Raw genomic sequence first — 72,089 nt, forward strand, 5'->3', positions numbered from 1 at the left:
CATTAAAAAAGTCAACCCTGGAGTTACATGTCTAGCATATTTTGAACATCATTTCTAATGGCTTTCTCCAGACATGTAACCTCCATGAAACAAGGATAGAGTCCCAAAGACAGAAACAGGAGAATGTCTATGGATGATGAGGTACAGTTACTGCTTCTCACACAGGGAAAATGGAAGACAAAGGGGTAGGGGGAGAAGAAAAAGGGGAGGAGAAGGAGAGAGGAGAAGAGGAGGAGAAGGAGAGAGGAGAAGAGAAAGAGAGCGGAGGGGAAGGGAGAGAAGGGGAGGGAAGGGGAGGGGAGGGGAGGGGAGGGGAGGGGAGGGAAGGAGAGGAGACCTAGAATGACTATCTTGGCTTCTCTAAGACTTGCCTACTTACTGCCTAAAAAAATGCGATTATTTACTTTCAAGCCAAGTTAACGAAATATAGTTCTCCCTTTAAAAGCATATTTGGAAAGTTTTGTTCTCCTTTTCTTCTATTTTGTATTGTCCGTGTCAAGCATGGTTTTTGTGGAGATGCCATGCTGTTCTAAGGGTTGTTGCCTATCTTGCTGTTCTGAGAAATGTGTTTGTTCAATAAAGATTCGAGTGACCACCGTGTACCATGTACCACATACCATTAATCTAGGCACTAGGACACAGTAATAAACAGAATACCACATCTGTAATACAATATCAGGTCATGAGAAGCTTTATGGAAACACTAAAGTAGAATGAAAGAAGGAGAAGGGATGTTAGGATGATTGGAGAGAACTATCTGAGGAAATGACATTTGAACTTAATGATATCAAAACAAATTCCTGAAATCACTAGCAAACGTGCTGAACATACACATTGTTAAAGAATGCTAAATAAGTTAAATAAAAACTTCCCCACAATTATAGTCAGAAGAACAATTAAATGCCAGAGCTGTATCGCTCCAACCTAAACATTTCCAGTCTGGCATCTGTCCCTAACTCCTGTCACATCCTGAAGCACCTTCTTGGTCATGGTGTGGTACCAGTGGGAGAAAAAAAATTCAGGCAACTTAACCTTGACTCCAATCTGATTTCATTATAACTTGAAAATATTCCTTTAATGCAAACACTAAGCATGAATATATCAGAGTAGTTTAAACCCCAATTCCACCCTTCTTGGCTAGTGCCAAACTTTCTGTGCCACAGCTTCCATATCTAAAAACAAAATAATATCATAACCCAGTGGGGATTCAGCTCAGTGGGGGAGTACTTGCCAAGCACACATAAAGCTCTAGGTGGAAAAAAAACTTTAAACTAAATTTTCTATTTAATATTATCCTGGTATGGTAGCTCATGCCTCTAAATCCCAGAATTGAGGAGCTAGAGGCAGGATCATGAAGAATTCAAGGTCAGTCTTGGATATATGCCAATATGCATCCAGCTACATAGGACTTTGTCTCAAAAAACAAGAGTAATAGTAATAATAGAATCCAGCATCCAGAAGTGAATAATAAAAGTCACATTTAAAGGGCTTGCAACAGTGACTTATATATATGACAAACTCATCAAATAACAGGTATGACTATGGGTGTTTGTTGTTTTGAGACAGAGTCTCACTCTGTAGTTCTGTCTGTCCTGGAACTTGCTATGTAGACCAGACTGGCCTTGAACTCAGAGAGATCCACCTGCCTCTACCTCCTAAGTGCTGGGATTAAAGATGTGCACCACCAGACCTGGATATGACTGTGCTTTTTAAATCTACTTATACACACAATATCTTCTTATATTTGTAAAAATAATAATTCTTTATGCAATACCTGAGTTTAAAATTCATTCTCATAGGCACACACTCTTTGAAAGCAAAATTAGCATTTTTCATATTCATTTCATTCTCCCCCAGCCCTAGAACAGCTCAACAAAATAATTAATTAAACACACATTTCCCATAGTCATTGAAAAAAAAAAGGCTAATAAAACCTGCCAATGGACACTGACTTAAGTAAGACTGTAATGTAGAACTAACAATCTGTTCTCAGAGAGATTGTATCACCACTAGCCTAACCACGTTTTGTAGGACCATCTAAGTGAACATAACCCCCTACGTCATGCTGCCATAACCACCTACCATAGGAAGAAAATTCAGTTACGCTGATTCACTTAGCTTTGTTCAGCTAAGACATCTTTGACACCTACCAAGCTAGGCTCTCTGCAGCCACTAGAGAAAATGGACACCTTGGTCAATGTTACCACCAATTTTAGGACATAATGGCTGTGGACACACAGAGGACAGAAAGGCTGGCTCTGCCAGGAAAGAAGGGGAAAGTTTCACAGTGAAGAGAATTTGTAGGCTGACCCTCAAAAGATGGGAAGAAATTTTCCAAGTAGAAGAATTAAGAGGGAAGTTATAAGTCCGTAAGTGACACATACAAACAGATTGATACATAGAAAGATCTGGAGAACCCTGAAGGGGGTTCCATCATACATGTCAGGATATCAGGGGAAACTGCATGGTGGTGTGTTGATAAACAAGGAAGTGATAGATGTGTGCATTGTGCTCTATACCTCCCAGAGGAACACCAGGGAGATTATAGGATCATACCTGGACTGGAAGAAAGTAATCAATCAGACACAAGGAACGTGGGACGGGGATAGTGGAAACATGAATCCAATTAGGACCATCTCCCATGTCTGTGTCTTTTTTCTTGTCTTGTTTAGAAATATTTTTATGAATTTCACGTGAGTACGGTATTTACCTGATTTTCACCCTTTCTTCTCCCCCTCTAACTCCTCCCTTGTCCCCACTCTGCTCCCTCTAAAATTTATGACCTCTTCTTCTATAATTATTATTGTTACATACACACATACACCCAAACTCACCAAGTCCATTAGTGTTGCTCCTATGAACGTGTGTGTTTAAGGCTGACCACTTGGGATTGGAATTAGATAAACTACCAAAGGATTCGTTGCTGGAAAAAAAATGGATTCTTGCTCAGTAGACATTGCTTCATCTATTTTGCAACCTTGCAAAATGTCCCCTCCATGTTAGCATGTCAACTAGTGTGGTTATTGTGTAGGTCTTGTTTGGGCAGCCATATTGCTGAGATTTCATGGATCCATTTTCCTTGTCATGTCTAGAAGATATAACCTGGATGGGCATCCTGGTCCTCTGGCTGTTACAATCTTTCTAACCCCTTTTCCATGATGTTCCCTGGGCCTTAAGTGTGGGGGTTGTGTTGTAAATGTACCAGTTGAGACTGGATACCCTATAGTCATTGATTCTCTGCATTTATATTGGTTGTGTATCTGCCTCCATCTGCTGCTGGAAAATAAGTAAGAAGTTTCTTTGATGAGAGATAAAAAAACTACACTTATCTGTGAGTGTAAGCATAAATATTTAGAGTGAAGTAGGAATTGTACTAGTTTAGGAAAGTGGCAGTAGCTGGTGCTCCTCCTCTACTAGAGTCTGTGACCTCTCAAACCATGGGTGGTTGGCTAGGTCTACAATACTAAGTACGAATCCCTTCCTATTGAATGATCCTGAAGTCCAATTAGACAGATGTTTGCTACCCCCAAGACATAAGTGCCACTATTGAACCATAGGAGATATCTTGCCAGGCCATTGTGTTCTATAGACTTTATCTCCAAGTAGGACTATTGACTGTTCTTCTCCCTTGGCAGCTTACATAGCACCTTCAGATACTATGAGAGCCAGTCATCAGGGAAGAGGCTTCCAGGTCTCTTCCAACCCAGTTCCTCCAAGTCCTGTGTCCAACAAGTTGAGAGTGTGTCTTCATCAATAGAGCCCACTATCTTCATAACTCCTATCTATCTGTGTGTGTGTGTGTGTGTGTGTGTGTGTGTGTGAGAGAGAGAGAGAGAGAGAGAGAGAGAGAGAGAGAGAGAGAGAGAGAGAGATTCTCATTGTCATTTGTTCTCTATCTATTTCTTGTTCTCTTTTCTTCTCTCACTACAATTATCTGGTATTATGAGTTTCCAATGTGGAATATGAAATCAATTGTTAGGATTAGCTCAAAATCATGGAGAACTATCCCCATTACTCATCTGTCATTTGGCAGCATGGGCAGGGGAGTGATGCCCTTCCCACACATACCCATCAATATCTGAGGCAGGTGGGAGAGCTGGCCCTGAGGTGATAAGAGCAGAGGAGCTATCCCTGTCCCTCATCTGCTGCAGCACTCGAAAGAGTGGCCTCTATACCACACCTGGGCAACACAGTAAAGCTGGCCCTGAAAGTGTAGATGTGGGAGATCTGACCTTGAGAACATGAAAGCAGGAGAACTCCCCGGCTCCCCACCCTTGCTCATTGCTACAAAGGGTGAACTTGCCAAGGAAATGCAGGAGCACTCACCCTGGTGGTGAGGACAAGGGAGAGCCGGTGGGCTGACCAACCATGCAACTACTCAGGCCCAAAAACAGGGTTATGTGTTGGTCCACCCCAACATCCACCCCATCTGTGATCTGCTGGAGCACATGAAGGGACCAGTCTTGCAGACCCAAAGAAAGCTGCAGGATTTCCACAACACAGGGCAACAGCAGGATATCCAAAAGGAGTCCCATTGAGGGCCCAGCAATGACAGTGTAGCAGGAACCAGAGGTCTTGAACCAGGTCAATGACTTTGCAATGAACACTTGCAAGTAAAGATATATGGGCAAAAGGGTTTACTGCGTGACTCACTATGTCACACTATAGCTTCCATGATGAGATTTTTTTTCCCCTTTTTTCTTTTCTTTTTTATTTTTTCTCTTAAATTTTATTGGGGGGGTGCTACAAGCAGAGGGCTGATACGTAGGGATGGGAAATGAATGGGATCGAGACACATGATGTAAAAGACACAAAGAATAAATAAAAGGAAAGTTAAAAAAATTAGCTCAAAACAAATGCTTTGTGTGGAAAATGCACAATACACTGAAAATCAACACCCTCAAATCTAACTCTAACCAATGGTAGATACCACAGAAAATCAACTCATCCAAGTGTGGTGGTGCATACCTTTAATGCCAGCACTCAGAAGGCAGAAACAGGCTGACCTCTGTGAATTTGAGACTAGCGTGGTCTACATATCAAGTTTCAAGCCACCCACAGCTATATCATGAGACTCTGTCTAAAAAAGTAAAAAGTACACCAATTCATCTTTCTAGACCTTTGTTCCCTTATCTATTCAATAAGAGAATTTGATCGCCATGTTATACTTAATTACACACATATTTCTTAATTACCTACTATGTTCCAGGTCCTAGAGATACAGTAACAGGCATGACAAGCAAAATGTCCTGCCTTTATATAGCTTACATTGTAGTAAAAAGACAATAAAATTTAAATTTGAAAATATTCGTGAGCTGTTGGTAAGTGAGATGGAGAAAAATAATGCAGGAAGGGAGAATCAGAGGGATGGGTAACAAGGGAGCATTCGCAAGGAGGACTGAAAGTCCTAAGGCAGAAATGAGTCTAGTACGATCCATAAAGAGCAGTGAGGCCTACGTGGCTCGAGCAGAAAAGGAATCTAGTGTAAGGGCTGGAGACCAGAAGGATAGACTCAGATCACACAAGGCCCTATGGGAAATACAAGGGCTGACTTCAAGCCAGGCCATGATAAGGAGCCACTGGGAGAAAGCTATGACCCAACTTGTTAAAGTATCATTAGCTTCTGATTTGAGAAGATGCTGAAAAGGGGCAAAAAAGAGAGGTGACAAGAATGCAATTCTGTAGAGACACCGGGGATGGGGATATGTAAAGTGGTCTCATTCTGTGGTCCATCTTTATGACAAGGCTGATAGCATCACCTGAGAACAAAAAGAGGAGCTAAGGACAACCCCAAGACTTCAGACACACGGAACTGGAGGGACAAGGACATGACTCCACATGACTCCAAGTTTTGTCAACTTTTATCTTTCTTTTTGGTAGAGTCTTCTACTTACTTAGAAACAAACTCCATAACAAACTAAAAGTATTCACTATCTTTTGAATCATTTCCTGTCTTCAGAAAGCTTTACAGTAAAGATTATGGAGGAAACCCTTTCTTTAAAATCTTACTAAACTATGCAGCTTCAGAAGAGATGGCTCCACAGTTAAGACAGTTGGCTGCTGCCAGAGGACCCCAGTTTGGCTCCAGCACTCACTCCAGGACCACCAGATCCCACACCCTCTTCTGGCTTCTTCAGTACTCACATACTCATGGCATATGCTCACACACATACACATAAACAAAAACAAATGAAAGAAACACACCAAAAGAAAAATGCTCGCTTTTCTACAGTCTTGATCTTTTTCCTGTTACTGGTCCTCTGATCTTCCGATTGAATTGTGTTCCTTTGTGTCTCGTAGGATGCAGATGTTGCATTGCTGATGCACGCAGAACAATCTTGTCATCAGAGCAGGAAAGAACCAAGATATGCCCAGAAAGGGAAAACCCTCGCTGCTGACACTTGAGGTCCCCAATTCTAGGGCTGTCCCTTGTGTCCGTGTTTGCATAGGCCTGTGACGAAAGTTTCAGAGCAAGAAAGAAGTGGAGGCTGGCAGTTCTCAGAGAAGATCCACTCCTTGCATATCCTGACCTCTGCATATCGAAACATACAGAACCACAGCGTCTACTTACTGCTCAGCTATGAGGAAAGTACAGTCAGTGTGGTTTATAAAACCTTGAAGTCAAACATACTGAGTGAAGGTGGATTTATGATAGCCATTCTCTGTCAATGGATGGATAAATTTTGGTGGACTTTGGTATAGTACAAAATCCATAAACAGGTTTGTAAGTAAATTGTCCTTGTATGTGAAAGGGAGTTTGGAATGTATGTGTCCTTTGAATGTAGACAGTCTGTAGAAATGCTAGCATTTCTGAAAAAAAAAGTGATTAGGTGTTGTCTAGGAAGAGATGACGTAAAAGACTAAATGAGATTTGACCTACTCAATCATCTAGTCTTTTCTAACTGTTCATTTAGAAGTTGATTCGTCTTGCCTGGCACACAACATAACCCCAATACTGAGAGTGTAGTCTTCTGTTGTCAAAAAAAAAAAAAAAAAAAAAGCAAAGCTTTCACTTTTTCACTTGCCGTGACATTGGGTTTTGTAAACACTCTTAATTCACGTCAGTATTTGGAACTGAGATTTTACAAACTCATTTCATGTAAGTTCACAGCCCACTGTACTTCTATCTAGAAAATCTTTACGTAATACTGGAGCTTGTATCCTGATGCCATTCATAAAAGCACACACACTGTCTATGTATATTTGAAACACACACACACACACTAATTGAAACGGTTAAGTGCAAGCAGCTCTGCTTCAAATTTCTATTCCAGTGTTTAGCCTTGGGCAAGCCTTTTAACTTTATTATGATTGCATTTTTTTTCAACAGCAACATGTTGGTGGTGGATCACAGTGCATATTTGGCAGTGTTTTTATGAATACTAAGTAAGTCATGTAAGGCACTAAACAGTGCCTAGCACACAGTATGGAAAGTTCACATTTTCATACATCCCAAGTTCCTTTCAATGTGAGAGGAGAGCATTTAGGGACATTTATGGTCATTACTTTCTTTTTCAATTAAAAGTTTTATATTTCTACTCTCAAAAGAGCTGATTAGACAGTTCACAGCTAGCAATGGAAGGGAGCCTAATAAAATTAGAAGAAGACAGGCATAAAAAAATCTCATAAAATTTCTCCACAATTAGCTAAGATGGTTATTTTTTTTCCACTTCCACGTCCCCTCATGATTCTTCTAGAGTCAAATGGTGCTATAATGGCCATGGGCATTCTGAGGTAGCTGAGCTAGGGGACATATAGGCTGGGTTTCATAAAACACTTTCAATATACAGTTCTAATACTGCTGGCCATCTTTACATGGGAAAGGCTCCAGCAGAAACGCTCCTTCTGCCCCACTCTCAATGCCTGTTCACTTGGTATGTAACCCAAAGATGCAGCAAACTGACACTAGAAACATGTGAGTAAAGGAGAGACAAGGTTGCAAGTGTCCAGATCACATGCCATTGCAGGGGTGCCTCCAGACATCAGAAAAAATGTTTTTCTGCATTTTATAGCATTTGTACTACTTATCACCTCTTTAAATTTTGCTATAGCTTTTTATCAAAACATATTCCAGCCGGGCAGTGGTGGTGCACGCCTTTAATCCCAGCACTTGGGAGGCAGAGCCAGGCGGATCTTTGTGAGTTCGAGGCCAGCCTGGTCTACAGAGCGAGATCCAGGAAAGGCTCAAAGCTACAAGGAGAAACCCTGTCTCGAAAAACCAAATATATATATATATATATATATATATATATATATATATATATATATATATTCAAAATAAAAGTATATTACTAAAAACATATATTTAGTTTCTTACACGGTTTTCTGTTCTTTTTCTTAAGAGATATCTTAAAGTTTTGCTAATTTAGAACTCACATGTCCTATATCCACTGTTCATTTAAGAATCAGACACAGCCGGGCGGTGGTGGCGCACGCCTTTAATCCCAGCACTCGGGAGGCAGAGCCAGGCGGATCTCTGTGAGTTCGAGGCCAGCCAGGGCTACCAAGTGAGTCCCAGGAAAGGCGCAAAGCTACACAGAGAAACCCTGTCTCGAAAAACCAAAAAAAAAAAAAAAAAAAAAGAATCAGACACAGTTCTGGTTTCCTAATAATTGGTGTGAATGGGAAACACACAATAGTATAGATTTTTGTAGCAAATGAATAAACTACAATGTTTGAAAAAGTGATCAAGTATATTATTTCCATAATGAGATGGCATCATAACCACTCATGAATTGTAAGAAGTAAAGAAACACCCGATCCATGAGGGATGCTCACTGAGTCAAGTGCTGCTTTCGACCCTCAGTACATCCAATCCCAAATCCTGTGACCTTAGGCATTGGGTTACATTGCCTCCGCAGATAGAGAATGTGGCAAACACACTGATCTTCTTAAAGTTGATGGTGAATATATATACATAAGAGAGTTGATTGCTCAGAGCTCCACAAAGTAACTACCACCTTTGAGGGCGGTCCAAATAAATAACCACCTTCCAGCAGTTAGCCCTTGGCCATATTCCTCCTTGTGAGCCAAATGCTGAATATAAATAGGAAAAAAATCTAAAATACTGTACAGACGCTTGGCTGTTCTTTTAAAGGTTTCTTGCTATGATGGTGGAAGTGGTGGTTTATTCTATCTGTTTATTTGCTTTGTTTGTTTGTTTATTTGTTTGTTGGCTTGTTGAGATAGCATCTCACTGTCTAGCCAAGTTTGGCTTCAAACTCATGATATTCCTCCTACATCCTCCACCTTAGTGCTGATATAAGAGCCATGCACTGTCATGCCCAGATGTTGTTTTTGCTTTGATAAATAAGTAATCACAGTAAGGAGAAATATTACTCAAAAATATTTAGAAATATGTCAGTGGTTGGTAATATAGCAACTACTGAAAAACCAATAACAATAATAATAAAGTAACATTTATTTACATATAATATTTAAAAACTAGATGTTAAAATTTTATCTCAAATTCTCAGGAAAACTATTAAAAATTCACTATCTCTTGTTTTACAAATGAAGAAACTGAGGCTTAAAAAGATGAAATAATGGCAGGGCAGTGGTGGCACATGTCTTTAATCCCAGCACTCAGGAGGTAGAGCCAGGCTGATCTCTGTGAGTTTGAGGCCAGCCTGGTCTACAGAGCGAAATCAGGACAGGCACCAAAACTACACAGAGAAACCGTCTTGGAAAAAAAAAAAAATGAAATCACTTGACCAAGACTTTCAAACAAGTAAAGTATAGAAGCCAGAATTTGAAACTAATACCAAGTAAATTTCACATCCTAATAACCTGTAAATAATTGTGGGCACCTAAGCCAGGACTCTCCACAAAGATATTCAAGATGGCTTGTGACACAGAGCACTACTCACCGCTTGATCTGTGAGAGGTCTAAGAACTAGCCTTCTTCCTCTTCTTCTGCTTCTGCTTCTGCTTCTGCTTCTGCTTCTCGCTCCTGCTCCTGCTCCTGCTCCTGCTCCTGTTCCTGCTCCTGCTCCTTCTCCTTCTCCTTCTCCTTCTCCTTCTCCTTCTGCTTCTTCTTCTGCTTCTTCTGCTTCTTCTTCTTCTTCTTCTTCTTCTTCTTCTTCTTCTTCTTCTTCTTCTTCTTCTTCTTCTTCTTCTGCTTCTGCTTCTGCTTCCTCTTCCTCTTCCTCTTCCTCTTCCTCTTCATCTTCATCTTTCTCTTCTTCTTCCTATTATAAGGGTGTTTTCACACTTAGGGAGATTTGTATAGCTTCAGAGAGAAACCAACATGGTGGATGCATAAACACCATTTGACACCATGATGGAGTACAACATGCTTCATTTAGTGATCCTACATACTCTTTTATAAAAAAAGCCACAGAAGCTCAACTTGATAGCTGTACTCCAGAAAGAATTTGAAAACTATAACTTTATTACTCTTAAGTCATTAGTAAATCATTAAAAGTTAATATACATCCACAAAAGTGCCTTGATATATCGCCAAGTCAGTCACTGAGTACTAACGGCATTGTATATTGTTTCATCTAGTCTTTAAAAGAAACATAGGGGCCATTTAATATTATCCCCATTTTACTCAACAGAAAAGCAGACAGTTGGCTAATTTGTAATAGTAAGTTTAAACTTCAGTCCAACGACTTAAAATCTAATGTTTTTCACCATATCTGAGAGTAAGAAACCAAAAGACTTCTGTACTCAATAACTTAAAACCTAGATTAGTGGGGTGCGATGATACACAACCTTAATGCCAGTACTCGGGAGGCAGAGGCAGGGAGATCTTGGTGAGTTTGAGGCCAGCCTGCTCTACATATTGAGTTCCAGAGATACAGAGTGAGACTATGTCTCAAACAAACAAACCTAGAGAATCTGAACAGAGGCAAAGAAAAAAATATGTGTTCTCTTTGGTGCAGGGAGGAGCCTCACATTTAAATACAAATGCACAAATTCTGGTCCCAGACTGAGAAGCCTCATTTTTGAATGAGAATAGAATCCTGAATAACAGAAAGAGACAGATACACATAAATAATTTAAGCCATGTTATAAAACATGTTCACAGACAGTTATAATTGTTTGGAGAGAAAAAGAATTATAAAATAAGAAGTAATGAATGAGTAAACAGATAAAGTCACAGCCTGGTTCCAACAAATTTTATAAAGTTAAGTATATCTTTAGGTTTTCTTTGCAGGGGTAGGGGTGTTGAAGGAAAAAAAAAGAGTTTAAGTTATTTTTCATAATCTAATCCAATCCTACTAAGGGCTCATTCTCCTAGTAGAAGTATGGATTTCCATGATCAATACCCAACACTGTAACACAGAGAACTAATGTAAACAAAGCAAACAGTGGTAACTTGGTGGCAATACCTACTAACTAATACATCTATAAACCAAGACTTCGCTCCCTGGGTTCAGAATCCATGCATTTATGTGTGAATAGCCTTTCCCCTCTTGAACTAGAACACATCTGCAAAGACTGGAAGGAAGGAAGGTAAATTGAGAGAGCAATCAAGACTTGAGTTTGGTACCAACTCCCAGTAGCCTACCTGCTAAGGCTTCCCCAGACTCTGTGGGAAGCACCAACGTATCTCAGAGCTGTCAACACCATGTGTCACACTCCATCCTCACTGCCCCTAAGTGACCTACCTCTAGCAAATTCATGCCAATGTAAACACATTGTTATGCTTGCGACTCAATTGCTACACAATCAGACAAAGGCAGCCTAACACTTGAATCAGATACCCGTTTGCAAATCTTGCATACATACAGATTGAAAAATATTTCTAATTTACTTAATGACTATTAGTCTAATGCCACCTTATTCTTTGTAGCAGTAAAATTTGGAAATAGGGTCTCTGAAAATGGCAGTGTTGTGTGGCCCAAGAAGAGACACTGCACTTCCCATGCCTTAGAAGAAGAGCACATGTACAACCACTGGGTGGACACAAGAATAAGAAGCAGGAGACAGCTTTAGGCAGCAAATTCAGTCCTCCTTGGGTTTTAAATGCCAGCATTAAAGTAAGCCAGCACACCATGACAAACATATTCTCTCAGGAAGACATAGAAGGACCCGAGCACCTCAGATCCACCAGGAATACAAAGCTTGCTCATGTTGGTAAGAAGCAGAATTGGATTTATTTAGAAGTGAAGTCTTTATTATGAAAAGCCGAGTTGCAGAAAAACCAACAAGCCAAATACATAACTATAAGTGAATTTCTCAACTACAGTTTTTCCAAAATTCTATCATCATAAACATCTGCGAGCTACTTGCCATTCTGGTCAGCTCCTCTAAAATCCTAAATCCCCAACAACTAAGTTACATCTGAGTTTTAAAAGGAACTATACTCTAGGCTTTTATAGAATACGCACCAAATAACTGAGTCAGTCATAGATATAACATTCCAGTTTAATTACATATTAACCATATATTAACTAGATCTATATTATTCCACCTTTTGATGGTGGCCAGTGGTTTATGTCAGTAGCATATAGTTAATAGTCACTTTTGTTCCCAAAATATATTTGTATAAATGAAGTTTCTACACTTCAAAGCCCAAATTCACAAGGAAAGCACCTTCTAAATCTTACTGCTGTAAGCTTGTTTTTCTGAGTTGTTATTACAGATAATAAGAGACTTCATTCCACAGCTCCTATAATAACACAGTATAAATTTTGCACTCGATTTTTTTTTTTTTTACTTTAAACACTTGTGATGGCAAAACCATTTTCCTCAAAGCTGATTGGTTGTGCATGTCTACAACAGTACTTAAATGTGATCCTGCTATCAAGGCTCCTGACAAGGAGGGATCTTTTTATGTTAAGTCTTTTGGGTACTGAACATGACCTTCTTGAAGAATTTTTGTTTTATTATTAAGAAATAAATGTGTCTTGTTCCTTGGCTTTCTCTGGCTTCAGCAGTTTGTAGTCATTTCCAGCATAGACTAGTAAGAACATATTTCAAAGACAGGTTAACAAAGTTCAAGTTTACTTCTTATATAGTGCAGCTTCTCAGTGGCATTGGGTGAGTATCAAAAACATTATCAACATATTGTATAGTGCCAAATAATGACCTTACTTATGGATGTTTGTTAACTTTCCTACTGTACTCCGTGATATTTCCAAATCACTTTTGTAGACTAATCTTTTGATAAAAGTTTCAGCTCCTTAGTTTATTTGGTGTTTGTTTCTCTTATAGGTTTCCTTCCTTTAACACTGTACCTTTGTACATTCTCCCATAAAGAAGTTTTGTCAACAATGCACTAGAAGTATCTCAAAATACGATGCCTATCTCATTTTCTCTCTGATTTAGCTCTCATCCTAATCTTAAGGCACTGAAGATTAAGCTCGATTTTGAGGACCCTCTAATAAGGGTATGGTTGGATAAAATGACTAACATGCCATGGGCTGCCCTAGAGGTGACGCTTTGCTATTCATTTAATTTATTTGCTCTGTTTCCAAACTGGAGTTTCTTCTCATGCAGAAATCCTTATTTTTCCCAAAAGGCTTATGAAAGTTTTGGTGAGAACATGTTGCTGCTTCAGTGCAGAAATCCAGCCTCTCTTCCAAGGCCATGTAACTTGGTGAGTATTCCACTTACTTTTCTATTATCTGGTCTTTCGAACGATAAGGTTATTAAGTGCTCTTGAGAAGACAAATTCTCACTTAAATATGTAAGATGATGTGGACAACATAAAGACTTACAGTCACTGTACTTCAAAGCAGCCACTGAGTATTATTTTCAAGTCAAAAAATAAGGGTTGACTATTATTCAGTTATGTTTTTTAGAGGTAGAAAGGACATTAAAAGTCACCCAATATAATTTGATAGTTTTAAAAAAATAAGTGACATTATATGCACACAAAAGAAAATAAGATGTATCCATGCATGAGTGTACAAAATCTAGAGTCCCTGTGACTCTACTATAAAGATGAAATGGGTAACTGAATGAGATGAGCACCCAAAGCTTCCCAAATGCCTTGATCCACAACCTCAGAGACATTTAGAACGGAGATCCTCTACCCATGCTCTCTTTTCACTTCCTTGTGGCTTTGTAACCTACACTGAACACACTAGCTTCAGCAGTTATTTCTCTAAGGAAAAGACAAAATGCACATCTGTCTCTTCCTTCTTATTTTTTCCTGACAAGCCCTTGAACAAATGTGCATTATTAAAGGTCAAGTCATAACAATAATAGAAACACAAACAGATGAAAAATAACACTGTGAAATTCTATAATTTATTTAATCATAATGTTAATATTTCTATATAATGCAATGTTGTATACAGTGTCTTACAAAACTTCCAAGTCCTAATTTTTGAAGTGTACATTCATTGAAACCAAGGGTATGTACAGTGGATGTGGTTGGACCTTACTAAGCCCTTCTAAACCAACTTGGTAGGGAGACTCTCAGAATCACAAATACTATGTTTTTTTTAGGTTATAAACTCTCTTAAGTCTCCTGTGATTCCTCTCTGTCTCCCTGTCCCCTTCTCTCCCTCTCCTCCTGCCTCTCCCACACACACACACACATCTTTCCTCCTTAATCTGACTTTGGTAATTAATATCTACCAGTTAACATAAAACTAGGTAGAATCCCTTTATATTTCTGAACTCTCCTTGATAGACAAGTGAGGAAGCTAGTGCCTAACTAACTGTAGAGTGCCCACAAGCTAGTGCCTAACTAACTGTAGAGTGCCCATAAGCTAGTGCCTAACTAACTGTAGAGTGCCCACAAGCTAGTGCCTAACTAACTGTAGAGTGCCCATAAGCTAGTGCCTAACTAACTGTAGAGTGCCCACAAGCTAGTGCCTAACTAACTGTAGAGTGCCCATAAGCTAGTGCCTAACTAACTGTAGAGTGCCCATAAGCTAGTGCCTAACTAACTGTAGAGTGCCCATAAGCTAGTGCCTAACTAACTGTAGAGTACCCAAAGCATAATCATTTTGCTGTCCCCAAATGATATTCAGTTTTGTATTCTAGGTACCAAATGTAAAAATGGAGATCCTCCTGGTTTTGCTGGGTCTGCTCGGTAACTCTGCCGCCATGCCTGTAAGTGTTTCCTTTTGTATTCAAAGTTTTCTTTGTATTCTCTTATTGCACTCCTTGGGGACAGCTGACAGGTTATTTCAGCTAAGGCTCTGCATTTCTCCCTCAGTTCCAGATGCCAATGCCCCGGATGCCTGGATTTAGCAGTAAAAGTGAAGAGGTATGTATTACACTCTGTACTAGAGGAGATGTGTGCCAGGGTCCTACCTAGAAGCTCATGAAAAGGAGATTACTGGTACTTTTTTTTTAGAATATAAAATGTCTTATAAAGAGACAAAGGGAGGGAAAGTTGAAAGTCTTCCACTCAAATCAAAGCAAAATTATTCTCCCCCAGGAGTCTACTCATGTGCTTCAGCGTCCATTTAGGTTAAAATTTAGTTGTTAGCTTTGGGGTCGTTTTTGTTCACTAGTAAAGAGCCATGCACACCTGGGAGTGTTAGAAAGTAAATACTTACATATATCTTAACATAACTAGTTACCGTTAGTCAAATTCCATGTACAATTGAAACAGGAATCTTAGTGTGTTTGTTTGTTTGGGTTTTTTGTTTTATTTAGTTTTTGAGACAGAGTCTCTACTTTATGGAGCCCTGGCAGTCATGGAAATCACTATGTAGACCAGGCTGGGCTCTAATTCACATAGATCCACCTGCCTCTGAAAGTGCTGGGATTAGAGGTGTGTGCCACCACACCCAGCAAAACAGGTATCTTTACCACGAATTATCTTGTTCTCAAATCCTAAATTCCAAATAAACAGAACATTCAAAATCTTCAAAGTAAATTATGTTTATTTTCTGTTTTGTTTTCTATATTGATTCAATATGATGTCTGACTTCAAAATCAGAAACTCAGGGGCCGGGGAGACAGCTCAGTTGGTAAAGAGTTTGCTGTACAAGAATGAAAACCTGAGTTTGATTCCCCAGAACCCCATAAAAGCCGAGTTTGGTGACACTCACTTGCAATCCCAGCACCAAGGAGTGGAAACAGGAGGTTTCCTGGAGCTCACTCAGCCTACCCAAATCAGGAAGGCCCAGATACCAAACGAAGCTCTGTTTCAAAATAGAAGGTAGATAGCTCCTAAGGAACATTATCTGAGGTGTTGGCTTCCATATGTGCACAGAAGAACACTTATACAAAACTGTGCATATGAGGCTGGAGAGATGGCTCAGTGGTTAAGAGCACTGATGCTCTTCCAAAGAACAGAGAATAGAGATTCCCAGCATTTGCATTAATTGTCTGAAACCTGGAACCCCAGTGCCAGGGCATCTGACACCATCTTCTGGCCTCTGTGGGCACCAGACACTCACTGTGATACACAGACATATACCCAGACATATTAAATGTTTGATTTTTTTTAAACTGCACATATGCAAAAAATTTATATACTCTAGAATTTTTAATACAAGTTTTACATTCATGGAATTTGAAAAAGAGATTATGACTATTGTGCCTTCAGATCCTAAACTCATTTCTCATGCTTTGTGAATTAAATGAATAAAAGCTTTTCATTTTGTGCCACATTCATGGATTCCTTTCATTTCAGATGATGCGATATAGTCAATTCAACTTTATGAATGCCCCGCCTGTAAGTTCTTCTTTATATGACTTCTGAGACTTTCATGTTTATGTCCAGAACCTGGGTCATGTTTGTCTTAGTTCATAGCAATGCTAATCACCAGCCATGTGTCTTAGTTACAAGCTAACCATTACAATAAACCCTTTCACTTGTCCCCTAGTGACAAACATTCTCCTTATTCATTTTTATTGTGTTTTTATTCTATAAATGAACATCATCTACTAATTACAAGCATTCCTTATGTCCTAGAACACTTGGTTCTGACTAAATTTCCAAGAGCTATTTCCACAAGCAATGACAACAAAAGTCATATAGTAAATACTATTAGAAGAAAGGATTCTATCTGTGTTCTCTTAAAAAATACTAAAATTGTGAAGTGTCTTTTTTTTTATCTTGTTGGAGTGAACATGGGTTATTCTTATGGTGGTATCATATGCTGATTCGTTTGTTTGTTTGTTTGTTTGTTTGTTTGTTTGTTTGTTGGAGACAGGGTTTCTCTGTGTAGCCCCAGCTGTCCTGGAACTCAAGATCTGGTACCTCTGCCTCCTGAGGGCTAGGATAAAGGCATATACCACCATCGTCCAGTTTATATGCTAAATTTTAGAACAAACTAAACCATGAGTGTCAGCTGGTCCTCTGACAAAATTGTGTGACAGCCTAAAAACACGTCACTTTTTACTTTTGTGGCATTATTAAAGACTTCATCAATTATGTCTAATCCTTTCCATTCGTAATTTTTCTGTAAATTCTTTACCTAAAGTCATCATAATCAATGTTCTCCTCCTAAACTTCAGCTTTTCTTGCCGTTTTGATGTCTATGAGTCAACATTTTCACCAATGGAAAATCCTGCATGTTTTGAGGGTCTCGTGTGTTTGTTGTTTGGTTGGTTTTGGAACGTTATTTGGGTTTTGGTTGTTTTGTTTTATTTCCCTTTCTCTCTGTACCTGGCCTTATATATAGCAATTCACATGGGTTTTGGATTTGACATAATTTTCCATAAAAATCTGTACACTTAGAAAAACATAAAATGCTTGTGCTTGGTGGGGTGGTACATCTCAAAAAAAAAATCTCTGCACTCTGGATTTCAAAAACAGGAAGATTGCTCTATGTGTACGTGTACATAATGTGTGTGTGCACGTGTATGAAGGTCAGAGAACAACTTAGGGCATCAGTTTTGCCCTCCACCTTTCTTGAGACAGTGTCTCTCTTTGTGGTTTGTACTGAATATACCAGACCAGTTTGCCCATGAGCTTCCAGGCATTCTCTTGTCTCCATCTCCCATCTTACCATAGGAGCACTGGGGTTACAGAATCACGCTACTGTGCCCAGCTTTCCATGCATGGTTTCAAGTGATCCAAACTCAGGTGCCCACATTTGTGTGGCAAGCACTTTGCCCACTCAGCCATTCTTCAGCCCGTCAAGCTCTTAAACTGAAATTTCTTATTGAAGTCTGCTTTTTTGATAAGTTTGGCCAGCTTTCATTCAGTAAGACAAAAATGTGTGAAGTTTTCACTAAAGATCTTAGCATCAAATTCCACTGGATTTGTAAGCTTCTTGCCTTGGTTTTAGAAGTTTACATTTAGAAGGTGAGAAGAGTCTGGTCCTCAGCCCTCATTCAGTGTTACTGTTTTTGCTACTCTCTCAGATGATGCATATGGGCCCCTATGGAAACGGTTTGCCAATGCCTCCACACATGCCTCCGCCGTACCCTCCATACCAGATGCCCATGTGGCCTCAGCCAGTACCCAATGCATGGAATCCACCCCCAATGCCCAATTTCCCAAGCAAGCCTGATCAAACCCAGGAGACTGCCAAACCCAACCAGACCAATCCGCAAGAGCCACAACCACAGAAGCAGCCTCCAAAGGAACCACCAAATGAAGCAGCACGGGCCAAAGAGGAAGCCCAGCCACCTCAGGTAAGGCTTGACTAGACAACTTCCATATCAGAGGCTTAAAAAATGCCTTGAAAGAGATCTGGAGGTCCATACCTTTCCAGCATCCACACTGCCTCCAAAATTCAGTACAGGTATTATTGTGTAAGAATATGATAGTTAATTTTGACATTTATCAGAAGTTGCCTGACAGATCAATTCCAATCTTATTTAGTTCAAAATTACACGAATATTGTTGCCCTAAAGCTCCTTTTAAAACACAGCATCAAGCTGTGAATTGTGGGACATGCCTATGATTGCAGCAATATGAGGGCTGAGGTGGGATCAGGACTAGACGACCACCTTGGCCATGTGGTGAGAAAATCTTTAAAATATAATACAGAGTCTCGCGACCACTAGAAGAAGAGTCAGGAGAGAAAGGTCAAGTTCTACGCCAGCCTTCATTGGTCCTACAATGTTAAGGAAGTTTCCTCACATTTCTAGACTTCTTTCCCCAAGAATAAGTCAAATGGCTTCTAAAGCATTTCCAGACCCATGCTTTGATGACATGTAATATTCTTCTGAAACTGCCACTGCCTTCAGTACTTCCAGGTAACTTAAGTATAGTCAACACAAGACAAGAGGATGTACAAATGGTTTCTCAAGAGCTCTTGCTGTATAGAACTTCAGAAATAGCAGCTTTTGGTTATCTGTTATCACAAACAGTTAAATATATAGGGAATACAAAGTGAATAAAAAGACACTCCTGGATTTGAATCCTGGTTTCGGTCACAACTCTGCCATTTGGGGCCACTAACTTCTCTGAACCTCAGTTCAGCTTCTCAGTGGGAATAACAATAGTGCATGGTCATCTGAGGTCTAAGGGAGTTCCATAATCTACTACTGCTTCAATACAGTGTTTAATCGTACTATTACCGTCATCTACATCAAAAATATGCAGGGGAGGTGGGGGCGACAAGGGAGGTAGAAGGAGAGAAAGAGAGAGTAGGAAAGAAAGAGAGAGAGATTTAATGCAAACAAAAATATAAGCAGTCTCCAGTTTTCAAATAATCATTATCAATTTCTTTCATTTCTCATTTTCAATCTCACTACCAAATAACTCTAACTTGCATTTCTTTCCAGCCATTTCCACCATTTGGCAATGGGCTTTACCCCTATCAACAACCACCATGGCCTATTCCACAGGTAAGAGTTTTTTATGTGCTGTAAATTAAATATTAGTATGTGACATATAAGACTAATACAAGCTTATATACTGTAATATACCAGTCAGTAGAGAGTATGGAACAAAATCAAGTTAGTAATTATTCAGAAAAATTATTTTAAAAATTAAGTAAATTTTTATCAGACCAGTTGTCAACATGAACAGAGCCTAAATCATGACTACTAATAACGTAAATTTTTTAAAATAAATTTATTTATTTATTTTACATCCTGGCCACAGTTTCCCCTCCCACCTCTCCTCCGAGTACCCCCCACCTTCCCTCTGCCCCCCATCCACTCCTCCTCCATTTATATTCAGAAAAGGACAGGCCTCCCATAAATCTAATAACATATGTTAACAAATTAATTTTAAATGGTTGTACTATAAACCTCTCACATAAGAGATCATGATATCTTCAATGAATTTCATAATTTAAATATACTAGTAAAACTGACCCAAGACAGAGTTTTAAACTAAGAAGCAAGCCATGACTACATTATGATCTGTCCATCACATCTTTTTTCTAACAATAGGTACGTCATTAAAAAGAATTTTGCAAAATAATATTGAATTCTCAAAAAGTTCTTAAAGTTTAAAATTAATAACATTAAATATAATATTTAGCTTTTTTGAACTAAAATAATAGTAAAGGCAGTGTTTTTCAATCTTTCTAATGCTACGACCCTTTAATACAGCTCCTCATGCTGTGGTGACCCCAACCACAAAATCATTTTTGTTGCTACTTCATCACTTTAATTTTGCTACTGTTACGAGTTGTAATATAATAGTTGTGTTTTCTGATGGTCCTAGGTGATCTCTGTAAAAGGATCATTTGACCACCCTAAGGGGGTCCTGACCCACAGGTTGAGAACTGCTGTGTAAAGGCAAGCTGTTAAAAACAGCTGTGCATCAGGAATTACTCAATAACTGTTCATTTGGCTATGAAATAGGTTTTTCTTGCTTATAACTCTCTGACCAAGGTTTGGAATGAACAATTCACTCCTTACTTTGTTTACTCCTTAAAAGGGTGGCTTTTTTTTCACACTCAAGGAAGGAGAGATAGGTAGTTCCAGGTGAATAGTTCAAAAGCAACATAATTTTCATATTAAATGACTATTAATCTCATCTACATTAACCTCCTGAAGAGAAACAAAAACTACTTTTTAAAACGTTGCTACTTTAACTATCCCTGAGCTTTCTTTTAATTTAATGTACTCTTTTTTTAACCTTTGATATTAGCATACAAAATAATGGTTTCCTGATAACACTTCCTGTGTTTGTGTGTTTGTATAGGGGTGTGAACGTGTGTGTGGATGTATATGTGTATGAATGTATGTGGAGGACAGAGGCTGATGTCCATTGTCTTCCTCAATAACTCTCCACCTCATCTTAAAGACAGAGTTTCTTATGGAATCTGGAGTTCCTGTCTTTGGCTAGGCTGGCTGGCAACCAGTTCCAGGGATCTGCCCATCTCTGCCTCCTCAACCCTAGAATTACATATGCACACCACCACACCCAGCTTTTTGGGCAGACTGGGCATCTGAACTTGGGTCCTTAGGCTTGCATGGAAAGCATCTCTTCAGTCCCTCATAATAGCCCTTCCACACATACGTGTTTTCTTTCTTTCTTTCTTTCTTTTTTTTTTATTTTTCGAGACAGGGTTTCTCTGTGTAGTTTATGGTGCCTGTCCTGGATCTCGCTCTGTAGACCAGGCTGCCTCGAACTCACAGAGATCCACCTGGCTCTGCCTCCCGAGTGCTGGGATTAAAGGCGTGTGCCACCGCCACCCAGCTTCCTTTTTCTTATTTATCCTCCTCACCCACTGCTCTCTCTCCTCCTTGGCTCCTCTCTTGATGGTCCACCACTTTGCTCCCAAAAGTTCCCGCCTTTCTTTCATGACACACATATTTCATTACTCTCTTCCCCATCCCTCTCACTTCCTGTAAGATCTTTTCATTCCCTCTCAGGGTCCTCCTGATTTACTGAGCTGCACAAACACACATAAGCACACATACACAGACATATGGACAAACAATCTAGAGTCCACAATTAAGAGAAAAGGGGGCAGTTTTCGTTAAGCCTGACTTACTTTGCTTAACACAAGGATCTCCAGTTACATCCATTTCCTGAAAATGTCACTATGTCATGTTTCTTCATGGCTGATAGAAATTCCTAGTGTAAATGTACATTTTATTTACCCATTCATCTGTTAATGGATAATTAGGCAGATTCCACTTGTTTAAATCATTGTGAAGAATGCAGCTTACAAACACAAATATTCAAGTATCGCTGTGGTATGCTGATGTTAAGAGTCCTTCATGTATAACTGGCTGGGTCAAACAGACAGTTCTACTTTGAGTTTCGTGAGTAACTTCTACACTAACATCCATAGTGACTGTGTCACTCTGCATTACCACCTGCAGTTTCCAGGAGTCCTCTTTCCACACATCCTTGACTGCATTTCTTAACATTGGTTTGGTGGAATCATAACCATTCAGACTGTGTTGAGATAGAATCTTAAAGTTTAATTTGCCCTTCTTTGATAGTTAAAAGCATTGAATACTTTCTCAAATGTTTACTGGCCATTCGCATTTCTTCTTCTGATAACTGCTTCTCCACTTCATTAGAATATTTACATTATCCCTTAAGTATAGCTGGCAATGATTCCTTCACATTCTGTAGACTGTCTCTTCACTCTGGTGATTGTATCCTTTGCAGAAACTCTTTAACGTTCTGCAATCTTACTTGTCAACTCTTGGGAGTCTTTTTTGTGCTAATGGTGCTATCAGAACATTCTTACCTATGCCTACATACATCTTGAAGTGTTTGATCTGTTTTCCTTTACTAGCTTCAAAGATACAGGTCTTGTATTCAAGCTTTTGGTCCATTTTGAGTTAGTTTTGGTGTGAGGTGAGAGATGTGGGTTTAGTTTAAATCTTCTGCAGGTGGATATATAGTTTTACCATGCTAAAGAAGCTGCGTTTTTTCCAATGTTTTTGACACCTTTGTGGAAAATTAGGTGTTTGTAGCTGTGTGGGTTTATCTCTGGGTTTGGCTTTCTATTCCACTAGCCTTTGTGTCTGTTTTTGTACAAATGCCATGCTAACTTTGTTACTATAGCTCTGTACTATACAAAGAAGTATCAGATATCATGCTATCACCAGAATTTCTCTGTTTAGAATTATTCTGGTTATTTAAATCTTTTGTGCTTTCCCATAAATTTTAGAATTTTTTCCTATTTCTGCAAAAGATATAATTGAAATTTTGATGGAGGTTGAATTGGATATATAAATCTCTTTTAATAATGTGATGATTTTTATAATCTTGAGTTTGATAATCCACATACATGGGAAGCCTTTACTTTTCTTGTGTAAGCCTTCAAATTCTGTTAGGAAAATTAACTCTAATTGTAAATGAGGCATGCTAAATATCACTATTCGATCTCATACTGTTGTGTGATCTAATATGGATAGCTGGAACCCATTATCACTCAAATATTAATCTGTCTATCTCTATCTCTCTGTCTCTCTCTATCTCTCTGTCTCTGTTTCTCTCTGTGTGTGTCTGTCTCTCTCTCTCTTTCTGAGATAGTGGGGTAAGGTGATTGCTAAGACATGTGGGTATTTTTAGTAAGATAACCTCGGATCCTGTAGAAGCCTTATAAAAATAGTACTGACTAAAGGATCATAAGTATCAATAGGTAGATAGCAAGTCTAATGTCTCGGGAGCACCAAGTTCACAGTACTAACACATGATTAGTCATGAACCAATTCAACGCCTCTCCAGTCTTGTGAACAAATGCCACCACAGAAAGTGGGGGCCAAGGATACACCAGTGGGTAAAGAACTTGCTGTGCAAACACGATGACAAGTTTAGATCCCCAGCGCTCACACTGGGGAAAAAAAAGTGTGATGCACACCTATGAACCCCAGCACCAGGAAGAGGAAACAGGAGAACCCTAGGGCTTGCTGGCCCAGCTGCTCCGGTCAAGCAGTGAGCTCCAGGTTCAACGAGAGATCCTATCTCAGAAACTAAGGTGAAGGAGGAAAGATGAAGGCATCTGACATCAACCTCTGGCCTCCACACACATGTACACACACACACACACACACACACACACACACACACACACACACACATTTCTAGCCAAGCTGAGTAGTGCACATCTGTAATCTCAGAACTCAGAAGGCTGCGGAAGGAGGATTGCCATGAACTCAAGGCCAGCCCAGCTACGTAATGTATTACATAATGCAATGTATGTGTTATAAAGCAAGACTTTAAAAAAAATAATGGAAAAGAAGAAAAGAAAGAAAAATGATTTCTTCCTGTGTTCATTGTGCTTTTCATCTTTCAGAGGGGACCACCACCAGCCTTTGGACGTCCAAAATTCAGCAATGAAGAAGGAGTAAGTAGGCATGATGCCATCACCTCAGTTAATCTATCAGCTACTATCTTTTAATCCAATGTCACAAGAACCTAAAATCTATCATGAAAAAACTCCTTTAACTCAAGTTCCTAAGATTTTTTTAAAGTGAAATAGAAATCAAGCTAGTAACCTAAGTAAGTTTGACACATCATTGGACACAGCACAGGAGACAGATACACAGCCTCACCTCTAAACCCAATACCACTTAAATGGTGCATCATTTCCTCTACACGTATGAAAGATAGCTCACATATCTCCTGTGAAAACTATTAGCCTCTTTGCGAAACTGATGGTGAACTCTAGACAGCAGAACACACAGGAAGAAAGTAAGATCATCTTAGAATACCCCCTACACAAGAAATTGCATTATCATCTAAATATCCCATTGCATGAATACTGAAATCCAGAGAAGACAAATTATTATTCAATGTTTCCTCTTCAGTTACAGGATAAACTGGACCAAACCTAAATCTTATGATATCTTTTTTAGTATACTCCAAGAAAGTAATCAAGTATATCCAACCAATTCTTAATATGTCACTGAGACTATGTCATCAAATAAACTATCTTAGTGGTTTGACTCTATCCATGGACTTCCCTTACTCTTTTTCTTAAATATGTGATATGCACTCAGTGAAAGAAGAAATCAGTACCTTTGCTGAAGGAGAAAGGAACAAGGTGTTCTTAAAAATAATGATGGTGAAATTATTATCTCAATGATAGCACAGGATGTTTTTTTAATCACTATAAAATACCCAAATAGAAGTGATGTAGATCATTGTATACACCTTGACCTAGGAACTAGAACTTCAGATTTTCGTAAACAACATTAGCAAGTGAAACAGAATAATCCAAACATTAACACAGGCACTAAATCTGTAGTCTACCTCTTGGGGACACTGTTCAATTTCCTGTGTGGTACTACAAATATTTTCTCACGTATCTATCTCATCATCTCTATCCCAAAGGAGAATAAAACTATTTTCCCCTCTATTCTATTTGTTTTCAAAGAAAAACTAGGGCTAAGGACACAGCTCAGTAGGAGAATACTCAACTACCATGCCTAAGGCCATGGGTTTAATCATCAGAACAGGGAGAAAAAATTAAATAACCTAAATGATATGCAAATGTCTAAAAATGCATATAGGTTATTCATTTAATTGAAAATTATTAAGCATTCCCCACTGTTCTAGAAAACTAGAATATCAAAAACAGTATTTTTACTCAAAAACTTCACATAGAGAAATCAAGTGGAAGGACCCCGAAGAATAACTAGAATTTTAGAAGCAACTAAAATTCACTGTAATGATAATTACAACAGAAGGCTGTGCTGCTGCAGACACACAGGAACAAATCCTAAGCCTAACTCTGCTAAGGGAAGTCAGGGCACAACTGTGGCACTCAAGCTGAGGCTTGAAGGATAAGTCAAGTGTGCTGAGAAAAGGTTAGATAGAAAGAAATCATGTGCAAAGACTCAGAGAAATAACAGTAGATGTCATTTGAAACCACATCAAGTTTGTTGTTGTTGTGGTGGTGGTGGTGTTTTTTCGAGACAGGGTTTCTCTGTGTAGCTTTGTGCCTTTCCTGGAACTCGATCTGTAGCCCAGGCTGGCCTCGAACTCACAGAGATCCGCCTGGCTCTGCCTCCCGAGTGCTGGGATTAAAGGCGTGCGCCACCACCGCCCGGCAGATAAATAGAATTTTTTCTTTTTTTTTTTTTTTTTTTTTTTTTTTTTTTTTTTTTTTTTTTAGTTTTTCGAGACAGGGTTCTCTGTGTAACTTTGAGCCTTTCCTGGAACTTGCTTTGTAGACCAGGCTGGCCTCAAACTCACAGAGATCCACCTGCCTCTGCCTCCCAAGTGCTGGGATTAAAGGCGTGTGCCACCACCGCCCGGCTGAAAACACATCAAGTTTAAGGAAGACGAAATAAGGCTAACTGTCATGGTCATGGCTCAGATGATTGTAAACATCTTAACATTTTTATTATAATATGTAGCATCTATTAGACACAAAGTTCCAGCTATAAAGACATATATAACATATGCCTATATTATCATTTGACTTTCATGACAAACTGTGTGGTTTCTGCTATTCTATTATTATTATTATCTCCATCTTACAAGTGAACAAAGTGAACTTAGTCAATAGTCATGGTACTGAAAGTGGTGAAAAGGGCCTGCAACCCACATCTGTCTAGCAACAAGACATACAGCTTTCCATATTACGCTGAAGGATTTAGAGTTTATCCTTTAAGGTCAAGGCAACTTTAAACACATATTTTAAAAGAAAAACGTTGTATTTCTCAGAAAGCCATGCCTGGTTTCTCCTACTCTGATGGTGCTAACAAATGAAAATCGGGGGTTGGGGGAATGAGTACGATTATACATACAGTAGCCAGTGAGAAAGCTACAATATTTTGGGAGTAATGGGTATAAAAGAAGACAGGACAAGGATGAAAGTTTAGATACAATGTCTGAACTTGGTCATTAATTGTCTGGAGAAATTAGAGAAAGAAGAAACTGGGGGAACTGGGTTTCAGAGGAGTAAATGTTCCTTAGACATGCAATATTGGAGGATGACCTCCGTAGGGAGGGGAACCCAGTTATGGGCTCATTCAGTGGGAAGATTCTGGAGCTTTACTGACTGGACCTTAGAGAACTGTGGGACAGGCTTTACCTTTGTGAGGTACAAGCATGTATCCATATTCAAAGTCTGGCATGTAACTGATTCCTCAGCAACATAGGTGTGTAAATGAGAACACAGAAATGAGGCTGAGAAGGGTGGAATCAAAAAGCAAAAACTGCAAATCATGATGTCTTGCCTGTAATCCCAGCACTCAGAAGGCAAAAGGCAGGGGGATCACAGCAAGTTTGGAGCTAGATTAGATTTAATTTAGATTAAAACTAAACACAGCAAGTTACAGGCCAGCCAGGGTTGTATGACAAAACTCGGCCTCAAAAACAAAGAACTAGATACAATGTTAAGATTTCTAAAAGTTAACCTGGATGTGGTGGCTCATGTCTATAACAGCACTCAGGAGGCACAAGCATGAGGGTCTTCACAAGTTCAAGGCCTGAGTGAAGAGTAAGACAGTGAGATCCTAGATCAAGAAAGCGGTTTAACCGTAAGGTTCAGGACCTGGACTTAAAGGCTAGAAGAATACTCAGCACCCAGAGGGTAGAATGGAGAATTCAAACTTCTAGAAGGAAAGTGTAGGCTGTAGTGGAAAGAGAAGCCTGTGTGCAAGATTTCCCTGTTTCACTAATTCCAAGCAACACCATAAGAGGAAACAAAGAATAATTCTCTTTTCCTGTCTTCGTTCCTACAGAATCCTTACTATGCATATTTTGGATATCACGGCTTTGGGGGTCGTCCTTATTATTCGGAAGAGATGTTTGAAGATTATGAAAAACCCAAAGAAAAAGATCCTCCTAAACCAGAGGACCCACCCCCAGACGACCCACCCCCAGAGGCCTCCACTAACTCAACTGTGCCAGAGGCTAATGCCACACAGTCAGTTCCTGGAGGAAGTCAAGGCGGAAATGATACTAGCCCAATAGGGAACAGCCCTGGGCCGAATGCTGGCAACAACCCTACAGTTCAAAATGGTATCTTCCCTCTCCCTAAAGTAAATGTTTCAGGCCAAGGAGTATCGAAAAACCAAATTCCGTGGAGACCAAGTCAGCCAAATATTTATGAGAATTATCCTTATCCGAATATGCGAAATTATCCTTCAGGAAGACAATGGCAAACCACCGGTACCATGGAGCCCAGACAGAACAGACCTGGTTACCAAAACCCACAAATACAAAGGGGTCCTCAGTGGAATTCCTTTGATTGGGAAGGCAAACAAACTACTCGTCCAGGAAATCCAACTTACCGCAAACCTCTCCCTCCTACTTCAGGAGTCAAATATCCCAACTCTGCAGGAAATCCAGTAAATTTTGGAAGAAAATTGCCTGGGCCAAATAAACCCTTTCTGGGAGCCAATCCGGCCCCAAATAAACCCTTCGTGGGACCCAATCCGGCCTCAAATAAGCCCTTCATGGGAACCAATCCAGCCTCAAATAAACCCTTCATAGGAACCAATCCAGCCTCAAATAAACCCTTCATGGGAACCAATCCAGTCCCAAATAAACCCTTCATGGGAACCAACCCGGCTTCAAATAAACCCTTTCTGGGAGCCAATCCAGCCTCAAATAAACCCTTTGTGGGAACCAATCCAGCCTCAAATAAACCCTTTCTAGGAGCCAATCCAGCCTCAAATAAACCCTTTGTAGGAACCAATCCAGTCCCAAATAAACCTTTTGTGGGAGCCAATCCAGCTGCAAATAAACCCTTTGTGGGAACCAATCCAGCTGCAAATAAACCATCTACAGGAACCAATGCTGCCTCAAATAAACCATTTGTGAGAAACAATGCTGCCGCAAATAAACCACTTGTGAGAAACAATGCTGCCTCAAATAAACCATTTGTGGGTGCCAATGCTGCCTCAAACAAACACCCTGTGGGAACCAATGTGGCCTCCATGGGTCCTAAACAGGTTACTGATAGCCACAATGTGAAAACCCAAAATCCAAAGGAAAAGTCACCAGGTCAAAAAGAAAGAACAGTCAGTTCCACAAAAGATACAGCCAGACCCTGGAGAAACTCTCAACAATATGGAATTAACAAACCAAATTATAATTTGCCTCACCATGAGGGTAGCAGGGTAGGCCCAAATTTTAATTCTTTTGATCAACAAGAAAACCCCTACTTCTCAAGAGGAGATTCCAGAAGAATGCCAAGTCCAAAAATACAAATCCAAAGCCAGAATCTGCCCAAAGGAATTGCTTTAGAGCCAAGAAGAACCCCATTTGAATCAGAAACTAAGAAACCTGAATTAAAGCACAGTACACAACAGCCTGCGTACCCTAAGAAAATCCCTTCTCCTACAAGAAACCGTTTCCCTGCTGAAAGAAACTCCTGGAATCACCAAGAAATCCCTCCACCCTTAAAGGATCATGGGAGGCAGGAAGAAATGTTACCTTATCCTTCCTATGGCTCTAGAGGGAATATTTTTTACCATGACTATAACAACCCTTACTATCCTAATGAGAACTCACCATACATTAGAAGCAATACATGGAATGAGAGGGTTAGCTCTCCCAGTACTATGAGGCAACCAGAAAATCCACAGTACCCCATGAATTCTCTAGACCAGAAGGAGACAGAGCAGTATAATGAAGAGGATCCAATTGATCCAAATGAAGATGAATCTTTTCCAGGACAAAGTAAATGGGGTGATGAAGAGCTGAACTTCAAAGGAAGCCCAACAATTAGGCAGTATGAAGGTGATAAATACGCCTCAACCCTACCACAAGAATATCTTCCCTATTCCTTAGGTAAGCCACCTAAGGAAACTTTTCCTTACAGTGAAATCTATCCCTGGAACCCACATGAAAATTTTCCAATCTATAATCCAGGTCCTACGATAGCACCACCTGTGGACCCCAGAAATTATTATATTAATAATGCCATAGGACAAGAAGAAAGCACTCTCTTTCCTTCATGGACCTCCTGGGACCACGGGAATCAAGCACAGAAGCAAAGAGAAAGTGAGCCATATTTCAGTGGAAATATCTGGGGTCAGTCCACAAGTTCACACAAATCTAATCCACCAAACCAGAAGAGGAACCATCCTACCAGTTCCCCTGCTGGACTTCCGAAAGACCCAACATGGCTTGAAGGTGAGAATCTGAACTATGATTTACAAATTACTAATTTAAGTCCACCAGAGAGAGAACAGTTGGCTTTCCCTGATTTCATTCCTCAAAGTTACCCATCAGGCCAAAATGAAGCACACTTATTTCACCACAGTCAGAGAGGTTCCTGCTGTATTGGTGGCTCCACGGCACACAAAGACAATGTGCTGGCCCTACAAGACTACACTTCATCCTATGGTCTTGCACCAAGGGAGACCAAAAAAACCAGCCCTGTGCATACAGAAAGTAGTTATACCAAGTATGCAAGACCTAATGTCTCCCCAACCAGCATCCTACCTAGTCAAAGAAACATCTCAGAGAATAAACTAACTGCAGAAAGCCAAACCCAAGTCCTTTTGGAGATGGTGTCCCTGCTCTGAGGAGGAACACACCATATTCTGGAAAGAATCAACTAGACACCGGAATTATGGCCTTTCCTGAAGCCAGCTCTCCTCAGCCAAAAAATACACCCTGTCTTAAAAGTGACCTTGGAGGAGATCGGAGGGATGTTCTGAAACAATTTTTTGAAGGCAGCCAGCTCAGTGAAAGAACTGCTGACCTTATTCCTGAACAGCTTGTTATTGACATCCCTGATAAAGGCTCTGGCCCAGACAGCATACAAAGTGAAGGCCAAGGAAATGGGGACGAGATGCAGCAGCAAAGACCACCTACCATCCTTAAGGTGCCATGTTTTAGCTCCAAATTAGCAAAGTTTCACTCTTCAAGCACTGGACCTCCAACTAATGATGGAAGACAAAGCCTGCTTAATGGTGCTCTCTCTACACCTACTGAAAATCCTAAGACATCAGTTGGGTTAGCTACGAGGGAACAATTTAAAAGTATAAATGTAGATCAAGCGAATGCAGATGAACACACTACATTTGAAGCTTTTCAAGGAACCAGTCAAGAGGACCAAGTACAAGGCTGCTTACTGCTTCAGGCTTAGGGATCACTTCAACCGAGCATTCTCGGGGCATGAAAACAACTAGCAATCCTACGTCAATGATTTTGTAACTCTGTCCCCTGAGACTTGATTATCTGATCTTCTTGCTGATCCCTACGTCTTTCACCCTCCCAACAGTAGAAACAGTGTGGCCCAGGTAGAGTTAATGAGAGTGGGCTTTTGGGGCTGGCTGGATCCAGCACTGTAACAAATTAGTGCACACTTAAGAAAAAGCATGAAGGCTGTGACCATTCCTGCCTTGAAACTTGGAAGCTATTTGTCTGATTGTCTGAGTTAGTTTCCTCTTTCTTGCTCAGTTATCCTTTTTCTCTCAAATTCCTTACAACGTTGTTTGGTTTTGCACATCTAGCAGGCTGCTGAGTCTTCCCAATTATATAGAGGCCTGCACACCAGTATAGTCCTGATGCACTGCATACTTTTTTCCTTTGTGTTGTTCTTGTTCATTCTGTTTCCTAGTTAATATGATCTCTGGCAATTTTCCTTCTACTGTCTTCTAACTTCGTTATTTGCTTCCTTCTTTCTCCTTTGATCTTCTCTTTCTCCGTCAGTCTCCATAGAGCTCCTCCCCATTCTCTCTCCATCACTTCTCACATTCTGAAGTAGCTATCCTTGACCATCGTCTGTCTGCTCTGTCTCCTAGTGTGTAACTTTGACCTTTAACCAATTCATTTTTCCTCTCTGACTCTTTTTTCTCCTTAAATTTCTCGTTTTTCCTACTTTATATATACACATATATATGTATCCCATTTTTCATGCTTTTCACTCTCTTTTAATCTACTCTGTAAATTCTACTCTCTGATTTTTTTTTCTCCACCAAACCATCACTGGAGATAACACATCTGAAGTAGCTACTTTCATTGATAATTTTCTCCTGACCTCTCCAAGTAGACAGCCTTGTTAAAAGAGCATATTCTAGGAGAATGGAAGACAGGCTAATTATCAGATCACAGAGCTTAGGAAAGTGGGAAATGAAGAAGAGAAGAAATTGTCGCTCTGGGACTGAGTAACCAGAAAAAGAGACTAAGTAAGGCTTGCTACACCCTGTCACCAATTCACAATCTCCAGGATCTGCAGAGGCCATTTGGGGAAGACTACCTTATACAGATAAAATACTCAATGTTCAGTTGTCTTTACTAGTTCAGTATAAATTATTGTACCACTGTATATTGTGACTATCATGCTTATGCTTCATGTTCTTGTAGATTATTCACAGACATAACTTCCGGGTATCATAACTAAATAGTGTAAATTATTTTGTAAAGTAGATGTTTCTATATTGTCTTGCTTAGAATATATTTGAGTTTTATTGATATTATTTTTACTGCTATTAAAGGCATTTTGGCCTGTTATCTGGATATTGCCTGTTTTGAGTCTGGGGTAAAAAAAAAATCTCTAAATTAAATTATCTACAAAGTTACTTTCTATTCCTAAGGAGTTTCTTAGAGAAATTTTCCTGTGACAGATTTTGTATGACCTCAGAAATTTGGTGAAACCATCCCAAGAAAAGGAACTTGGCCCTTGAGTCTAGTATTATGTCTTACCAATAGGAGATTCCCAACAAGCGTTTCCTGGTTGGCTGGCTTCTGAATGCCTTTAAACATTCACACGGTTACCGGCTCATCCTGTGGGAGATATGTGAGGATACTGGATAAAGCCCCATGTCTTCTAGCCTGGTGTTCAGCAGCATTGGCATTGCATCACCGCAGACCGTGCTACCCCCTGATGGCTTAAGTTCCTCCCCAGCCCACCAGTTTTAGACTTTAACCATAGATCAAAAACCACTAGCTTGTTATTTTCTCCCAAACCTCAAAGTGAATACTTTCACTACAAAATGTTCACTTTGTGTTTCACCATAATGAATAGGTGGCACAGTTGTTTTAGCAAATATTGTCATGGCAAGAGTGATGAGCCCAAGGCACAGGGGTAGAAGGATTAACCAAACATAAAAGTTTTAGTAAAGAACAGAGACTTCGGACAGAGACGCAGTGGGTAGGGTCTCACGGGCAGAGTCCCACCCGTGAAAGAGAGTGATGGGGTTCTTGTCCGAGAGTTGAGGGAAGTCACCTGGGCAGCCCCCTAGCCATTCATGCACGTCAGGTCTCCTCTGAACAGAGTGGAAACGGCAGCTCGCTGTGGTCTTGAGGTAGTCGACTTAATATAACATGGTTAAGGGACATTGGGAATAGGCCTGGTATAAGGTGTTGTAAGTCACTGGGCCTGGCTCTAAACAGTAATAACCTGAGTGCCGCCGAGTGAGTAATTTGGTTTTTTAGGGGGCTTTGGTTTTGGCCCTTTTGTGGGTTTTTTAAATTTTATTTTATGTTTTATTGCTTTGTGGTGGTGGTAGTGGCATTTAATTTTTTCCCCTCTGGTTTTGGCCTTTTTAAAGTCTCTACAAATATGTTGACACATCTACATCTTTGAGATATTACTACTGTCATCTGTAATGTAAAGTGTAAAAATCACAGTGTGACCAAAAACAAATCTACTAAACTTGAGAACATAATAAAAAGAATGAAAATGGTCTTGTAGCTAATGATACTTCTTCCTTTGAGCACAGGGATGCTTCTACAAGCCTACCTAGTAGGCGTGAGTTCCTTGCATTAAATATATTGCTCACTCTGTGTTCTGCTTAATTGTTCATAAAGCTTTTGAAGTCTGCTCTAAAGTAAGGAGCACACAGTAAATGTTCTGATAACAACACACCCTTTATCTCTAGCATCTCCATCCTGCTACTGCTGCTCACTTCTGTAGTGGACGACTATATCTAACAGTCATGTCTGCTGGTTCTAACATAGCTAGGCATAACCTAGGACATCTTTAGGAGATAAATGATCCAGAAGAAAACCATACCTGAAGGTTACAGAAACAAGAGCTGGTCCAGAGGCTCATACACACCTTCTGTCACAGCAGCTCTGGAGGCACGGTCTGTTTCTCTGGGGAAATCTGGGTGCTTTACTCCACAGAAGGTGAAGTAGAATAATGAGGTGCAGGGTCCAGCTGACCTTCTGAGAATTCACCTTGGCAGGCGTTTTCATGGAGACACTTCCTCCATGTTTCTGGAGCATCTAAAGATGTAGACAACACATTTAAATTTGGCCACTCAAACCAGAGTCACAAATTTAATACATCTTTTTTGGTTTGGTTTTTCAAGACAGGGTTTCTCTGGGTAACAGCCCTGGCTGTCCTGGAACTCAGTCTGTAGATTAGGAGAGTAGACTGGCCTTGAATTTAGATTAAAGGTGTGTGCCACCACACCCAGCCATTTAATACAGCTTTAAAGAGAATTCTGAGTTACTTTTATGGCTTATTTAGGCATTTCTATTTCTATTAGGCATATTCTATTTCTATTAGGCATATTCTATTTCTATTAGGCATATTCTATTTGTATTTCTCTTGGGTCATTTAAGCCAGTTTCAGTTACCACCTTTAAAATATTATTCATCTTGTATTCATGAAGCCAAAAGTCATCTCTAAGAACCAAAAAGGGAACCAAAAATGTTGGACTTAAAAAGGACAGGTCTGTTTCTACTCCGTAAAACCTTAAAGGTTTCACTGTGACTCAGGCCAACAGCTAACTGCACCCCCAAAGGAAACTGCACTTGATAGGAAATAGTCACCATTTCACCAAAGGATATAATATTTGGTTTCCTCTACCTGCACCTCCTTGCCTCTCTGCCTCACCCTATTCAGTAACCTCCTTTTGCTCTCTCTTTGAAGGTAGAGTCCATGCAATTTAGAAACACAAATCAGATGGTAACAAGCAAAAGATATGCTAGAGAATGGAAGTCCATATTGCTCTTGTACTGAACAAAAATTAATTGGGGATTTGTTTGCAAGTTCTCTGTTCTATATTAAACCCTCTGTCTTAGTGGTCATGACTTAGTCATCCTTAATGCTGGATAAAGTAGTGTTTCTTGTTTACTCTTTGTCAAGAGTGTTTTAGTTACTACAGGTGATGGAAATTTCCATACAAATTTTAGAATAAACTTACTTATACCTGCAAAAAAAAAAAAAGAAAGAAAGAAAGAAAGAAAGAAAGAAAGAAAGAAAGAAAGAAAGAAAAGAAAAGAGGGACAAGCTGAGCTGTAATCTGACAGAGAGTAATATGAAATGAATAAAGTTGTGCTCAATAACCCCCACCCCTCCCCAGTCAAGACCTTCTGTTTGTGCCTCATTTCATCCCCACCCCCTCCCCAGCACCTGGTAACATGCACAAAGAGGGGCAGGACTCTTTTTTTTTTTGAAGGGTTTTTTTTTATTATTCATTTTACATACCAACCACCGTTCACCCCTCCTACTGTTTTCCCCCTCCTCAGCCTCCACCCCAACCCAACCCCCCATCCATTCCTCCAAAGGGTAAGGCCTCCCATGGGAGTCAACAAAGCCTGGTACATTAAGTGGAGAGAGAACTAAGCCCCTCTCTCCCTGCATCAAGGCTGAGCAAGGCATCCCACAATAGGGAATGGGCTTCAAAAAAAAGCCAGCTCATGCACCAGGAATAGATCCCGGTCCCACTGCCTGGGGCCCCTCAAACAGACCCTACACAACTGTCTCCCACATGCAGAGGGCCTAGTTCGGTCCCATGCAGGCTCCACAGGTGTCAGTCTGGAGTTCACGAGTTCCCACAAGCTTGGTTCAGTTGTCTCTGTAGATTCCCCCATCATGATCTTGACTCCTCTTGCTCATATAATCCCTCCTCCCTCTCTTCGACTGGACTCCCTGAGCTCGGCCTGGTGCTTGACTGTGGATCTCTGCATCTGCTTCCATCAGTTACAAAATGAAGGCTCTATAATGGCAGTTAGGGTATTCACCAATCTGATTACTGGGGAAGGCCAGTTCAGGCACCCTCTCCACTATTGCTAGTAGTTTTTGCTGGGGTCTTCCTTGTGGATTCCTGGGAATTTCCTAGCTCCAGGTTTCTCCCTAACCCCATAATGGCTCCCTCTATCAAGATATCTCTTCCATTGCTCTCCCACTCCATCCCTCCCCCAGCTCGACCATCCCATTCCCTCGTATTCTCATCCTTCATCCCCTCCCCTCTACTGCACCCCTTCCCTAGTTTACCGAGGAGATCTCATCTATTTCCCCTTCCCAGGGCGATCCATACATCCCTCTTAGGGTCCTCCTTATTGTTACCTAGTTTCTCTGGAGCTGTGGGTTGTAGTCTGGTTATCCTTTGCTTTATATCTAGTATCCACTTATGAGTGAGTACATATCATCTTTGTCTTTCTGAGTCTAGGTTACCTCATTCAGGGTGATTTTTTTTTCTAGTTCTGTCCATTTTCCTGCAAATTTCATTATGTCATTGTTTTGTACAGTTGAGTAATACTCCATTGTGTAATTGTACCTCATTTTCTTTATTCTTTCTTTGGTTGAGGGACTTCTAGGTTGTTTCCAAGATCTGGCTATTAAAAATAACTCTGCTGAGCAAGTGTCCTTGTGGTATGATTGAGCATCCCCTGGGTGTATGCCCAAGTGGCATCATTGTGTCTTAAGGCAGATTGAGTCCCAATTTTCTAAGTCACCATACTGATTTCCAAAGTGGCTGTACAAGTTTGCACTCCCACTGGCAGTGGAGGAGTGTTCCCCTTACTCTACATCTTCTCCAACATAAGCTGTCATCAGTGTTTTTGATCTTAGCCATTCTGACAGGTGTAAGATGGTATCTCAGTTGTTTTGATTTGCATTCCCTTGATGACTAGGGATGTTGAGCAATTACTTAAACGTCTTTTGGCCATTTGAGCTTCTTCTGTTTAGATCTGTAACCAATTTTTTAATTGGATTATTTGGTATTTTGATGTCTAGTTTCTAGATTTCTTTATATATTTTGGAGATCAGCCCTCTCTGTCAGATGTAGGGTTGGTGAAGATCTATTAAATGAAACTATGAGTGAAATAACCCTTTCCTCTCCAAGTTGCTTTTAGTTAGGGTGTTTCATCACAGCAATAATAACCCTAATGTAGACGAATTTCTAAATGGTCTTATTAAGTAAAAAGCATCATCTGGGCTTCAGCAGTGTCCAGTATTACCCACTCCTACAGCTCTACCACCCACAGTATATACACTGTTTCTCCAGCTGACTCCACTCTGTGCATTCAATTTCCCTTAGTGGACACCCCAAGATCCTGGCATCTTCAACATCCTGAGGTCTCCATTCTGACTTAGGTGTCACCTTCACAACATCTAGGTCAGACTCAAGGAAAAGGCTTCCAAGACTCTCCTTGCAGGGAATTCAACCATGTCACATATCAGCTTTACAAAACCTTGGTGCAAGCCGCCATGACTCTGTAGTTCATGCATTTTGTTTTTCCTGCAGATCCATATCCATATATATAATGCTGCCATGTTCTGTGGCCAGCTCAAGATGTAGTATGGCTCCCTTCTCTTATAGTTGTGGTGGCCTCTGTCTACCTTGGAGACTGAACCTAGGGCATTGTTTTCAAGAAGAGACTTCAGCTGTATTCTAGGTTGAAGCTGTCTCCTTTCAAATGAGTTTGTACTTCACAATGTGGAGTCTTTGAGGGGTGCGGCCATGCTATCAAGATATCTTTCCTATTGTCCCAGTGCAAAGTGTGAGGTCTCCCCTTAGTTTTGTCCCTTTGTGTCCATTTGCCCGCAAATTTCATGACGTCATTGTTTTGTACAGCTGAGTAATACTCCATTGGGTAAATGTACCTCATTTTCTTTATCCTTTCTTCAGTTGAGGGGCATCTAGGTTGTTTCCAAGTTCTGGCTATTACAAATAACTCTGCTGAGCAATTTGCACAACCCCTTAGTTGTGCTAACTCTTTAACAACTGTAGCTGCTTTCTTTGTTCTCTTTGCTGATAACTTTATAAACCTTCCCCCACTCCATTCCTTGACCACATGCACATTTTTCCTGTCCTTTGGCTCCTCTGGATAGTCTTGCTCACTGTGAACTGGATAAGAAGATTTTTTTAATTAAGAAATTTTCCATTCATCCCACATATCAGTCACAGATTCCCCTGTCCTCCCTCCTCCCACCCCCAGCGCCCCCCACCCCACCCCACACTCCCACTTCTCCCAAGGCAAGGTCTCCCATGAGGAGTCAGCAGAGCCTGGCACACTCAGTTGAGGCAGGTCCAAGCCCCTCCTCCCCACGCCAAGGCTGTGCAAAGTTTCTCACCACAGGTACCAGGCTCCAAAAAGCCGGCTCATGCCCTAGGGACAGGCCCCAGTCCCACCGCCTGGGGGCCCCCAAACAGTTCAAGCCAAATAACAATCTCACCTATCCAGGTGAGAAACTTTGCACAGCCTTGGCGTGGGGAGGAGGGGCTTGGACCTGCCTCAACTGAGTGTGCCAGGCTCTGCTGACTCCCCATGGGAGAACTTGCCTTGGGAGAAGTGGGAGTGTGGGGTGGGGTGGGGGACGCTGGGGGTGGGAGGAGGGAGGACAGGGGAATCTGTGACTGATATGTGGGATGAATGGAAAATTTCTTAATTAAAAAAATTAATTAATTAAAAAAAAGAAGACTAATCAGTAAGAAGCCACAGCCTGGCCGGGTGGTGGTGGCGCATGCCTTTAATCCCAGCACTCAGGAGGCAGAGGCAGGTGGATCTTTGTGAGTTCAAGGCCAGCCTGGTCTACAGAGCAAGATCCAGGAAAGGTACAAAGCTACACAAAAAACCCTGTCTCAAAAAACCAAAAAAAGAAGAAGAAAAAGAGGAGGAGGAGGAAGAAGCAGCAGCCGCCACAGCCTGGATGCTATGCTGTCTTGAAATTTGAAATTCCCTCTGCTGAGCAACTTAGTCTATTAGTTTTTAATTCAGCCTCACCCAAACACTCAGGGCTCTGGCAGAACGCAGCCACATTCTATTCCAGAATGTAGCATGAAGAGCCCTATGCCAGTTCTCAACAGAGGCTTTCCCTTCTGAAATCTCATGATAGGCACACATGGTTCACATTTCTCTTGGCAGTCTGTTCTCAACTCTCCTCAGAATAATCTATTAAGTTCAGTTTACAGCATTCAAGGCTTCTCTAGCCTGTAGCTCCAAACTCTTCCACATTTCTCCTGCATATCAATTCCAAAGACCTCTGCTCATATGGTCAGGTTTATCACAGCCACACCCTCACTACTCAGTACCAATTTTCCTCTATCTGTTACTTTTTGGTGCTCTGGGGGGAAAACCCCGATGTCTTTGGTTCACAGTTTGAAGGCACAGTCCCTCATGTCAGGGAAGGCCTGGTGTCAAGAGCATAAGTCACACTGCATCTGTATTAGGGAAGCAGAGAGCCGTGAATGCTGGTGTTCAGCTTGCTTTCTTCTCTTTATTCAATCTAGGATTCCAACCCATGGGATGATGCCGTCCACATAAGAAACTCCCTCAGAAACCTGCCTAGAGATCTGTCTCCCAGGTGAATCTAGGCCCTGTCAAGATGACAGTATTAAGAGTCATAGCCATTTAGAAAGGAAGCTGGTTCATAGTTTTGGGGGTACAGTCCATAATGGTGGGGTGTTGGGGCAGTCATGGTGTTGTTCACTACAACAGCTATCCTAAGGGAAACATAAGCACACACACATGTATGTGGATATATCCTTGTTTTCATGGACCCAAACTAAATAAATAAATGTAATTGTCTGAGTTGGGGATTTAGCTCAGTGGTAGAGCACTTGCCTAGCAAGCAATCGCAAGGCCCTGGGTTCGATCCTCAACTCAAAAAAAAAAAGAAAAGAAAAGAAAAAGAAAAAAGAAAAAAATAAATGTAATTGTCAAAAATCTTTAGGTGTGCTGCTTTGTAAAATGAAAACAGAACTCTTCATAATCCTATGAAAATTAAATGAGACAATGCATATTTAAAAATTTATAGTCATTGTACTCTGTAATTCAACCACTAGGGGGAAGTAGAGGCTCATAATCCTAATGCTATGGTCCTTCCCACAGCAGCAGAATTTAGGAATTTGTAAGAGCTGTAATTTCCCCAGCTTCCACACCCCCAAAACCACATAATCAGCATCTTTTGAGGGGAGGAGCTTAGTAACCTACTTTCCTGAGTCCTCCGGGTTATTCTCATGCACTCTGAAGTTAGGAAGCACAACACATACCTGAGTTATTTACTAGTTTGCTGCCTTGGCAGAAAGATGAGCAAAAGAAAATAGTAACAACTGTAATTTACTAACTATTGCTCATTACTATGACAGCTACACTAAATGACATATAAATACAGATACATATAGAGGATGTATCATTCTCACAAAAGTCTATGGGATAGTTATTTGAATTCCATTTTTAAAAGAAGAAATGATCTTAAATTGAATTACCTTGCCTGATGCTAATTCAGTCACTTAAGAGTTTGTATTTCCGTGCTAGAAACCCCATCCAATGACTGAGGGATCTGGATGCAGAGATCCATGGCTAGGCCCTGGGTAGAGCTCCGGGAGTCCAATAAGCGAGAAAGAGGAGGGTTTATATGAGCAAGAATTGTTGAGACCAAGGTTGGATGAAGCACAGGGACAAATAGCCAAACGAATGGAAACACATGAACTATGAACTAATGGCTGAGGGGTCCCCAACTGGATCAGGCCCTCTGAATGGGTGAGACAGTTGATTGGCTTGATCTGTTTGGGAGGCATCCAGGCAGTGGGACCAGGTCCTGTGCTCATTGCATGAGTTGGTTGTTTGAAACCTGGGGCCTATGCAGGGACACTTGGCTCAGCCTGGGAGGAGGGGACTGGGCCTGCCTGGACTGAGTCTACCAGGATGACCTCAGTCCTCGGGGGGAGGCTTTGCCCTGGAGGAGGTGGGAATGGGGAGTGGGCTGGGGGGGAGGGGAGGGGGGCGGGAGGGGGGAGAACAAGGGAATCTGTGGCTGATATGTAGAACTGAATTGTATTATTAAATTAAATTTAAAAAAAAAAAAGAGTTTGTATTTCAACTTGGGCCACTAAAGTTACCTACTAGACTAATATACACAGCCAAGACCTGGAAAGTCCACCCCACTGTTCCCAGGTCAGAAGTACCTACATGTTTGGCTTCTGACTCAGCAGTTACTTTCCATAGTGCCCTTCGGTAAACACATCAATTGGCCACAGCTACCTGCTGTAAGGTTTCTTTGTGTGTGACCAGTTATTATTCTGAAATTGCCCTACCATTTATGTGAGCGCTTTCTACTTGGACAAAGCTGGATAAAGTTTTTTGTTTTTTAGTTTTGTTTCGTCTTTTTGAGGGGGCATAATTTGTTTTCTTTTGTTTGCAATGCTGGACATCAAACTCAAGGCCTTAAACATGATACGCAAGCACTTGGTACACCTCCTGCTTCCATACATTGGGCACTACATGCTATCGGCCTGACCTTTGTCCTAAATTTTAAATGTGAAATGACAAAGATTTCCCAAATATGTACTCATATAAACTTAGTGATGAATGCACCACTACATCATGCTTACAAACTATTTGCCAATAATAAGTTATATTTAATTTACATATAAGAAGATTAAACACGGGCTGGAGAGATGGCCCAGAGGTTAAGAGCACTGGCTGCTCTTACAGAGGTCCTGAGTTCAATTCCCAGCACCCACATGGTGGCTCACAACTGTCTGTAATGAGATCTGGTGCCCTCTTCTAGGCTGCAAGTCTACATGTAGACAGAACACTGTATATGTAATAAATAAAACTCTAAAAAATATTTATAAAAAAAAAAGATTAAACACAAGCAAAAATGTTCCAATAAATTATTTCACACAGGTGTATATATGCTTATGAATCTATTTAATTGTTCAAACTGTGCTAGAGAATACATATTTAGGAATACAAATTTCATTAGACTCAGCTGCAACACAGAAGACTCCTCTAAGAATTTCAGGCAATAATCTGATTGTCAAAAAATTTATCAAAAAAAATCAAGTGCCAAGTCTGTGTTATATGAAAATACATTGTTTTCATTTGTGCATCAAATCATGTCACTTTCAGCAAAATGGTTTTGTAAATAGTTCCAAAACGTGTCCTTCACAGCTTCTAGTAAAGATATATAATTGCCCTGTGTTTATGTGTATGTTTTCTCTACACAGTGAGACAATAAGAGAGAGAACAGTACAGAATGTGCAGAAGTTCCAGCTCTCCATGGCAAAGTAAGAAAGAAAAGGAGCTGGGCGGTGGTGGCGCACGCCTTTAATCCCAGCACTCGGGAGGCAGAGCCAGGTGGATCTCTGTGAGTTCGAGGCCAGCCTGGTCTACAGAGCGAGATCCAAGCAAAGCTACACAGAGAAACCCTGTCTCGAAAAATAAAAAAAAAAAAAAGAAAGAAAGAAAAGGGATTTAATTTAATTACGTCTCTTGACTTTTACTCTTGGAATTTTACTTTCTCCCCTTGTTGACATTTTTAAACACTAGAAAATGAACTCTTGAAAATACCTCCTCAGGCAGGCATGAGGATTTAATACTTCGACTCGAGAAGGAATTACATAATAATGACAGCAATGTTGATATTTTAACTATTTTAAGGGAATGTTAGTTTTATACCATCCAAAAGGAAAAAAAACCCTGGTTTCAAATTCATTCGCAGTAAGGATAACTTCTGGGTTCAAATGGAGAGCTCCTAAAGACAGAGTTGCAGGGTGAGCAACGACCCAAACTAGTCGGGGTAGCAGGAGTCAGGGGTCAGAGCTGTGGTCACCATTTTAGTCTCACCACGGTACCTAAGTGGGACCATAGCTGTGTAACACCTGTTTCTGTTATACATGTAGCAGGTCTCGGGAACAGCACTGTCTTCGCTGCAGAGAGTGCTCTGGCTGGCAGTAACGACCTGATTATCCAGCTCCACTTCCACAGGATCGCATTTCTTACAGCTGGAAAAAAACATAGGTATTAGAAATCCTCCAGTCAATATTATCTCAATATACAAGTCACTATAAATGTTTATCTGACGTCTGTTAGTTCTTGTAGCTCTAACCTACAATAAATGATGAGTCTTTCCAGACCTAATCATCTGCAAAACAAAGAACACTTTATAAAATTCTTTAATCATCCGTGTACAAAAGTATGTGAAAGTAAGCAATATCATTAATGATATGGTGATACAATCATCTTACCTACACTCTCCAGCAGCTTCCACTGTGTTAGTTTCTCCATAGCTATGTTTATTTCAATGAACTCAGTTTTGGTGACAAGAGGAATACATATACTATATATGTAGATATACATATATTACAGATGTGGACCCATATGTACAGACAGATATATTTAGAGACAGTGTCTCACTATAGTGCTCAGGCTGGCCTGGAACCATCACCCCTCCTAGTCCTGCACCACCCTCTTGAGGGAATTTTCAGGTGTTTTTGGTTTGGTTTTTTGAGACAGGGTTTCTCTGTGTAGTTCTGGCTATCCTGCAATTTACTCTGTAGACCAGGCTGCCCTTGAACTCGGAGATCTGCCTGGCTTTGCCTCCCGAGTGCCAGGATTAAAGGCATGTGCCACCATGCCCACTGAGGGACCTTTTTTTTTTAACTGTTTAACATTGGATTCTATCATCTGCAAAGAAACACATGCATGCTAAAACTTAAAGCTACTTATTTAAATGTGGAGATAAATCAGCGCCTTCTGTATAAATAACAATAATTTCTTCTTTGGAATAAAGTTATTGCTACTATTTTCCTATGACCAAGTTTTATGAAGTTCTGGTACCTAGTCATTAACATAGGATCAGTGTATTCAAAAGGTCAGACATTTGTCAATGTCTTATTTCCCAATGTATTTTCAGAAATATCATTATTAATAAAGTTAATTACAAGTAATTAACTTCAACATATGTAAGTATGAAGGAAAATCTTACAGGTCCGACAAATGGTACACAAATTTCGTTCTCAGTGGAGAGGTGGGATCCGAGATATTCTCCCTGTTGTTCAGAGGGACACTAAAAGGAGAGAGAGAAAACAGTAAAACAATGAATACAAATATTATTGTTTCTGGTGGTAATGTCTTAAGGGATTAGTATTTACTATTTAACTTATTATGACTTCACTCAGTTGTAAACTATTACTCAGGTCTCACAATAATTTGTTATACTTTATCAGTTTCTTGACTATAATCTAGTTGTTTTCCTAATTTATATAGGGTGATGTGTGGAGTGTAGAAGGTGTTCTTTGTTTGTAGAATGAACAGGTAAAAAATATATTATCTATATTTTTAAAGATATATAAATTATAAATTTATTTTTATTCATTTTTTATGTGTATAGGTGTTTTGTTTGCATACATGTCTGTGTGCACCTTATTCATGTAATACCTCTGGGGGCATGTTTTATTTTATGGGTTTTTTTTTAGGAAGGAGTTTTTCACCTGGTTTTGTTTGGGGGTGGGTTTTATTGTGTTTTCATCAATTCTCTTGTTTTGGAGGGATTGTTTGGTGTAGTTTTATTGTTTGAGTATTGAGATGGTATTTCATATAGCTCAGGTTTGCTTCAAATTCATTTTGTAGCAAAGGATGACCTTGAACTCCTGATTCTTTTGCCTCCATCTCCCAAAGGCTGAGACTACTCAAGTGTGTCACCACTCCCAGTTCAGCATGGACTACTTTATATACTTTATATTGTATTCCCAGTACTAACCCTCAACATTAGCTTTTCACTAAATAAAGATTTTTTTGAATTAATAAATCTATGATTTGATTTTATTATAAAGGCTCTTATGATATTAGAAAAGGCTTTTTAACGTTTATTTATTTATTATATGTATGTGTTGATGGTGAGTGTGCTCATGCCACAGCACCTGTGTGGAGGTCAGAGGGTAACCGTGGGAGTCAGTCCTCTCCTTCCACCGTGCCGTGTCCTGGAGACCAAATCCAAGTTGTCTGGCTTGGCAGCAAACACCTTTAATGCAGTGAGCCACCTCATTAACTCAAAAAAAGGTTTTAAACAATGGGAATGACAGGGAAATAAACATTGATAAGGGTCTACTGTGAGCCAAACACTGTTCTTGTATAAATTTATATTATGTAGTCTAAGCACCAAATACATACATATCTATACATGATTACCCTTTTTCACAGCTCAGGAATAAGGTTCAAAGTAAGTACATAACTTCCATAAAGCCACGCCATTACAGTAAGTACTAGACTTGGGAATGGTGCCGTAACGGCACAGCAGTGGCAATGTCCTTAAAAAACACACGGGTAACATCAGTACGCATCAGCTAAGTGTCTGAAGTAAGTAAATTATCTGATTTCAGTAATGATACAAGTAAAAGATGAATTAGAAAAATCCTGGAAGCTACCTAAACAATTGTCCCCTTGGGTATTCAAACATAAGTGGTTCTTCAACATGGTTTATGTGTGATGTCATGAACTAATTCCCTTTCATTGCATATCTGTGAGAATCTATAACTTTCAAAGAGTTCTGTGGGCAAAATCTGAGCAAAAACGTCTGCCCTAGACTTCTGTAAAATTTCTTCAGCTTGTTAACAAAATTCAACTTCAGTTAAGTCATGATTCAATCTCATTAAAGGTGCTACACATCAAAAGTGGATTCAAGACACTGCATTTAAACCAGGCAACCCCTTGAAGACCCCTCCCTGCTCTAGGGAGCTGTTTCTGAAAATTCCCCTGGGAATCAACGCTAAATTAAGACACACAGACTGGAGAAGGGTTAGCCAAGCTGAGAGGGCTGACAGAAATAACTCTTGAACAGAGGACCGACCCAGTAGATGTAAAAACACAAGAGAAAAGATGTAAAAAACAGGTGGAAAACACTGTGAACGTGGGGAAATAAAGACACACTACAGGATTCCTGGGTGGGGTTGTTTGTTTGTTTGTTTTTAACACAAAGTAAAGTGAACAATCTTCAGAGTTAAGCTAAGCTTTGTAGGGAGGGAAGGCACATTTGTAACAATATTGATAACAATCCTGGGGACAGCACCAAATGCATTTTATCAGGACAGTGACACAATGTTAATAGACACATAGTTAAGCAAATAATAGCACTGTTTAAATATGTGACAGAAACTATACAATCTTTAAAAAGAATAGATATTCTCAGTTTTTAAATAATAATCCTATGAAGTAGGCTGATTTTTTTCTTCTATTTAAAGGTAAGAAATTTTAGGTTTGGAGTGGACAAATAATTTGATTATTTGTGAGAGTACAGTTACAAACTGATGCAGCCAGACTTTGAAACAATTTTTAAACATTATACTTTCCCCATTGATAGCTAAAATTGATTGCTATGTTCTTTTCCTACAATAGATATTTGATTGGATAAAACTATTTTTTTTTTAAAGATTTATTTATTTATTATGTATACAGTGTTCTGTCTGCACATATCCCTGCAGGCCAGAAGAGGGCACCAGATTTCACTACAGATGGTTGTGAGCCACCATGTGGTTGCTGGGAATTGAACTCAGGACCTTTGGAAGAGCAAGCAGTGCTCTTAACCTCTGAGCCATCTCTCCAGCCCCGATTGGATAAAACTATTAAGGTGGGAGTACTTAGCAAGGAAAATTTTTTTTTTTTTTTTTTTTTTTTTGTTTTTTTTTGTTTTGTTTTTCGAGACAGGGTTTCTCTGTGTAGCTTTGCGCCTTTCCTGGAACTCGCTTTGGAGACCAGGCTGGCCTCGAACTCACAGAGATCCGCCTGGCTCTGCCTCCCGAGTGCTGGGATTAAAGGTGTGCGCCACCACCGCCCGGCTTAGCAAGGAAAATTAATCACTGGTTGGATGAAGTAGAAATCTTATTTCTCAAGTGTTATCAGTATCCTTGCTATTGATTAAGAGCTACCAAGTATGTAAGTCTGGGCTGTATGTGAAATGAAATGAATGGCTGAGTCCAGTCTGAGTGGAAAGTCAATCTGTCAGCTTTAGTCAGTCTGCTTTATGAAGACAGTGTAAAACACTCACTAGTCCACAATTATAGAACAAAGTTGAGGGGTTACCATTACCTGAAGGTGCAGCCTGAGCTGACTAAAAACGACTGAAGTGATTCAAACCGAAAGCGTGCATATACACCGGCACGGGCACGTCGGTGACTAAGTAGAAACCTCTGGTTTCCTTCACTTCTGCCCTCAACTTCTGTAAAGTTCCCTCCAGCTTGTTAACAAAATTCAACTTCAGTGAAGTCATGATTCAATCTCATTAAAGGTGCTACACATCAAAAGTGGATTCAAGACACTGCATTTAAACCAGGCAACCCCCTTGAAGACCCCTCCCTGCTCTAGGGAGCTGTCTCAGAAAACCTTGCATGATTGCCTTTAAAAAGAAAAGAAAGCTTAATAATACAAAGTATCTGGTTATAAGAGAAAAGAACAGAAATGTGAATGTCACATACACAATTCGGATATTTCTCTCCACAATGTCCTCATTAGGGTCCTCGGTGGACCGGATGATCCTGGAAGTAACTCGGGTACACATGCATTTGTTGTCAGCAAGAAGGATCTTTTCATCATCACCTTGGGTTTGAAAGGTAAAATGTATCATGAAAAAAGAAAACACAGATCTATGTTGTCCTGGATGTCGTGGTGCAGGCCCACAAGCCCAGTGCTTAGAAAATTTAGGAGGAAGGATGGGGAATTCCAGAGCTACCTAGTAAATTCTAAGACAGTCTGTATTACATAAAAAGATATTGTCTCTCTCAAAAAAAAAGTGTATGTGTTTTAAGATGAGTTAGTTTGCTTCTTGCCTGAATATATAAGAAGTCTCATGCAGCCCAGGCTGGCCTGAAACTCACTTTGCAGCTGTGGCTGGTTTTGAACTCTCCATCCCCTGCTTCTACCTCCTGAAGTGCTGAGGTTACAAGTGTATGTCACTACACCTGGATCAAAAACTTTAATTTATATTATTCATAAGTTCCAGTCTATTTGTTTCCTTTTAAAATCTAAAAGAATAAAAGAAGACTAAATACAATCTAAAAAGAATTTTCTTTTTCTTCATTGCAAAAATTAATGAGAAGCTAAAGCTGGGCTGTGGTGGTGCACATCTTTAATCCCAGCACTCAGGAAGTAGAGCCAGGAGGATCTCTGCGAGTTCGAGGCCAGCCTGGTCTACAGAGTGAGATCCAGGATGGGCACCAAAACTACACAAAGAAACCCTGCTCGAAAAATAGAAAAACCAAGAAGAAGAAGAAGAAGAAGAAGAAGAAGAAGAAGAAGAAGAAGAAGAAGAAGAAGAAGAAGAAGAAGAAGAAGCAGCAGCTAGGCTGAAAGAATTCTGATTTCTATCTAATGCTTCTAATTTTTTTAATGATGTCACCTTGTAAAAATCAATAAAAAACACCAAGATGAAAGATAAAACAGAAACCTACACTATTCCTCAATCAAAGCAAATACTTGAAAGTAAACAATATGAAGCATTTACAAATCCAACTGGAAACACTGAGTCATTCCAGAACTCTCATTTCTTTTTGTAAAAAAATTTTCCCTTAAATTGTATTGGAATAAGCATCTTTTCTCCCAAGACTATGTTATTTTGTAATATTTAATGTTCTCCACCCAAACTTTCCTAAACTATCTATATTGTTTTTCATAATAATAATCACAGTACATAGATCCAACCAAAAAGAGTAACAAGAGCTATATTAATATTTCTTAGAAGAATTCTTTTAAAGGAGAGAATGGATATCAATGAAAAACACTGTCTGCAAAGTTTTGCTGCAAAAACAATTTAGAAAACATTGTCAGATATGAGTTCAATTTAATATACAATATCATACAGAAAAATTAGTAAATATATCAGTACGTATTAAAGCTTTAACTTTGAGAGTCAATATGCATTCTCTGATCCATGACTCAAAAAGATGTAAATATTGCAAAAAATAAAGAAAGAAAAATTCTAATTATATGATGTTGAATCAATAACAGATCAACTAAGAGCCAGTAATGGTCTTATTTTAATAGTTCTAGTTAAATAATAATGATGCACAATATTCTTTTTTTCTATAACTTCAGGTATGCAACCTTTAAAATCTACCCCCATTAAGTTTCAACTAAAAAACTTATGAAGAGCCGGGCGGTGGTGGCGCACGCCTTTAATCCCAGCACTCAGGAGGCAGAGCCAGGCGGATCTCTGTGATTCGAGGCCAGCTTGGGCTACCAAGTGAGTTCCAGAAAAGGCGCAAAGCTACACAGAGAAACCCTGTCTCGAAAAACAACAAAAAAAAAAAAAACTTATGAAGAATTAGTACAGACAGTCAAACTATAAAGGTTAAAGGGTCAGGACAGAGACCATTCTACTTGGAGACCTAACTATTCCTGAAAGTTAGCTCCCAAAGCAGAGAGAACTTAATTGAGATTCAGTCTTAATGGTACTAACTACTTGACACATTTTAAGATTGCTGTTATTGCATTCTTAATTGTTTGAAGAACAATGTACTAGTATGCTATTATTCATAAATTCTTAATAAACCATCAAAAACAAGTCTGCATGGTGCTGGAGAAGAGATGTCAGGGGGCAATTTAAGATAATGATATAGCACTTATTAATTCTCTAAAAAGGGCAAAATAATTCAAATGGTGTTCTCTTCCTTACATGTGTCTATAACTCTTAAATGCTTCTCTTAATGAAAATATACATGAGTATGTAATGTCTGATCAGAGATATACATTAACAGCCAAGAAAATTACTTCATTAGTAAGTATTAAATAGAAAATAGCCACACTCAATAAGGCATACTTATTTCCTTTCCAGAAACATAAGAGACCATCATTACTACTCATATATTTTTTTAAAAATTAGTCAGCTTAATATATCTACCAGAAAATGTACAAAAACTCTTTATTTACCAAGACCTAGACTGTAACATTTTCTCCCTAAAATTAAGCCCTTTTCCTAACAAGTTGTTTTGTTTAAAAGCATCTGAGACATGGTAGATGTGCAATAAAGTATTTGCTAAATTGAATTGCATTCAAACAAATAGAATTACACAGCACTGTGTTGTGGATATGACTTCAGTGGGTTCACTAAAGGTGGCTCCACTGTGCCAACAAAACAAGACAGCAGTTAGGGATGGGGGATATGCGGTCAAGTTGCCCAAGTCTACCTGCCACTTGCTACTGCGAGCTTAGGTAAGGTATTTCACCTCAGTGCCAAGTGTTTCAACTTGCTAGAAATAATAGATGGATGCATAAAAGGATGCATAATTTGTGAAAATTAAGTGGAATACAGCAGGTACAGCTTTTAGCACAATACCAAAATACCATATTACACAGTTCAATAAGGTAGAGCTGGCCAGGTATGATGGCACATGCCTGCAATCCCAGCAGAAGCAGAGGAATTTGGAATTTGAGACCATCCCGGTCTACATAGTGAGATCCTGTCTCAAAAAACAGGAGATGGAGAACAACTATTTTATATATAGCTATATCTGTTTTATATAGACATGCTTACAGATATATAAACATGTTTGAAAACACAAGTGTTTATATACTCATATGTTTTGTTACTAGTATTTTATATTTTAAATATTATTTTTGAAATGTATTATTCATGTTATTAATAAAATATAAAGTGATTATGCTTAATGACATTTCTGTCTTGAAATAAGGATACACTTCTCTATTCAGAACATATCCCTTGATACAGTTGTCAGGGAGATGAAAAACAAAATATCAGAAGTTCACACATCCTGAACAACACTAAACATTTTTAAAGGTTATGATATAAGGAAGTTGTTGAAACTGATTCAATTTCTCTGGAGAAATAAGATAAAAATATATTCTATATCATAATTACCAGTTATTACTTCACTTCTTTAGAATAGTAATTAAGGAGACTCATGGAGAGGACTATTGATTTTTAAAGTTAAACATGGAAATTTATGTGTGTCTACCTGTATGTACCCCAAAATGTTTATTTTCTTACGCTATAGACCGAGGTAGCCAAATAGAAGAAAAAAGAACAAAGAATGCAATGAGCATTATCTGCATAAGATTAATATATAAATGTAAATCTTTAGACCTAGGACCAGTCTGCTCTCTATGTCCCCTTATCCCTGGCTTTATTGTATAGGTACCACCTACCGGTTGCAAGGACAGCCTTGACAAAAACGGCCAGGACTCCCCAGAGAAGCAAGTGGGTCTTCTTCATCCTGTCTTCACTTTTGAAACACTAAAGCCAGAAAGCCAGGGCCAAGGTGTGTGTCTATAAGGAGTGTGCAAATGATGCTGCTTCTGCTTTCTTAAAATAACATCCCAGGCAACGGCGAGCTGCAAACAATCACAACTGTGGTTCAGATTTGAGCTGTATGCTACTCTGGAAAGAAGCATGTAGTTCATGTTTAGATGTTTCTTTCCAATCTAAAGCTTTCCTGCAAAGCCGGGATTTGATGAATCATTTCTGCTTTGCATTTATGCTACAGCAATGTATAAACCCCAAGCCTAATAAGAATGTGAAGTCAGAACTCTATTAAGAATGTTTAAATGAGTTCTCAACTTCATCATCTGTATACGCTCTTATTAGTCTTCAAATCAAACATTTGACATTTTTCATGGCTGGAACGATAAGCACAGGGAAAGAGAAAAAAAGGAATGAAGGAAGAAAAGTAACAAAGCTTTCCAGGTTCCTAATTGCATACTGTGTCAATTTCTCTGCTAGCCTTGAATTAACCAAATTATCATAGTTAAACATCTATGTGTTTACTCTTGCCACTTTCAGTTTATTTTATAAGTTCAGACACAGAAGTAGAGTTTGAAACTGATAAGTCCTAAACTAATGTTACATTTTACTTCCATAGGCTTGAGAATGACTTCCTGCTTCCCCTCTTAGTAATTTCTTCTAGACATGCACTACGACACTATCCATGCTGTCTCAACAAAAAACTGAATCACTGGAGTAGATGCCTCAAAATTTTTCACTTAATTATTGTCAAATTTAAAAAGAAAAAAAGAGCCGGGCGGTGGTGGTGCATGCCTTTAATCCCAGCACTCGGGAGGCAGAGGCAGGCAGATCTTTGTGAGTTCGAGGCCAGCCTGGTCTACAGAGTGAGATCCAGGAAAGGCACAAAGCTACACAGAGAAACTCTGTCTCAAAAAAAAAAAAAAAAAAAAAAAAAAAAAAAGAAAGAAGAAAAAAGAAAAAGAAAAAAAGAAAAATAAAAAGAAAGAAAGAAAGAAAAAAAGAAACCTGAGTTTTTATTCCCATCTCCAACATCCTAGAATCTCCTGTCTCGGAAACAGGATGGCTACATTTGTATGCAATAGCAACAAATGTGTGTTATTTTAGCTCTTATCTATAATTTTTTAAGAGTCTCCTAACATTTTAAGAGGTAATAAACAATATTTCAAGGTCATAAGCAGGCAGCCTAAATGCAGGAAGTGGCAAAGACATGAAACCCAAGCACATAATTGCATCCTTCAAAGAATCTCAGTAAAGGCTGAGGAGATGACTCAGGAGGTAAGAGCACTGGCTGCTCCTCCAGAGGACACAGGTTCAATTCCCAGTTCCCACAAGACAGGTCTCAACTGTCTGTAACTCCAGTTCCAGAGGATCCAGCACCTTCTTGTGGTCTTTGCAGGTACCAGACACACAAATGGTACACAGACATAACACAGGCAAAAACCTATACACACAAAATAAAATCAATTGTACATTTTAAAAAAGAATCTTTAGCAAAAGTCAAAGTACCAGGCACTATAGCAAATGATACCACTATACCATCAAAGTATATTCTCATTTTAATACTACTCTGAATAAGACTTAAAAATTGCTTCTCCTGGTTCTGAGTGTGGTAGCGCATGCCTGTAACCAAGTGTTCAGAGGCTGAGGTAAAATGATCATGAGTTCAAGGCCAGCCTGCCTATGAAGCCAAACACTGACTCCAGAAAAAAGGAAAAGGAGAGCAGAGAGGGGGCGAGAGGGCAGGACAGGACTCCCAGGAACAATTTTATCTACCTTTATCTACCAGAAAAGCAAACAGATCTAAGAGGATATTTGTGGTAATTATGGAAATCAAAACAACTATCAATAACTTTTAAGTTCCTAACCCCAACTACAGTTTCTAAATGACTGACTTATTCTATAACAGAGAGAGAGAGAGAGAGAGAGAGAGAGAGAGAGAGAGAGAGAGAGAGAGAGAGAATATGAATGATAATGAATTCATAGGTGAATATAGCTGAGCAGTCAACCCCCTATAATCCCAGCACTTGAGAAGTAGAAGCAAAAAGAGCTCATGAGTTCAGGCCAACCTTGACTACACAGCAAACCTACAGTCCGCCTGGGCTACATGACACCCTGACTCTCTCTCACCCCCAAAAGTTAACTGGGTAGTTTAAGTCACTGTTTCCTTAAAAATATACTCAAGTCTCAACTGCCTCCCTCAAACAACTTGGATACATCCCTGGAGAAAGCAGTTTCTTCAAAATCTTCTTCTGTATAAAAGCAAAGTATGGTATATTTGGGATTATTAACATAAAGGAAAGCTCCGTATTTGGTGTCTCTGTTTCTTTTTGTCACTTTCCTAATCCTGTGGTTTAGTGTGTCTATTGTGTAAGCTACATATCTAACTGTAAAGATGATGCTGTAGTGTACTTTTGTCACAGGACGGGAGTAGTTTAGGCTCGTAATATAGGGTCTGAAATCAGTGTATGCCTGTACAGCCTAGGGATCATCCTCCTACAATCACTTGAAATATTAATTAGCATAGGATTTCCTGTTTACACTGAGCCAATTTCTGGAGAGATGGCCTAAGAATATGTGTTTTCAAAGGGCACCCTATCTGATTCTGATGTACTTTGAAGTTTGAAAACTGGTGGATAAGAAGCCTATGGGCAGAGTGGGCACCAACATTAAGTAATTATGAAAGAGTATGGGATTAATAAAGATTAAACTTCTAAAACAAATAGCATCACACTGAAAACAGGTTAGCTGAGCTGTCGTTTGGTTTGGGGGGAAAGGCTGTTGCTGTTTTGAAACAGGGTCTTCCCATGTTATCGTAGCTGGCCTGGTACTCACTATGTAGCCAGGGCTGGCCTTGAACTCTCAGGAATCCTCCTACTGCAGCCTCCTGAGTGCTGAGTTACGGGCCTAGGCCATCACAGTTGGCTTCTCCACAGTTAATACTTCAACAGTTTGGATCGGGGTGTGAGACTTGGCCATGGCCCTAAGTGTCAGACTAACATTACAATCTTTTTGACTCAGTCTTTTGCAGGTGAGCATGTTAGTTATTTCTCTCAATTTCACAATATTTGAAAGCATGACACATGTGCCATCAGACTTAAATTATTAAGAAACAAGCTCAATGGGGTAGTGCAGGGAGAGTTTTCTGCTATATACCCCTAAAGTCTTATCTACAACCAACAACAACCCATAAGTGCATTTGTGTGTATCAATTCATCTCAAGCTATGTCGTACAGCCACACAACAACAAAGACCGAAACTTTGTGTTTTCTTGTTGTTGCTGTTTGAGACAGGGCATCATGTTTCCTCCCAGACTGGACTAACACTTAACTGTGTGGCTGTCTGAGCTTGAACTCCAGCCTCAGCCTCCAAAGTGCTGGGATTACAGGCATGAGCCACCACAGGCAGCTCCCGACTGCAACAGTGAGTATTCAGCGGCATCCTCCCTGCCTCCGTAGCCTCTCTTCAGGACCATCTCTCCCTGTGGAAGCCTCTTCTCACGCAAAGGGCCTTGTGACTGCAGCCTGGCCCTTCTTCCACGGAAACACTTGAAGCGGTGATATTTTAATAGCCTTCTTGGCTGGAAGTCTAAGACGGAACAGAAATCTCTTGATTTTCTTTTTAATGGATTGCGGTCTACATTTAATGTCATGCTGCATATTTCCCATCTGTCCTAGAACTACAAGTGGAGAAAACAAGTTTTAATAATAAATAAAATTTCCCAACCAGCCACAACAAACATTAAAAACAAAGTACACATTAAATCTTGAACTAAATGTCAGTCTATAAATTTCAAGTAACCTAACAATCTTTTAGATTTTAAAAGTAACTTCTGGGGCTAGAGAAATGTTTCAATAGTTAAGAGTACTGACTGTTCTTGCAGAGGACCTAAGTTCAGTTCCCAGCATCCACATGGCAGCTAACAACCATCTGTAACTTTAGTACCAGGGAATTTGACCCTCTCCTGGCTTCCCTGGGTACCTGGCACACATATTACATACACATGCATGCAAACACCTAAATACATAAAAATAATAATAAATCCCTTTTAAAAACTAACTCCTCAGTATTTCCAAAAATGCTACAGAAGGCACAATATAATGTGAACCCCTTCATATATATGATGGTACGTTGAGTATTTTCATAAAGGATACACGAAGTAAAAGAGAATAATCACCCTTCAAGTTACCTTCTCTCACATTCTTAGCATTCATATAAACAGACTCTAAAATCCACTGATTCTAAAAAAGAGAAATGACTAACTTTAAAAGAAAACTAACGTGTATACTTGAGACACTGTATAACACATGCTGTCAGTTACAGGAAACCCCACAGCTATGCTTATAATCAAGAACCCCTAACACCAGAAATCCACAATTAACTGACAGTCTCACGAGGGCACACATGAGGAGAGAACTGACATGGGAGATCTCTCTCCCCTAAAACACAGTCGCTGTGTGGATATGATGGTGAGCCATCAGAAACACAGCGTTTACCATGTCTCTATACAAACTTTCTCTAACTTGGGTAACTTTGACACAAAAGGCAGAGCAGAAACAATTGTTGGACCAACTCAGAGAAGAAAACTAAGGGAAGATTCTATTAGCACTAGAAGGAAAATCTTCAAAACAGAGAGAGGTGCAGTAAGACGAAGCATTCTTAAGTGAAAACTCTGATGTCCCTATAAAACACGTGTGACAAGTATTCATTATCACACTAAAACTTCCCAAATGTCCCTGAAGCTAAAACCTTTGTTCTTACTGAAAGTCTGTCCTCCCACCAAGATCCTTGCTGTGTTGTTTTCAATATTCTAAAAGGACTTGTCTTCCCAGACGTTATACTCTGGGAAGACAGACAAGAAAAAGAAAGCTCAATAAATACTCACCCATTGTGATAAATGCTCCAAAAGAAATCTGCACAGGAATAAACTGAGAGCATGTGGAGCAGGGCTGGAGTCATCTACTTCAGACAGTGTACTTGGGAAAGGCTCTGAGGAGGAGGCATGTCTAGGCAGAGACATGAACAAATAAGATGATGCTCACCCTAGCATCACAAATAGCCATACAGAGTGATTTAAAACACCATCATTGATATTTTCAGGATTCTGTTACATCCCTAGATAGGCTAGGCTAATGAGTCCACTCCAGGTTTGCATTGTAGACTGAAGTGTCCATCAACCTAATCTGGGAATTTGGGAGTTTTCGTTATTTTTGCCATGAAGGTTACTGAACTGGAGAGCTATGTGCTGGACAGCAGTCTATCACCAAGCTACATCACTTGTCCCCAGATTCTTATCTCAACACACTGAAAGATAATCCACTTTTAAGCTTATTCAAATTGTTGGCAGAATTCATGCCTCACCATGGTTAAGACTCACTCCCCATTTCCTTGCTGGCTACAAGGTTTTCTGAGCTTCCAGAAGCTGAGTGCATGCCCTGACTTGTATGTAGTCCCTTTATCATCAGCAAGTGAGGTCAGAAGAGGGCATCAGGTCCTCTGGAACTAGAGTTATAGATGGTTGTGAGCCACGATGTGGGCGCTTGGAATGGAGCCTGGGTCCTTTGCAAGAACAAGTGCCCTTAACCATAAAGTCATCTCTCCTGCACAAGGGAAAGACATTTTGAAGGGGCCATTATTCTGCCTACTACAGAAACAAACAAACAAACAAATGCTATAAGGGAAAAAAAGCAAATAAATGGCATTTGATGGGGGAAGGCATGGCCTGCACAGGTCAAGGAGCAAAGAAGAAAACCCCCTAAATGCAGCAGAGTGAGAAGGAAAATGGAAACGACACCGTATGCTTCATGATGATAAGAATAATTGTTGCAGGATATCTGATCGCACTGTGAAGCTCTAACACTGTGTTAACAAAATTAACTTTGAATCAGGAAAAAATTATTATTAAAAGACAATACTGGGGTTGGGGATTTAGCTCAGTGGTAGAGCACTTGCCTAGCAAGCATACGGCCAAGTCAATTAAAAATCAAAGCTAGGTTTGACGTTGGAGTGTGGCTCTCTCCTTCTCTAAACCCAAGCATGCTTGTTAAAGAAAATCCAAAATCTCTGTCTCATATCAGAAGAGTTACCTGACATAGGACAGAAGAAAAGCAAAATTAAGGGACTAGTCTATTGCCACTAATCTCATAATCCTTTGGTTTTATTTTGACTCTTTAAAACTTTTCTTAAGGTATAAATATTATCTCAAAATCTATAAAATTATATATATGCACATAGATATGTATATATGTGTGTGTGTGTATGTATGTATGTATGTATGTATGTATATACTTTCTGTTGGGATTATAGTAGTCATACAGAGTACTAACTAATTTTAGAAATAAGCTTCATCTAGCTTCCTGTACATATTTTTAGGTTTGAATCTGAAGTAGGTAACTAGGAACTAAGTTTGTGTACTCCGAATGCACTTAATAGATTGTGGTCCTATAATCTTTTGGGGATCTGCTGTATATGACATTTAAAATGTTTAAGTTTTCTGCAGTGAACCATAACCATTCCTAGCAGTGATCTTTGAGGTCTCCAAGATGATGGGGCCCTGCAATGTGGTAACTACAATGACGGTTCTACCTGAAATGTGGTAACACCTCTAAGCTGACAAATACCACTCGAATATCAGCTTTGGACTACAAACTGCTCAGGATAACTTCAAAGTTGTTAACTAAGGTAGTCCAGCCTCATAGACTACTCCAGCCAAGACTTCAGACAAGCCCTGTACTTTCCCATCACACAGAGACTGGACAACAAATGATACCACTAGCTCTCCTAGGATTTGACCATTATCCCAATTTTTTCAGGGTCCCCTAATGATGCTGTCACTCCCAGACAACAGGAACTAATTTTAAGAACACAACACCCACATTCCCAAGAGGCAGGGTGGGTGGTTTTTGTCATTCAGTGGGATATGGATTTTTGTCATTGTTTAGGGGGGGTTAGTTGCAAGTTGTTATTGTTCATGGTCAGGGAGGAAATTAAGCAAAGGAGATTAGATTCATGGATCTCTTTCTGAAAAGAAAAAAGGGGGGATATAGGAATGATAGAATAAAAGGGTAGATTATTGAATATACTTTTAGACTAAAATGCAACTATTAGTCTCAAATATTTTACATTAGTATAGATTTTTGTATATTGATAAAATTTAAGGTTATTTTTGTTACAATATACTATAAGGTATTATACCTATGCAACTCATTTAAAACTATAAAGTTCTAGTACCTGAAACTGTTTAGGATAATTAAGATAACAATCAAACTTGAGTAAGGGTTTAGATGTACACAGAAATTTTTATATAGCTTCATGTGTTTTAGAAAAGTGGTCTTCAAACTCTTCAGAGATCTACATACAGAATATGGTATTTAAGATGTTTTAATAACATAAGGCTTTTCATGACAGTGAGACACATCTGCTCCTAGCAACACCAATCTACATCAAAAAAGGTTGATGGGCATCAAAGAACCTCCATATAGAGTTTGCTTTGAATGTGGCAAAGCTAGCCATTGGGCAAGAAATTGCCCTTGCCTCCACTGCTGACAGTTACTGTCCAAACTGGACAAGCAGAACACAAAGGAAAATGACTGCCTAACTTCGCCAAGACAAGATAGGCCAATACTTCAAAATGTCTGCTTCACAGAAAGTCTGTGAGATATTCTAAGCCTATAGGCCAAAGATGGATGTCCCAACATTGCAGAGGAACCTTGGATGACTGTTCAGGCAGCCAGCTGTCTCTGTCATTTCTATAGTTTTGGAAGTTGCTTGCTCTGCACTTCTTGTTTACTCAGGTAATATTATATCCTTCTGGGGTCTCTGATGGGGGTTGAAGACTAGATACTTACAACGTTTTCTTTGATACCAAATTCAGAAAAGAAACTTACAAAAGAGATGTAAAGTTTATAAGGTTGAGGGACATAAAAGCTTAAGTTGTTGATCTAAGAAAATATTTTAAGGTCTAAAAAGATTATTTTTAGGTTGGTAATACAAGTTATGATAGAAAGTATTTTAGGTATAAAACTTTGGACTCACCAAGATAGGATAGATAATAGAGTACTTTCTCCAAATTTGCCAATTACTAATGGACTGGACATTATGAATGTAATTCTTACCTGATAATTGTTCTCATTGTATATAGTTTTACTGTGCTAGAGTTAAAACCTTTCCTTTTTATTTAGACAATATCTGACAATATTTCTTACTGTATATAGTTTTACTGTTAGAGTTAAAAGGGGAAAATGTTGTGGGATATTTGATTGCACAAGTAATATTACCAATCATTTTATTTTATTATTACCATTATTGTGTATATATAACGTGTGTATGAGTGAGGCCTTGAGTGCCACAGTGCATATGTGAAAGTCAGAGGACAACATTTGGGAGTCAGTTCTGTCCTTCACTGTGGTTCTGGGGATCAACTCAGAGGTCAGTCTTGGGCCATAAGTTCTTCTATAAACTAAGCTAGCTCACTGGCCCAAGAGAAACAGTTTTTTCCTATTTAAATTGTATACATTTTTCTAGGCACAGTGGCACATGCCTGGAGTCCCAGCACTTTTTCTAGGCACAGTAGCACATGCCTGGAGTCCCAGCACCCTGGCAGATGGAAGCAAGATAATCCAGAGTTTGACGTCATTTTTCAGCTTCACAGTAACTTAAGTCACATGAGATCCTACCTCAAAAAAGAAAGAAACAAAACAAAAAGGAGGGAAAGAAAGAAAAATATGATCTATTTTAAATTTTTGGTTTTTTGCTTCTTTGTTGAGCCATGTAACCAGGCCCGCCTCATGCATGCCGTGGAGAAGAGGCTTGCTCTGAACTCCTGGTTTTCCCTCCTCCAGCTCTGATGTCCTGAGATCACAAACATATGCCACACACTCAGCTCTAGTCTGGATTTTACAATCAGCTATGGTCACCTTAAAAATAAAATGAAAAGTGGAACCTGGACCTAACTTCCAGTTCTCTGTACCTTCCAAAGTACCAAAGTCCAAGACACTCATTTTCCCACATCTGTATGGAAAAAATCTCTTCTAATTGGTATTTCTTATCCCTAAATATTTCAGCTTTTGCAAGCAAAAATTGCAATATTGGTGTTTAGTCACAGTATTTGTCAAATTTGTATTTAGATATCAGAAAACAAAATCTTAAATCTAAAAAAACTCAAAACATAAAGAATAAATTTTATTATAAAATATTTCTAAAAATTAAAAATTAAGACAACCAAAAAAAAAAAGTTTTCTCCAAAAGCTTTCCACACAGCCTCGTAGGGCAGGTTTGTGGTTAAATGTTTATAAGGAGAGTCGCACCTGGGCCGTGGTCTGGTTCTAAATAACCTGCACCTGCAGTGGCTTTTCACAGAACTGCCCTGGCATCTGCCAGTCAGTCGGTTGGCATCACCCTTCACTTACCCTCACCCACAGGTCCTAATCTACAAGTGGCCTACTTCCAAACTTCATTTGAAAAAAATACATTTAGAGCTCATGCCCATTTTTCTGGAGACACAATAATAAAGAGGGTCCCACGAGAATCCCTCAAACAACAACACATTGCTTTAGTCATCAACCCCAGCAGTCGGGGCTAGCTGTGCTCGAAGGAAACGAACACATCATCTATTTGGGGAGGAGGCTGCTGCTATAGGCAAATATGGCTCCTTTCCTTTCCTGTAATATACAATTTGCTATTTCTTGTTACAGAATCCTCTTTTACTGTGTCATTTCCTTACCAGAAATTTAACTGTTTCCCACACAACCCTTCTCAAAAATTCTAAATTATTGTAATTTAATCTGAGTAAGTCACTATTTAATTCAAGCCACCCTTTACTCTTAAAATAAATTGTAATACACTCCACTTGTGTCCCTAGATTACCTTTCGTATAGATTAGCACACTACTTTACCTTTTAAGTCATCTTCTTCAAATGTATGTAAGTTCTCTCATATCTAGATGAATGCTTCCTTGTGGCAGAGTTGGGTTCATAAAAAGCAGGATCAAATGGCACATATTAAAAGAATAGGAAGAAAAACCAAACGGGAAGCATAGGGAAGCTAGGGGTATGGCTCTGTGAGTTCTACCCCCAACACACACACACACACACACACACACACACACACACACACACACACTCATGCACACAACACACATATACACATGCACACACACATCACACACATGTATACATATTCACACACATGCACACACATATACACACAAATATATCATACACACATACACAAATATACCACACACATATACATACACAAACACACACACACACACACACACACACACGCACATGCACTCACATACACATACACCACACACATGCACACATATATCACACACACATACACACACAGCAGGATTATTTGAGAAAAGAGACAGACTCGCTTCTACAATTCTGGTACTCAGGAGACTGAAGCCAGAGGATTGTCAGGCTAAATAGTAAATCCCAAGCCAGCTTCGGTTACATGTGAGACCCTACAGCAGGGGTTCTCAGCCTGTGGGTCGTGATCCCCACAAGAAGTTACATATCAGATATTTACGTGACAATTCATAACAATAGCATAATACTTTATGGTTGGGGTCACCACAACGTTAGGAACTGTATTAATGGGTCTCAGCATTAGGAAGGTTGAGAACCACTGTACTAGAGAGAGAGGGAGAGAGAACAGGAAAGAAAATACATTTTTCTCGTTTCAATTCTTTTATCAGGTGTTTGCAACTGTGTCATTACCATACTAAATACATTTTTCTTAAGAACAAGGAAAAAGCCGGGCGGTGGTGGCTCACGCCTGTAATCCCAGCACTCGGGAGGCAGAGGCAGGCGGATCTTTGTGAGTTCGAATTCAGCCAGCCTGGTCTACAGAGCGAGATCCAGGAAAGGCGCAAAGCTACACAGAGAAACTCTGTCTCGAAAAACCAAAAAAAAAAAAAAGAAAAAAGAACAAGGAAAAAGAATAATGTATGTGAGGAAGAAGCCATAGGTTATTTTAGAATATCAGCTGCAGGGCTGTAGTTGGCCCGGTCAGTAAAAGCACTTGCCCTGTAAGCACAAGGACCTGAATTTGATGTCCAGGACCCATGTAAAATTTCAGGTGTGCTGGCCAGTGCTTCTCATCTCAATGCTGAGGACACCGGAATGGCAGGATTAGTGGGTCTCATTGGCCAGTCCAGCCTCATTGGCGCACTCTGGACCAATGAGAGACCCTATCTCAAAGGAAGTGGACCGCTCTCCTGAGGATGACACCCAAGGTTGTCTCTCCAGCCTCTGCAAACACATCCATGCATGCTATTGCACCACACACATTCATGTATCCCCCACCACATGAACATACATACACACATAACACATAAAAATATCTAACAGATGCAACTGTAAAGATGTATTGAGAAAAAAAAATCTCAATTTTCCTACTAATCCAAAGCAATAGCTCCAATCAGATATTGCTTGGGTCCAGAGAGGCTTCGGAAAGCTATTTAAAGTTTCTTTTCCTGGGCTACGGATGTAGTGAAGTAGTAGAGCGCTTACCTAACATGCACGAAGTCCTGGGCTGGAACTCTAGCACTAAAAAAAAAAACCACTAAATCTCTTTCCCTGGGTTTCATTTATAACAGAGGCATGGTTGAGGCATACAAGTCATTAAAACTGATGATAATAAGTATAAAGTGCTTATGGAGTTGGGGATTTAGCTCAGTGGTAGAACACTTGTCTAGCAAGCGCAAGGCCCTGGGTTCGGTCCTCAGCTCTGAAATAAAGAAAGAAAGAAAGAAAGAAAGAAAGAAAGAAAGAAAGAAAGAAAGAAAGAAAGAAAAAAGAAAGAAAGAGCGAGCCTAGAACATGGCTAACGTGTAACAGCACTCGACTCTGTGAGCATTTATTTTCATTATTAATATTACTGAAGGACAGCCGTTTTTTCTTCAGATCAACACAAATGCTAAACATGACCATGTCCTGTTCCTTAAGCTACAGTGTGTGAATACGCTACGTTATACATCAGTGAGGCACTTAGGCTGCTAATCAACCAGCCTTCAGATGACTCATCCTGAGTTGTCCCAATGGGTCCAAGATAACCAACCACAGGATTCTTACTGCCGAGAGGCCACACTGACTTAGAAATTAAAGGAAGGAGTCATGGCAAGATAATGTGGCAGCACTGTCTAGAGCTTAGAAAGGCATAGAAACAGACTCTCCCCTAGAAAGTCTTGAAAGAATACAGTCCTCCCAACACCTGGGCTTTGACTCAAAGAGACCACATCAGGCCTCTAAGCTACTGAAAGTAACAATAACTGGTCTTGAGCTTTGGTGTCCAGGTGGTCTGCATTTCCTTTCTCAAGCACAAACCTTGACCCAGATGGGGCCACATGACTTTGGAACACTGCAGGCTCTAAGGCCTAGGTGGAATGTCTTCTGAGGCAACACAAGACCACCAGGGCAGGGAGTGCCCAAGTAGGAACTGGGATAAAGGGATCGAAGAGACTGCTCAAACTCTGCTTACAATGCTCTCTCTAGTAGCTAGCGAAACAGTATACAAACAGCAGTGGGAAAAGTAAGTTATCTGTTCCTAAGTGAACACAGAGTCCTGTGTCTCTGTCTACTGCTGTCTTTCCTTCCAGGTCCTTGTGTTGTCCACACCCCTTCTGGCTGCAGCACTGAGCCACGAGCTGTGTGGTAATTTTTATAGCACCAATGAGACTCATTATTTCCCTGTTTAGTTGGAGCAACCATGTATTTTCATTTAAAATAATTTCTCTTTAAGGCAAACTAAAACAGAGTTGCTAGCAGGAAGGTCAAAGATGCTTTCTTGGTCTGTAAAGCAATGGTTTTTGGTCAGTCTTTCATTCATTAACTACATACTGGCATTTACTCCAGATGGCCGGCCTGCAAGGGAATGAAGTATGACCTTCAATCAGAGGCAAATGCAGCCTAGTGGGTAATTGTGATACCTTCATGATGGTGAAGCAGCACAGGTTTGTAAGGTGGGGGGACTGTTCGGATTATAGAAGGTCTCCCAGAAGAAGTGATATTCCGGCTAAGATTGAAAAGTAAGTAGAAATCAGCCATGAGAGGGATGAATACAGTTTAGGTAAAGACTGTAATGGCATTGACAAATTGGGAGTTCAAAGAAACCATGACCATTCAAGGAGGTAAATTTCAGTATGTCAATAGGAGTTCAGAGACTCTACACTTTATATATAATCACCTTGAATGTCTAACATAGCTCATAGAAAACTATAAGATTCTAGATGGATATAAATTTGGACTTTATATAGATGAATGTAACATATTTGGTTACCTAGTTCAATTCATTATCAACATGAAGTACATTTTCAGACACAATATCAGAATTTTTAGGGATTTATTCATATCTGAAAGTAAAGACCTAGGGAATATATTGTTATTTAATTTTTTAATAAATCTTTTTTTTTTAATTTCATGTGCATTGGTGTTTTGCCTGCATGTATGTCTGTGTGAGGGTGTCAGATCCCCTGGAACCAGAGTTACAGAGAGTTGTGAGCTGCCATGTGGGGTGCTGGGAATTGAACTCGAATCCTCTGGAAGAGCATCCAGTGCTTTAACCACTAAGCTATCTCTCCAGCCCCACACTGTTATTTTAAATGTGTACTGGGACACTAAGTACACTAGTTAGCAATCATAGTACAAAAGATGCTCTAATAGAGCAATCAGGATAGACAAAAGTATTGAAAGAAAATTAGTAAATAGACAATCTTTATTTTTTTTTAAAGATTTATTTATTATGTATACAGTGCTCTGTTTGTGTGTATCCCTGCAGGCCCAAAGAGGGAGCCAGATCTCATTACAGATGGTTTTCAGCCGCCATGTGGTTGCTGGGAATTGAACTCAGGACCTTTGGAAGAACAGCCAGTGCTCTTAACCTCTGAGCCATTTCCACAATCTTTATTTTTAAAAGTAGCTTTTTGCTTTATTCTGTGTGAGTGTGAGAGAGGAAAACCTCCAGAAGTCTATTCCCCACTTCCACCGTGTGAATCCTGAGGCTTGAACCCACGTTGACAGCCGGTATCTGCCTGCCAAGCCACCTCAATGGGCTCAAACAGACAATCCTGTCAGGGTGGGGATATAGCTTAGCATAGAGCATTTGCAGAGCATATGCAAGACCCTGGATTCAATTCCCAGCACCACAAAAAGCCAACAATGAAATAAATAAGTACACAATTTTATCTTATCACAGAACAAAAAAGATAAAACTTTCCAAAATTAACCAATGAGGGAACAACATGCCAATCTCTGAATAATATCCTCAAATTACACTTTCTGGGTTTCACCTGTACTGCAAACATATCACCTACATTGCTAAAAATGGTTTCCAAGGCTCCAAAACAAAATCAGAGAACAGCAACACCGTGATGCTCACATTTGTTCACGTGTTTGTCATACACTGGGCACAGCTGACATGTCTCTGAGCACTTTCAGTCTCTAACCCTGAGGGGAAAGCTGCAGTTTTCCAGGACAAACTGCCCTGGGAGTTTTTCACAGATGATAAAATGTAAATGAAGAAACACTATAATAGATCAGAAAGCAGAGAAAAATAAGAGGCAGATAAAGAAAGGCCCTGTGTGTTAAGCTAAGGATTAAGGGTTTGGGGAGGGTTGTGTGTTTAGTTGTTCATTTTGTTTGTTTGTTTGTTTGTTTGTAAAGAATGAGAAAACAGGTCTGGAGATAGAGCATAGTTGATGGAGTGCTTGCCTGGCATGGATGCAATCCTGGGTTCAGTCCCCAGCACCCCATAAGACTGAGAATGGCGTCCCAAGCCTGGAGTTCTTCCTAGTTATCTTCAGCTAAAAAAATGGCCTCACCATCTTAGGCTACATATGACCCTAACTCCAAAAAAAAAAAAAAAAAAAAAAAAAAAAAAATCAAAACAACTCTTCATTTTGTCATTCAGACAACCAAATCCAATACTTTTTAAGATATAAGCTTATAAACTTTCAATACTTATCACACATTGCCGTGGAAGTTTCAAATATCTCACTTCCAACTCACTTCTAGTTTTTTTGTGACTCAAAATAGATACAGACCTTATTTGCAAAAGGTTTCTATCAGTATTAGTCTCAAAATAAGTGGTTTCTAACGGAAACCAATGGAAACTATACTTCATCTCTTCCATTTTCTTTCTTACATCTAAAAATAATCCTTCTTTCTTTTTGTACCAAAAATAGTGAACTGTGTCTCAATAAGTTGGCAGCTATTAACACCACCCATATATTTCCTATTATTCTCATATCAGATTATTATTATTATTACTATTACTACTTCATTGAAAGTGAAAAAAACTACTTTTGACAATTTCAATCATCTGAAACTACTCTATAGTTCTGGGGTATAAATAAATATTCATTCAACTATTATCTTAAGTTCATAAAAACCGTATTTAATATTTTATCATTCAAATATTAATTACTACAAAAATTGAAAACTTACATTGCTGGGCATGGCATTAAATTTGTTTTTTTTGGGGGGGGGGTTCAAGACAGGGTTTCTCTGTTTAGCTTTGTGCCTTTCCTGGAACTCACTCTGTAGACCAGGCTGGCCTCGAACTCACAGACAGCCGCCTGGCTCTGCCTCCCGATTGCTGGGATTAAAGGCATGCGCCACCACCGCCCAGCGACAGTAAATATTTTTAATCCCTACACCCAGTCTAGGCTACATAATGAGATAACCTCAAAAAAAAAAAAAAAAAAAAAAAAGGATGTATTCTCAGGCCCCTGTGGTCTCAGCACTCAGGAGGTAGAGTCAGAAGAGCCAGGAGGACAAAGCCAGTCAAGGATACACAGGAAGTTCAAGACCAGCCAGGCTGCTCAAGACTCTATCTTGAAACACAGCAGCAAACACACAAAGAAAAAAGAGGTGATGGAGACATAACTCGTTGTTTTAGAGCAATTGTTGCTCTTCCAAAGGACCCAGGTTCGATTCCTAGCACACACACACACACAGGGTGGCTCACAAACAGCCATAATTCCAGTTTCAGAGATTCCAACACCCACTTCTGGCCTTCACAAGGCACCAGGCAAACATGTAAAGTAAGTTAATACATCGAAAAGAAGAAAAAAAGAAAAACAAAGATATAACAGAACTTGGTACATACAATCACTATAATGATAATGTTATATATCATTAATTATTATTACTTCACTAGTTCAGTAAGTAACAGAGTCTGGGAGTGGACAGTCCTTTCAAACCTAGAACACATTCCTTGAAGGAAGTATCCTAGCATTATCTAGACTCTAGAATATCCCCTATGCTCTGCAAGAAACACTCTAAATTTCTCATAAAACAAAATAGAGTTATTTGCTAACACCTGAACCAAATGTCACATGAGGAAATAAACATCCAAGGCAATGATAAGCTGTAGTCACCACAAATACAAAGTGAGAAGTCAAATGTCAGACTAGTAGGCTGGCTCCGTGGGAAAGGCAACCTGACAACCTGAGTTAGACCCCAGGAACCCACACGCCATGGTGCACACACACACAAGTAACACTTTTTTTCCATTCAAAGAAAAAGCCAAGTGTTTTTCAACATTTGGTCATTTTCTAGTGGACTCCTGTTTTTCCTTTTAGTGGATGTGGGCTTATGTTCCCTAGCATCACCAAAGTTAACCTATATTTTAAGGAATACAAAAAATTTTTTGACATAGGGTCTGACCCTATAGGCCACGGTGGCCTAGAACTTAATAGTGTGGAACAGGATGTCCTTAAAAACCAAAATCCTCCTGCCTCAAAAAAAAAAAAAAAAAAAAAAAAAAAAAGACAGAAAAAGAAAAATATTGAAACTATTCCAAATAGACAGAAAATGTTTAGAATAAGCTAAATGATATTAAAGTAATCTATTCATTCTCATTTAAAATATTTGAAATAGTTTTTAACCTATCTATAATATGTTCATTTTAATCAAAGTATGACAAAGTTTAAGTTTTCACATACTTTTTTTTTTGTTGTTGTTGTTTTGTTTTGTTTTTCAAGACAGGATTTCCCTGTGTAGTTTTGGTGCCTGTCCTGCATCTCACTCTGTAGACCAGGCTGGCCTCGAACTCACAGAGATCCACCTGGCTCTGCCTCCCTAGTGCTGGTATTAAAGGCGTGTGCCACCATCACTCAGCTCAAGTTTTCACATACTTTAAAATAAAATGAACAGAACACAAAACTATTTCATGATAAATGGAAATTTGAATACAGTATAATTTAATACAGTATAGCCCCAGTTTAGATGCAACAGTATTCAAAAATACTTTCAAAACAAACAAACAAAAAAAAAACTTGAAATACTCTCCCAGGCCTTTAATCTGGTGTTGAGTATATTTTAGTGACCTGCCTGAGTGTCTTGCACTTGATGGTGAGCTCTGTGAGGCCATGTCTTTTCTATCTGATGACATATTTCTTGACTGATCAGTTTGCCTTTGAATCTACAGCAGTATAAACCATGTGTTACAGACCATTAGCCATTAACATTTGCTATAGCATAAACCACAAGCAGTTAATATTGCTATCTACTAAAGTTTACACTCAAGGGTGCCACTCTGGTTTTTTTTTCTCATTTTTTCCTTAATAATTTATGTTCACTTTGACTTTAAAAAAAGAAGAAAGGATCCCAGCACTAGGGAGGCAGAGACAGGAGGATCTCTCTGAGTTCAAGGCCAGCCTGGTCTACAAATCAAGTTCCAGGGCAGCCAGGGCTACATAGAAAAATCCTGTCTCAAAAAAAAAAAAAAAGAAAGAAAAGAAAAAGAAAGAAAGAAAGAAAGAAAGAAAAGAAAGAGAAGGAGGAGGAGGAGAAAGAGGAGGAGGAAAGAAAAACTTAAGATTAAAATAAGAGGTTTATGCTCATTGTCAGAACATGGTTTTCCAGCCACATCCTATTGGGTTAAATTGTATTTTCTAAAATTGTGTAAAGGCTTTTAAAGGTTTCAGACAACCTTGGACACTTAAAAAGTATTGTGTACTTTAAGATACCACTTGTCAGGCTGAAGAGATGGCTCGGTGGTTAAGAGCACTGGCTGCTCTTCCAGAGGTCCTGAGTTCAATTCCCAGCACCCACATGGGAAGGCTGTCTTTAACCCAGTGTAAGGCCCTGCTTCAGGGAGAGATGCCAGAGGAGCAGTGAGGAAGGAGACACGGGCCTAGGCAGCCTGCTAAGTGGGATCAACGCTCTCAGTGACTGTAACTGGAGGATTACCTTAAATCCTTCTATGATTATGTGTGTGTTTGGGTTTGGCTTGGTTAGGGTTGCGTTTGTTGTTGCCATTTTGTTTTCTAAGACAAGGCCCCATGTGGTGTGCATAATTACGCTGACTGCTATATCCTTTTAAAGCAGTGGTTCTCAACTTTCCTAATATTGTGACCCTTTAATACAGTTCGTCATAGGGTGACCCCCCCAACCACAAAATTTACATTGCTACTTCGTAACTGTAATTTTGCTACTATCATGAGTTGTAGCAATATAAATATCTGTCTTCCAGTGGCCTTAGGCGACCCCTGTGAAAGGATCCTTCCTTACGGGGGTCGCGACACACAGGTTGAGAACCACTGTCTTATAGCTTCGCAAGGAGGCTGGCATGTAAAAAGACCGATATTTGAAGATGGCTTAGTCGGTAAAAGCGCTTTCTGCTCAGACGGGCGCGAGTTCAATCCCCTAGACCCACACGACGCCCGTACTCTCGGCTTAAAGACAGACAGATGTAAACCCCACGCTGGTTTCCAGCACCGAACGCGGGCTAACACAGCACTTCTCCCTGTAGCCGCGCTCTGGTGCGCCCCTCCTAGACCACAAGATCTCCAAGCTCGGGAAAATCACCTATTTTGGCCACTGTCATTCTCTCAGGGCCTAACACGCCGCCCAGCGTGTGTGGTGCGAGGTCAGTGTTGAAGAACACACCCTGAACCGTCACTAAGTACTGTAATTCGACCCTACACGTAAATCCTTTAACAGGTGAGCCCCGGAGCGCTTCCACGAGTCTTTCCCAGAACACCAAAAAAAAAAAAAAAGAACCAAGCCGGTGTAGCCCCGGCGCTCGGGAGGCTGGGGCTAGCCTGGATACCAGGGCGAGGCCCTGCTTCCAAAGTCAAGACAGAAGCGGGGGGTGAAAACAACCTAACGACCGTGCGGACGAGCGGGCGAGCGCAGAGAACAAACCGTGAGCGGGAAGACTCTCTAGCGCGGCCCACCGGGCGCCCGGCCGACACGGTGACGCAGAGGCTCGGCGCCCTCTGCCGGCCGGGAGCTGCCTCGCCGCGCGGACGGGATGCCGGCTCCACGCCCAGGCTCGCCCGAGACAGCACGGAAGTCGCCGCCAAAGGCTCGGCGGAACGGAATGTCCTCACCCGGCACCGTTTCTACCCGGAACCGACTGGCTTTAAGAGGGCACGGTGAGGCTCGGTTTACGGGGGCGAGCGGAAGTCCGGGCTCGCGCGCTGCGCGGAGAGCATCCTGGGAGCGGAAGGAAGCGGCCTTCCCAGCCGCGGATCCGGTGCTCGGCGACTCGTGCGGCGCGGAGCGCGTTTGGTGTTGAAAGCCTCCGGTTGCGGGGACTGTCGTTTCTGCGCCGAGGTCGGAAGTGCCGGAAACCGCCGCGTCGCTGGGGGACACCGGACGGCGTGAGAGCCATGGTGAAGAGATCCCGGCGGCGTGGAGCGGCCCAGTGGGCAGCTGTGCGGGCCAAGGCAGGTCGCCCCGCCACGGACGAAAATGAGGACGATTTAGAGTCGCCGCCCTCTCCAGGGGACTCCAGCTACTACCAGGATCAGGTAGATGAGTTCCATGAAGCGCGATCTCGGGCAGTCTTGGCTAAAGGCTGGAACGAAGTCGACAGTGGGGAGGAGGATGGTGATGAGGAGGAAGAGGTGCTAGCCATAGATATTGATGATGAAGACGAGGAAGATGGAGAGAGTACGGAGGACGAGGAGGATGGCGAGGACGATGACGGTGACGATGATGGTGGGAGCTCCGTGCAAAGTGAGGCTGAGGCCTCTGTGGATCCTAGCTTGTCCTGGGGTCAGAGGAAAAAGCTTTATTATGATACAGACTATGGTTCCAAATCCCGACGCCGTCAGAGTCAGCAAGAAGTAGAGGAGGAGGAAAGAGAGGAAGAGGAGGAGGCACAGGTAATTCAGCGGCGCATGGCCCAAGCCCTGCAAGAGGATGATTTTGGAGTCGCTTGGGTGGAGGCCTTTGCAAAACCAGTGCCCCAGGTAGAGGAAGCTGAGACTCGGGTCGTGAAGGATTTGGCTAAAGTCTCGGTCAAAGAGAAGCTGAAAATGTTGAGAAAAGAATCACCAGAGCTCCTGGAGCTGATAGAAGACCTCAAAGTCAAGTTGACCGAGATGAAAGATGAGTTAGAGCCGTTGTTACAGCTGGTGGAGAAAGGAGTCATTCCCCCTGGAAAAGGAAGCCAGTACCTGAGGACCAAGTATAACCTCTACTTGAACTACTGCGCCAACATCAGCTTCTATTTGATCTTAAAAGCCAGGAGAGTTCCCGCACATGGACATCCTGTTATAGAAAGGCTCGTCACCTACAGAAATCTGATCAACGAGCTGTCAGTTGTGGATCAGAAACTGTCCTCCGAAATCCGTCACCTGCTCACAGCCAAGGATGGTGCTGTAAAGAAAGAACTGAATCCAAAAGCAAAATTAACCAAAACCAAGCCGAAGCCTGTTTCACAGACTGCTGCTGCTGCTGCTGCTGCTGATCTGCCTGATGACCCTGATCTTGATGAGGCGGCACTAAGATACCCTAAGGAAATGGAAGACCGGCAAAAGTTGAAAAGAAAGAAAGAAGAAAATAATGCTGAAGAACAGGCTCTCGAAGAGCAGAATGCAAAGAGAGCCATTACCTACCAGATTGCTAAAAACAGGGGGCTTACGCCCAGGAGGAAGAAGATTGATAGGAACCCCCGAGTGAAACATAGGGAAAAGTTCAGAAGAGCCAAAATTCGAAGGCGAGGCCAGGTTCGTGAAGTTCGCAGAGAAGAACAGCGCTATAGTGGTGAACTGTCTGGCATTCGTGCCGGAGTTAAAAAGAGCATTAAGCTTAAGTAAAGTTACTCTTTGGCCTAGTTTTTGGCAATTATTTTAGCTCAATAAAAGTATTTTGAACTAAAGTGATTGTGTTAATATGTGATGCCTAGTTTTCATTATAAGTTTAAAATTTGTTGTCAGCAAGGAAATGGAGGGTGTTGCTTTGGGCT

General features: G+C 40.2%; 3 protein-coding genes across 3 annotated transcripts; 2 read left to right on the forward strand and 1 right to left on the reverse strand.

The window, feature by feature from the left end:
• Positions 1-13,498: 13,498 nt before the first annotated feature.
• Enam (enamelin) lies at positions 13,499-30,806 on the forward strand. The gene is given in 9 exon segments (XM_059274627.1): positions 13,499-13,552; positions 14,953-15,021; positions 15,128-15,178; positions 16,559-16,600; positions 18,238-18,510; positions 19,609-19,671; positions 24,045-24,095; positions 27,445-30,196; positions 30,199-30,806. Coding segments are annotated over 9 exon segments (3,963 nt in total).
• Positions 30,807-41,533: 10,727 nt separating this feature from the next.
• On the reverse strand, positions 41,534-55,888 carry Jchain (joining chain of multimeric IgA and IgM). The gene is made up of 6 exons (XM_059275210.1): positions 55,759-55,888; positions 54,346-54,552; positions 50,780-50,965; positions 47,095-47,215; positions 43,614-43,694; positions 41,534-42,630 (listed from the first exon to the last, which is right to left on the reverse strand). Exons 3-6 carry the CDS (start codon positions 50,844-50,846, stop codon positions 42,417-42,419), a joined length of 483 nt encoding a protein of 160 aa, XP_059131193.1. The 5' UTR covers positions 50,847-50,965; positions 54,346-54,552; positions 55,759-55,888; the 3' UTR covers positions 41,534-42,416.
• Positions 55,889-70,321: 14,433 nt separating this feature from the next.
• Utp3 (UTP3 small subunit processome component) lies at positions 70,322-72,002 on the forward strand. The gene has a single exon (XM_059275211.1). It carries the CDS (start codon positions 70,507-70,509, stop codon positions 71,938-71,940), a length of 1,434 nt encoding a protein of 477 aa, XP_059131194.1. The 5' UTR covers positions 70,322-70,506; the 3' UTR covers positions 71,941-72,002.
• The last annotated feature ends 87 nt before the right edge of the window (positions 72,003-72,089 follow it).

The sequence above is a fragment of the Peromyscus eremicus genome, chromosome 10 (assembly GCF_949786415.1).
Source record: "Peromyscus eremicus chromosome 10, PerEre_H2_v1, whole genome shotgun sequence".
NCBI classification, from domain to species: domain Eukaryota; kingdom Metazoa; phylum Chordata; class Mammalia; order Rodentia; family Cricetidae; genus Peromyscus; species Peromyscus eremicus.

Excerpts from the sequence above, each read along its gene's own strand:
- Jchain (XM_059275210.1), bottom strand. The coding sequence starts at position 50,846 with ATGAAGAAGACCCACTTGCTTCTCTGGGGAGTCCTGGCCGTTTTTGTC. Across the intron at positions 47,216-50,779 it reads CAAGGCTGTCCTTGCAACCG|GTGATGATGAAAAGATCCTT; the intron begins GTAGGTGGTACC and ends TTCAAACCCAAG. Across the intron at positions 42,631-43,613 it reads GTGTACCATTTGTCGGACCT|CTGTAAGAAATGCGATCCTG; the intron begins GTAAGATTTTCC and ends GTTTTTTTCCAG.
- Utp3 (XM_059275211.1), top strand. The coding sequence starts at position 70,507 with ATGGTGAAGAGATCCCGGCGGCGTGGAGCGGCCCAGTGGGCAGCTGTG.